The following is a 72,089-nucleotide window of genomic DNA, read 5'->3' on the forward strand; positions in this document are numbered from 1 at the left end:
TCTTCCAACCTTCTACCAACACATCTAATATTGCAAGAAAGTTCACTGACATTCTGCATGAAATAAGTGATATTTTCATCTTCGCTCATATTCAAAATCTCATATTTTCCTTTTAGGTTTTGCAACTTGGCAATCTTCACATAACTGTCTCCTTCATACAAGGTTTCAAACTTCTTCAACATCTCATGACTAGTCTGCAATTCGATAGCATTTTTCATCTCGGAGCCAGTTAGAGCACTCAACAATGCTTCCTTAGCCCTAATATTATGTTCAATATTTTTGATGTCATTTGGAGTGGAAGGACTATTTTTAGGAACAATATACTAACTTTTAGTAATATCCCAGTAAGGTCCGCCAATGCATCTTAGATGACACACCATGCGATTTTTTCAAAGAGATTTGTTGGTGCCATCAAATCTCAAACTATCCTTCTTGTATGATGCCATCCTGGATCACCTCAAGTGGTTAGGTTTCTTTAGAGGAACCCACTCTGATACCAATTGATGAAAATAGGGCATCTAATTGAGAGGGGGCTGAGGTGAATCAGTTGTCACAAAAACTTACACAACTTAAGCTTATTCTCAGATATGATAATTAAACATGAAAGAATAGATAAAAAACACAATATGAACACACATAATGTTCACCAAGTTTTTTAAAGTGAAAAACTCGGTTAAGAGAAAAACCACCATGGGGATGAACCCACAAAATAGGTATAATCTGTTAAAAGTATTACAATAGGGAATGCACATGCATTCAAACACACTGCATAGAGCCCACATCTTAAAACAAAGAAGGATCACTGCCAAGGGAAGATTCACTTCCTTACAAACAATCTCAGATTACATCCAAAAATCATGAACTAGGAAATAACATCTCTATTCTTGGTTCAATTCCATTGAACCACAAAATAACTTTCTTCTTCTCACTCTTTCTTTTATTTAGAAAGATCAATACATGAATCGTACATATACTCATCCTCATCCACATTCCACTTCCACACTGAATACAAATATATTACAATTATTTATACATGACATCAACCTTGTAGAAATCACCAAGGTCAGTTGAACACTCACAACCTAATTACAAAATATAACCATACACAATAGAATATCATATGTGTACTAAGCAATATTGGCTAAGATATAACACAGACCCAAATTAATCACCTCAAACATGAAACACCTCCAAAAATTATGCCTTGATCATCTACAACATGCTACAACAATGCAGTTGGCCAAGAACATGAGTAACACCATTGAATTGAAGAAAACCATCAATTATGAGCTAAACAATCAGTGTGGACCACTAGCACAAAAGGCACATGATCTATAAATATCCACAAGCATCATAAATTATGATAGCAACATCAGCACGAACACAAATTACTAGAATCATCATCATACCGAACCTCAAGAACACTAACTACAATGACTGCCAACCTTGAAAAATAATTTGTGGACCTCCAAACCATGAACTACTTGAATTGAGGACACACACCAACATCCCAAAGATATCTACAAATTTGTACATAAATATATTACATTGTGGATAAAAATACTGACACTCTGGCATCACTAAACAGTAGAAAAACTAACATAACAATAATACTCATAACTCAATCAAATATTCATGTAGACCATTGAAACTTGAATTAAATCATCTATAAACAATCTGCACAAATACAAGCATCATAAATTACGATAGCAACATCAGCACAAACACAAATTACTAGAATCATCATCATCATACAGAACCTCAAGAACACTAACTGCAATGACTGTCAACCTTGAAAAATAATTTGTGGACCTCCAAACCATGAACCACTTGAATTGAGGACACACACCAACATCCCAAAGATATCTACAAATTTGTACATAAATATATTACATTGTGGATAAAAATACTAACACTCTGGCATCACTAAACAATAGAAAAACTAACATAACAATAATACTCATAACTTAATCAAACATTCATGTAGACTGTTGAAACTTGAATTAATTCATCTATAAACAATCCTCAACACACCCTGAAAGCTGCAACATTTGATTAATATCACACTTGATATGCTGAAAAAACTAACTCACTGAACTAAAAATAAGTATGTTGATATCAATGAAAACACATCTCTAAAATATCTCTTAAGAAGCAACAATCTCCAACAATCTCCCCCTTTGGTATTGATGGCAACATATTATGTGAAAGACAATAATGACAAAGAAAGAAGAAATCTCTCCACATGCTCATTCTACCAAAAAATCTCCATAGGTTTTTCATATGACTCTCTCCCCCTTTGACATCAATGGAAAAGGCAAATATTTGTAATCAAACCACAAAACTTACTCACAAAATTGAACTTGAACATCTAACACATAAAAGTTGACTACTCCCCCTGTGTAGCAATCACCAATCATCAATTTGGATCCCAAGATATGATTGTGAAATGCATTGGACTGATACATACCAATGCATCTTAATTCTAACAAGGAGGGAAAATCACCCGTAACATTCTTCTGAGATAACAAAAAGTATCCTCAGGCAAAGGCTTCATGAAAATGTTCAATAATTTTCCTAGTACACACATACTCCAATATGATTTCCTTATGATTTACCTTTTCTCACAAAAAGTGAAACTTGATGGATATATGTTTAGTCTTTGAATCCAACACTAGATTCTTTAAAATATTAATTGTACTTGAATTGTCATAGTAGATAGCAATAGGCTCATCATACACTACTTTCATATCCTTTAACATCTGCTTCATCCATACCACCTAATTTAATTGTTTGTAGTAGTAGTATACTCTACCTCTGTAGTAGAGAGAGAAATAGAATTATGTTTTTTTCTTAACCATGAAACCAATCTATTTCCCAAGAAAAATGCACCACCACTAGTACTCTTTATATCATCCACATCTCTTGCCCAATCATCATCAACAAAAGAATCAAAGTAAAATCATCATCCTTAGGATACCATAGACCATAATCAACTATCCCTTTCAAATATCTAAAAATTCTATTGATAGGTACAACTTGAGATTCCTTAGGATCAACTTGAAATCTAGTAAGAAGACAAACTAAATTCATGATATCAGGTCTGGTTTGAGTCAAATAGGGAAATCCACCAATCATAGATTTGGATCTAGTCTGATTTGCCTTAGGGGAATCATCATTTATAGTCAACTTACATTTAGTCACCATAGGAGTACCTACCAGTTTTGAATCTTCTAAACCAAACTTCTTCAATAATTCTTTTACATACTTGAACCGAGATATAACTATTCCTTTTTTTATTTGTGTGATTTGCAATCCTGAAAACAATTTCATCTATCTAATCATGGACATTTCAAATTCATTTTGCATTTCATTAGCAAACTCTTTGCACAAAATTTATTAAATTCTAGCTTCAACAGATACTTACCCAATCTGGAATAACATCCTCTTGGGGTTTGCTTTAGTCCATACAAAGCTTTCTTCAACTGAAAAACCATATCTCCTTGATCAAACCATTGAAATCTATTTTATTGCTCAGTGTACACTCTTCTAATTCACCATTTAGGAATGTTGACTTGACATCCATCTGATAGACTTTGAAGTCCTTGTAAGCAGCATAAGCAAGAAATAATATTACAGCTTCAATTCTTTCCACCGGAGCAAAAGTTTTTTCAAAATCAATTCCTTCCATTTGTGAATATCCTTTACAAACAAGTCTTTCTTTATTTTTAAATTCACCTTGGTCTTTCAATTTGTTATAAAAGAGAAATTTAGTTCTAGTTACATTTTTGTCCTTAGGTCTAGGAACAAGATCCCATGTACTATTATTTTCAATCTACATCAATTCTTCTTCCATTGCTTTCACCCAATCATCTTTACGTGCTTCATTCACATGCTTTGTTTCAATATTTGAAATCAAAACCCAATGATCATCTTTACATGCTTCATTCACATCCTTTGGTTTAATATTTGAAATCAAAACCCAATGATCATCTTTACGTGCTTCATTCACATCCTTCGGTTCAATCTTTGAAATAAAACAATACTCAACTTGATCTTCAATAGTTCTTCTTTTAGTTTGAACATCTTTATTTCTATATCCTATGATCTATTTTGAGAATGATTCAATATTACATCCCTGGGAGTCTTAGAATTTTCTTTAGTTTCAAACTCTTGTGTTTTTGCTTCAGCACTTGCACTAGTTCCTTCTCCTTGAGGCTCTGGATTCATTAGAACAATCTGAACCTGATTCTAGGTTTGAGGTTGCTTCCCATTGTTTGCATTATCATTCTAATCATCTAAATCATATCCGCAAGCTCTAGATTGTCTCTCATTTCTTTCATCAACCCTAAAATTTTTACTCTCAATTATTTTTCTCTGTCTCTTATTATAACATCGGTATGCCTTTCTTTTGGTAGAATAACCAATAAATATTCCTTCATCACAGATATCATCAAACTATCCTAGATCTTCATCCTTCTTGATATAGAATTTACTTCCAAAAATTATGAAATATTTAACAGTAGGAGCATGACAAAACCATAACCCATAAGGAGTCTTATGGGTATCACCTTTGATATGCACCCAGTTAAGAGTGTAAACAACAATACTCACAATTTCTCTCCAATAGATATGCGAAGCATTTTCTTCCAAAATCATTATCCTAGAAGCTTCTTGAGTGGTTATGTTCTTCCTTTCCACCACTCCATTTTGCAGAGGGGTTCTCAGAGAAGATATATGTCTTCTTACCCCATGTTCTTAACAAAATTCATTGAAATCACTAGAAGTGAAATTACTACCTTCGTCGGATCTTAGAAACTTCAGCTTCAAACCTATCTCTCTCTCAATCATAGCCTTCAAAATCTTGAATTTCTCTAGAACTTCAGACTTCTCCCTAAAGAAAGTAACCCACATCATCCTAGAATAATCATCAATCAGCAACATGAAATGTCTGTCTCCTTGCAAACTTCTAGCTCCAAAGGGACCAGACAAATTAGTATGCACAAGATCTAATAATCCACTTGAATAATGATTCTTACACTTGAAAGTAACTCTAGTTTGTTTCCCTAACTGGCATTCCTTTCACATAGGGTTAGCAAGTTTCAATAACTTAGGAAGATATTTCACAACTCAAGTAGAACTTATCTTAACAATATTATCAAAATTCACATGACACATGCACAATCTTCATATGTCAAGACAACCTTCTCATCCAACTATTTGGATTTTGTGGCACTTATTGACTATGCCCTTTTAATGTCAAGATCTCTCATAAGTGTGATCAATTCTTGTATCAACTTAGAATAGAATTCTCTATAGTCATCTTATTCTGCATCTTTTTTCTCTCTCAATTATAATTAAGGTTACATAATTATACCAAGGGCACAGGATGGCAGGAACATCTTCTTTGATACCACTGATGAGTTTGTCATTCAAGAAGAAAAATTATTACATGAGGTTGTGCATGAAGAGTTCCTTAATGTTTCTTATGGAACTAGTGACGGTGTTGAATGCACTCATATTATTACAGAGGAAGAGCATATGAAGATTGAAGAACATAGTGTCATTGATATTATAGAACCAACTATGGGGTAAAAGCACAAGACTATGTCACGTTTTAGGCTAACTTATTAGCACAAGTGAATTTAAGTAATTCTAACAAAAAATTAATTCTACTCAAACATATGGTCTATATAGATTCATTATAGCTAATTTATATATGGGCCACAACATTTCCAATTGGAAGTGTCTACTAAATGTATATTTTATACCACTTTGGGTCTAACTACCAAAAAATAAAGAACTCGATGTTTCAACAACTCCTACTCTTATAAATAATATTTTTTTTGAAATTTAAAAATACCCTTTTATAGATCTATAAGTGAATTTTCCAAAATATATATCTTTTCATATTTTAATTACTTTTTATATTTTATATATTTTTTAATTTAAAGTAGGTCATTAGCACTAAAATATAAGGTTGATTATCTTATCAAGGAAAAATACTAAAATTTATTTGAAATTTTTGAGAAAAATATGATGGAGTAGAGAAAAGAATCTATGTCAAGCTGTTATAATTATTTTCTAATTTGGATAAATAATCAAGAAAAAATATGGTGGGAATTGAAAAAAGTTATATTTCAACACACAAAACTTTTCAAATTTATTGAAAAATATATATTTATAAAAAAGAGTAAAATATCTCTATGCACTAAAGTTTCAGGTTATCAATATACATAAAAAAAATTGAAGATAAAAAGGTTAAATTTACTAAATAAAGTGTTTATTAGAAACTAAATTATAGTGTTTATTTGTGTGGTGGCTTGTTTAAAATTAATTTTAACATTTTATTAGCAACTAAATTATCATGTTTGTTTTATAAAAAAACCTACACTCAAATAATTTTTTAAATTTTTCTTAAAATTACAAACATAAAATAGATAAAAAAATAATAAATTTTATTAGTTTGCATCATGTAAAAATTCAAAATATATATTTCACTTTCTATTTATTTAATTTAAAAAGTTAAATCAACATTGACCATTTCCTTTAGAAAAGTGTGACACAACTTTTTACTTTTACCCTATGATAGATGAGTCACAAGGAGATATGATTTCAACGAGTTCTCCTCTAATTGAGTCTAGTATTGATTCATCAAATTCACCTCATCTTGGCAAGGAATCAAAGCTTAGTTTGGGATGTGTTGAGTATAATAATGATGAGACAAGCTTCAAAGAGGAGGTACATGAGACTTGGGGCAGCCGTGGAGTCACTGCTAAAAGGTATGACAAAGATTCTGATTTTGGTATTCATCATAGTAGCAGTTCACTTTCTTTGGAAAATTAGTTTGTTTTTTCAAATGGTAACCCATTTTTTGAGATGGGTATAGAGAAGACATATAAAAGTCATCTATTTAAGTGGGAAGATGGAACATCGCTTGGTTATAGCATTGCACTTGGTGAAAATAACAATGTGTGGAATCCAAGAGAAGATTCAAGAGCTAACTTGGAGTTTGGAAATGGAAAAAATGAGAAAAATGGGAAAAACCTAAGGGGTTAATTACAGTGTATCCTTCTATACCACAACCATCTTTCATCAACTTGAGAAATCAAACACCATTTATTGACACTATTTAAGAGAAATATATTACCTTTAGTCTTTGTAGCTAATGCAATTTTAGTTCCAGAGCTACCCAAGATTCTACACTTACCATTTTTGAATTGAAGATCATAGCCTTTGTCAACCATCTATCCAACACTCAAAAGATTATGCTTTAGAACTTCTACATACAAGACATCATCAGTATTGTTCTTACCATCAAAATAAATGAAATCTCTACCATGGATTATACCAGCTTTATCATCACCAAACTTCACAATGCCACCTTCATACTTTTCCAAACTCACAAACTTACTCTTATCACCTATCATATAATGGGAGCATCCACTGTCAATTACTCATTTATCTTTCTCTTCAACTTGTGCAACTAAAGCTCTTTCCACATTCATGTAAATAGTAGGTGTTCGATCATCTTCCTTGATAGAAATAAACACCCATTGACTATCACTTGAATTTCCTTTATCAGATTCATCATCTATCACACCTTCATCAACAGTATAATAACATCTCTTCTAAAATTTAGGTTTGTAAGGTCTTGGCTTAGGAACTCTTTCCAGACACCTTAAGGAAAAATGACATATCTTATTGCAAGAAAACCATCTAAGAAGCAATTTTCCTTCATACTTAGTGGCTCCTTTATGTAATCTCTTGGAAATAAGGGCTTCAAGCTCCTCAAGCTCTTTCTCTTCTTCTTCAATCTCCTCTCTCTCCTTCTCATATATTTGGACACTCTTGAAAAACTTTCTCCCAGATCATATCTTCACTCACCCTTTCAAAAACATTGGCCTGGAATGAAGATTATGTCTTAGGAAGAGAATCACCAAACTCAGTCAACTCAAAGGATGAAATCTTACCAATCAACATGTCCTTGGTTACATCTGTCACAATTCTGATCTTCTCAATAGCAACAACTTTTTGTTTTTATGATGCAGGTAAAGATTTGAGCACTTTAGCAACAATGTTTGATTTTCCAACTTTCTACTAACACATATGATATTGGACACAAGTTCATTGACCTTCTGCATGAAAGAAGTGATATTCTCATCTTCACTCATTTTCAACATCTCATATTTTCCTTTTAGGCTCTAGAACTTGGAAATTTTCACATAAATGTCTCCTTCATACAAGGTTTCCAACTTCTTCTAGATCTCATGAGAAGTTTGCAATTTCATAACATTTCTCATCTTGAAGTCAATTAGAGAACTCAACAATGCTTCCTTCACCCTAATATTGTGTTCAATATTTTTAATCGCATCCATAGTTTAGGGATCATTTGTATGAATGGTATACTGACTTTTAGTAATATCCCAATAAGGTTCACCAATGCATCTCTGATGACACTCCATGCGATTCTTCCAAAGAGAGTAGTTGGTGCTATCAAATCTTAGACAATCCTTCTTTTAAGATGCTTCCCTGGATAACCTCAAGTGGTTAGGCTTCTTAGGAAGAACCTACTCTGATACCAATTGATGAAAATAGGATAGACAACTAAGAGGGGGGATTGAATCAGTTGTCAAAAAAACATACACATCTTAAGCTTATTCTTAGATCTGATAATCAAACATGAAAGCAAAGATCATCAACACAACATGAACATACATAACACCAATATTTTTGACGTGGAAAACCCAGTTAAGGGAAAATCCATAATGGAAATAAACCTAGAAAATAGGTATACTCTATTAGAAGTATTACAATGGGGAATGCACATGCATTTAGGAAGATTTCCTAGAGCTCACTGTTCAAAACAAAGAAGGCTCACTACCTGGGGAAGACTCACTATCTTACAAACAATCTCGGATCACATCAAAAAATCATAAACTAGGAAATAACATCTCCTCTATGCCTGGTTCAGTTCCATTGAAGCACAAAACAACTTTCTTCTTCTCACTCTTTGTCTACTTCTGAAAGTTCAATACATTAATCACAAATATACTGACTCTCATCCACATTCCACTTCCACACAAAATACAAAGATACTACAATTATTTATACATGATTCCAACCTTGTTGAAATCACCAAGGTTGGCTCAACACTCACAACCTAATTACCTAATATAACCATACACAATATAGTATCATATGCAAACCAAGCAATGCTGGCTAAGACATAACACAGACCTAAATTCATTCCCTCCAACATGAAACACCTACAATAGTTATGCCTTGATCATCGACATCACACTACAAGCATCTAATCAGCCAAAAATATGAATAACAACATCAAATAAAAAAAAATCATAAATTATGAGCTCAACGATCGATGCAAACCACCAAAAAAGGTGCATGATCTAGAAATATCCACAAGCATCATGAATTAACATAGCAATATCCATACCAAAACAAATTACTAGAATCACCATCATCATCATCATCATCATCATCATCATCATCATCATCATCATCATCATACTGAACCTCAAGAACACTGACTACAATGAATATCAACCTTGAAAACAAACTTGCAGACCTCCAAACCATGAATGAATTGAATTGAGGACACACACCAATGTACCAAACATATCTCCAAATCTGTAGATCAAGATATTACAATGTAGAGAAAAATACTGAAACTCTAGCATCATTGAAGAACAAAAAAACTAACATAACATAGATACTCATAAATCAATCAAATCTTCATGCAGACCTATGAAACGTGAATTGAATCATCTATAAGCAATCCTCAATGCACCCTAAAAGCTACAATATCTAATCAACATCACACTTGATACACTGAATAATCTAACTCACTGAACCATAGAGAAGTATGTTTACATCGATGGCAACACATTTCTCAAATATCTCATAAGGACATATTTTTAGCAATCTCCAACATCGTCTTCTTGTTTCCTTTTTAAAGTAGGCAACCTCAAATAGTGTATTTGCACCATAGTCATTAGCATCTATTTCACCCCTATGAAATAGATTGTGACTTGATCGTATGTGGTGCATATGGTGGAGGTATTATAGGCCTTGGCCACACGTTAGAAAACATTTAACTATGCCCACAAGATTCAATATAACTTTGAGGACTAAGAGTTTGTTTGGCATCTGAACTTGCTTAAGGGCCTTGTATCTAAGAGAAGTTTTCCTGAGATTCAAGATTGTTCTAATCCAAGTATATTGTGTAATTCAATAAATAAAAAAGATGTATTTGAGAGTAACTTTCTTAGTTATAGATTTGAATTTTCTTAACTTATGCACATTTACAAGATACACCAAAAATAGTTACTACTGGAGGAATTCATAGCTTTAACGTGTCTAGATTTGAGATTCTCTCCTTATTCTAAATGACCCTACTGCAAATGAATATGCTTGAAATACTGATAAAAGAGAAAAAACATCAAAAGTAGGTAAACGTGATTTTTTAATTTATTGGACTCCAAAACCAAAATCAAAGAGCTAAATAGGACATTAGAAGTAAGTTTCCATCTCAAGAAATAGTTTCTAGTCTGGTTTCACAAAAAAAATTAAAAGGACCTGACGGGTTTCATAATTTTATGAGTGTTCATCTAAGTATTGAATTTTTGTTTTATCCTTCTTTGTTTTATAAGTAAGATGTTTTTAATTGGATCTTCTTTCTTAATTGAAGTTTGCAAATTTAGAAAGTAAAAATACAAATTAGGGATTTGGTGTAATGCCCACCAAAATACCCTAGAGAAATAAAGCTAACTAACTAACAAATAGAGATATTTTTTTTAAATAACTACTAATGAAACACATATAACCAAGTACTTAAATACATTAAAAATCCATTAACATGACATACACATATCCATCATGAACATGAACATAAAAGCACGGTATGTGCAGGATCATGAGGGGCCAAAAAGGGGCAATATTCTGACTAAATTCTTGATTGATAGGTTGATTAAAAAATATCTATAACTTTCAAACAATATCATATTTTTTGAATCCTAAAAATGTGTCACATTCTATGCTTTGTACACTATAGGATTAAAAAAACAAAAGATGAATTTCATAAAGTTTTGACAAAAGATATGGTGGTCAAACAAAAAAACATAATTAATCATTTATTTGAAAAATAATATGTGTCACATCTAAAAAAGAGTCTTCTACTTATATCTAAAATATTGTAAAACAATATTATGATTTGATTATGGTTAGGGTGGTCAGACATACACCTACTTCTTATGTTTTTCTTAAAATTTTAGTACTACTGCATTGAAATTTCAAGTTTTTGTCAAATAGATTTAAAAAAAACAACAACAACTAGTAGATTATAAACTACATTCAATTTTCTATAGATTTAATTCTTACATAATTTTAAAATAATTCTGGTAACTTATTCAAAATTTTATGTCAAGTTGCCTAACTTTATTTTAATGACAAATTCATTGCCACTTAAGGGCTTGTTTGGCCCACAATGATCCTACACATACCCAACGCTATCATATAAATTATTACACACACAAAATTAAATGTAACACAACATTTAAACATCCCTAGGGTATCTCAATTTCATCACTTATATACCTCCATAAACAATAGCAATATAACCACTATCATTATGCAATACATAATGAAACACCTATCATTTGCTCTTTTTCATGCACATACATATGATCATTTACTAGTCTATCTAACATGAATGCAAACTATTTCATTTCACTAACCATTTATTCTTAATTTTATTTTAGATAATTAATACCAAATGTTCCTAATCCCACTTACTTAATCATAACCTAACATCCTTATTTTGTCTCCATTATGATCTATCTCATTACCCAGTTTAATACTCTAACATAATAAACATCCACATGATATAAAATAAACATCAATAGACCATATACATTATTTCCATAAACTAATCAATATCCAAGATACAACATGATTCATCAATATAACCTGATCCTAATACATGAACTGTCATTATGCATACATATCCATTTAGATCAAGGAGAATATCTTTCAAGTACAAGTATAATGATCTCATAAAATCTACAGTAAAATTCCATATAAATCATGTGCATCTATCTACTACAATATCCATCTGATAGCTGAAGAGACAAGAATCCACATCCACACTCAAGCGCATCGAAGAAAGTATTAACAATTGAAACTCATATGGTGGATATCGATGCTTGATTAGTAGTTTAGGGCTGTCATTGATGGAAAATCTTCTTCAGATTCCTATCTGCTAATTATGGATCTTGATATATGGAAGTGGATGTGAACTGGTATCTAGTTAACTAACATTTCAAGTTGAGAAAAGAATTTTTGGTTCATAAGCATTCCGATGATTGTGGTGTCAAGAATCATGTAAGGGATGATTGGGCTGACATAGAGACATCATTTTATCATAAATTTGGTGATCCGGTCAAGTCAACATATGACTACATGTTACATTAGCAGGTCGACTTGATGAATGATCTATTTTGAGATTGTGGATGTAAAAGACTGGTGTAAAAGGTCTTTTTGGTATGTGGTATGATTGATATGCAAGGAAGTTGTGATCAAGAATCCTTTGTAGCATAGTTTCATGTGCACATCCTTGATCTGGTAGCTAATTGAGATAGTAAAGAGACCAGAGTTGTAGAGCAGATACAATCAGAGATTTGGCAATTAACTGGAACTCATTCAGGCATTGTTAGATGCTATTTTGGAGTTCTTTCATCAATTTAATTGATCAGTAAGGTAGTCAAAATTCCAGGGTTGTAGCCCTTATTGTAATTAAGCCGTGAGCTCTAGGTAGTGTGTTTGAATCACTAGTACAAAACAACTATATATGACTTAAAAAACTACCAAAAATTGTAGATAAATTACTATATTTGATCATGTGACCACTGGTAGTTTATTGCCAGTCATAAATCAATTTGGTCACATCACCACTGGTTGTTTTGATTGATCAATTTGGTCATTGATTTGGTCACTAATTTGGTCATTGATTTGGTCATTGATTTAGTCATTAATTTAGTCACTATTTTAGTCATTGATTGTTGTTATTTGGTCATTTATTTAGTCATGATAGTTACCAATTTAGTCGTATATTTAGTCATGGTAGTCATTTATTTAGTCATATATTTAGTCATATATTTAATCATTTATTGTTGTTACAATGATATATGAGCATACAATAATAACAACAACATGAAATACAAATTGCATAACTAAACAATTTGTAAATAGAAAGAAAGAAAAAAGAGCTCTATAATAATGAGCAGATACTCCAAATGTACATTGTATGCATTAGAAATTTTTTTGTACAAGTACATAATAATCACAAGTTTTACATGGAAAAAACTTATACTCACAGTTTTCTAAATAGTGAAGAATGAACTATAATAGGTTTTCTAAGAGCTATTTCAATATGAGGGAAGTTATCCTTTGTGTCTAAATTCCCATATGGCCACCATCTAATAGGTTTCAAGTGTCATTTCTATAAAAATAATTGTCTGTCAGTCAATCACCTTAAGGTATAAATACATCAACTCTTCAATGGTACTTCAAAGATTAGAAATGTAGTTTGTTGGATGATCTACAAGTTCAATCAATTTTGTGGTAATGGACCTTGCATGTTCACATGAGCCTTCATAGATCTACATAAAGAAAACAAAACCAAATATTTCTATGAATATATAAAACCCATGAGAAATTCATACAAATTAATATCTTATTTGAATGATGGAACAAAAATCTGGTTTTTATAGTTTTCTCTGATATTTCCTAACTTGCACAAGATTTATAGAAAATTGGTGGTCTATGAAGAATTCTAATCTACTAGAAATTTATAAAAATCCATAGCCAAAGGAATTTCATACCAAAGAAGTGCATATTGATAGCCATGTGGATGAAGTTGAAAAAATAGTGAGGAGCAAGGTTTGTTACAAACCTAAAATATACCAGTCATACAAACAAAAATATTGATAAATAAATATGACAAATCTCAGTCATAAAAAATAAAATTTGTTGATAAATAAATTTTTAAACAAAAAAAAAGCAATGCGCAGGGGTATAAGGGGGGAAATAGGGAAGTCGAAGGCTTGCCCCACCTCTTTAGGAAGCGGCGTCTTAGGAAGCCTTGACCCACACAGTGAGTAGCATGATTTGTGGTCCACTGTGTGGGCCATGACCCCTAACGAGCTTCAAACAAGCAACGCCTCAGGGCGCTGCGATTGACATAGTGGGCCACGTGAGTCGTGACCCACTATGTGGGCCAAACCTCCAGGGAGACACTGACAAGTGGCACCTCAGGGAGTCGTGACCCACAAAGTGGGCCGCATGAGGCATGAGCCATTGTGTGGGCCACTACCCCTAGGGAGCCCTGGACAAGCAGCGCGTTAGGGAGCCATGTTCCACACAGTGGGTCACGACTGATTATGTGGGCCATGACCCCCAGTGAGCCACAAACCTCATGGGCTTGGCCCCTTCCTTTCCGCCTCTCCCCATGAAAACACACACAGTTGCCTGGGGGGTGGGGGGGGGGAAGCTCGACCTTCCCTCCACTGCTTGGATTTCCTCTCATGACCCTTCATATTTCTGCCCTGCAAACAAGAATAAGGGCTAAGGAGATATGAATACCCTAACTTAGTATTAAGTTAGGGCATTGATAAAAAGGGTCTAGCAAGTGGTTTGAAAATTAGGGTTTGAAACATTTTAGGTAGAATTATATTTCTTTTAAGAATATATATATAAGCATGTGTATTGTATACATATAGAAGGAAAATCTATATATGTATACACGTATGTATGTATATATATATATATGTGTCTGAACATTTAGATATACATATATACATTCATTAAACAATTGGCTATGATTATAATATATATCTTTACCTGAGTAAAGATATCTAAATGATTAAATTTATGATTGGTAAACAATTACCCATGATTTTTTTTAAACAATATTAATGTAGGGAAATGACATGAATTCTAAAATAGTTAAAATCCTAGAATTACAACCGAACGATTTAATTAGCATTCAGGTTGTATTGGTATTAATGGATTGTTTCAGTCATTTTCAAATTAAAAGGGGGTAAATTATTTATATACGATTATTTAAAGTTTTTAAGTGGATTAGTTGTCCATAATGGAAGATTTATTTTCTAGATGAGTTTATTATGACTTAATTAATTTAATGTCATATTGGAACTTTATTTTCAAATGTTCAATTAATTAATAATAATAAAATGAATTTGTATTAGTATTAATTTAATGGATTTTCAGAACTATTTAATAATAGAAGGAAATAATATTAACAATAAATATGGTTAAAATTATGATTGCCAATGGGAAATTTAATAAATATTAAAGTTGGTTTACTTAATTGTCATATTTTTACAAAGGAATGTTTGATTTTAATGTTGGTCAATAAATATTTGATATTTTGAATAGGAATCAAATTTAAACGTTACAAAGTAAGTATTTTATTATTTAATTTGATTAATTTAGATAAGTAAATAATTGAGTAAATGTAATAGAAACAATATATATAACAAATAAAGTATTAATGAAATGAGAATTAGATTAGGCTGCTTAGTTTGTATAAGAGTTGATTGTGATTTGTTAATATAGTTATTATACTTTGTAGCTAGAATATACTTGTAGTATTCAAATCTTATATGCAATTGATGTGTTGTTGAACTCTATAAATCTATTTAACAAAATTGGAATTTTGGTTGTCTTTAAAAATCATCATCATGTCCTATTTCTACAATTAGTTTATGTCAATCTTTCACCTCAAATTTGAGTCGTATGTTCTAAAATTTTATCAAGATGGTATTACTTATGATCACCATTAATGATCGTTTTGTGTCATGTTATATTACTTTTATTCTTATTATGTTTTTAATAGAAATAAAAAAATATAATATAATTCATCCACTAATAAAATAATTTTATTTATAAATAAAAATAATATTTAAATAATAAATAATTTACAAACAAAAATATTAGGATCAATTTTTTATATCATTTCCACAAGTACCTAATTTCTTTAAGAGAAGAGCGAGGCAATTATCTAGTCATTTATTTAGAATTTCTCTTTCATCCATCAAATTAGTCATTTATTTAGTCATTTTTATTTGTGTGATCTCACCCGACGACCAAATTAGTCATTAATTTAGTCATTCATAGCTTTCTTTTAAAAAATTGCTAAAATTTGGTCTCATGACTAAAACATTTGATCACTTAGTCATTTATTGGCCATATTTCTACTAGTGAATACTTGTGCATTCCCCCTCATGTAATATTGTTTTTTTGTTGGCCATAGTAGAATAATATTGTGGGTTCAAATCCCATCGTGGTTTTTCTCATTTGTATTTCCACGTAAAAATCTTGGTGTTATGATTTTGTGGTTGGTTGTTTTGAGTGTCTACATTTCAGTTTCATGCATTTTCTTTTAGTGGTTTAAAGTTAAATAAAAAAATTTGTCAACCAGTAGAATACTAATTCACCCTCTCCCTCTTAGTGTTCCTTGATTCTAACAATTGGTATCAAAGCCTAGTTCCTATGAGAAATCCTAACCTCTTAATGTCTGGGAGATTGAATCAATGTATTCTAGTTTTTAGAGATAGCGTAGTGTGTCACTTGAGGATCTTCTTACAACAATAAATGAGATCCGTTTCTTAAAGAGAAACCTGAATGTAGCTGATGACATCATTAATGACTTGAAGGATCAAGTGAACTCTTCAAGAGATAAGAGGAAAGAGTTGATGGACAAGCTGAAGGAGAAATAAGATCAATGCATGGAGAATCAAAACAATGTTGACAAGCTTGAGAGAGAGAATGTTGCATTGAAAAATGAGATGCAATCCATTGTGATGAGGTTGACTAAGGAGATTGAGGACCGAAAGAAGAATGAAGAGAATTTGACTCAATCATTGAAGGAAAGAGCAGATGAATACTTTAGGCTTACCTATGAAAATGATCAGTTGAAGCTTGAGTTGACACAATCAAGGAATAATGGTCAAGAACTTGAAATACATTGTTTCCCTAAGAGATGAAATTGCTACTACAAATTAATACAAATAAAAATTCAATGCTAGCCCAACAAGGCTTAATGAGATGTTGGAAAGTCAGAGACATGGAAAGGACATATGAGGACTTAGATTTAAGAAAGGAGAATTCTCCAGATTTGGACAAAGAAATGTAAAGCCTAAGAACAAGAATCCTCTAGTAAGACAACCTAATGCTCAAAGATTCAATGGTATGTGCTTTACTTGCAATAAATTTTGCATATGACCAACTCAATGCAGAAGTAAGGCGAATAATGGAATGAATGATGTGAAAAATGGTCTTTCTTTTATTGGCCAGTGTGTCATATGCAACAATTTTAGTCACGAGTCAAACATGTGCAGAGCAGTAATGAATAATTTTCAAAACAAGAGACGTTATGCTTGTGGGATATTTGGACATATCTCTAACTAGTGCAGGATGAGATAAAAAAAAAAGAGCTTCAGAACTATGCAGAATGTTGTTTGTCATGCATGCAATAAAACCGATCATAGTGCAAAATACTGCAAAAGAAAGAATAATGATCTGGTAGAAAAGAACAAATTAGATGAGAAGGGCAAGGAAAAGGTACAAGCGATCAAAGACAAGCATAAGAAAATGTGGGTGAGAAAAGGTGAATCTAAGGTAGACAATGGATCTGCACTCGAATCTAGTGCAAGATATTCATCCGATAACTAGGGCTTTTTGCCTCAGGGGGACTTTTTATGCAGATTCTAAGAACCCTCTCTTTGGAGATCTGCAATCGATTACAGAAGGTTGCAAAAGGCCTAAATCATATATGAAAATTTTATCTGAAATATTTAGTGAAGATTTGATGATCCAGTAAGAGACTCCATGAAAACCAAGGTAACTAGTTGCAACATTTATTACAAAGAAGAATTAGTTTTTTGAAGGTTAAAAAGGGATTTCAAATCTTTATTTCTCACAATGCGATCAAGAGAAAGTCCAGAGTAGTAGAGTAAATAAATTTGGCAATCTAACAAGGATTACAATGATCCTAAAGCGAATTTCTATCTCTGATTGCGAATTGAGGTATTTATCCATTTCAAGCTAGTAGTTTTTTAAAACCCTAAGTTTTCAATGGCATCAGTATCTGGAATTTCTACCCTACTGGTTGTGGAAATCAAGGATAGGGCTCGACCTATTTTTAAGAAACATCCTTTCAAATATGTTGAGGATGATCTAGAACGAGTGTTTTCCTTTGTACCCTACAACATTCTTCATAGTGAGGACATCAAGGAATATATCCACTAATCTTGATGAACTTGGTAGCGCTAACATGTTGACCTTGTACAACAATCATCTAGTGGACTACTTAGGGAATCTCAAGCTAGAATATTAGCATTTGCAGGCCAAGGGTTTCACTCAATTTATACACTTTCCAACATTTGATGAGAAATAATGGACCCGGTTCGTACTCAATAGAGTTTATGATGAATTTATGTGGTTGGATAAGCCTTACAAGATCACTAAGGACGCAATCCAGAATGTGACTTGTCTGATCGCATCCAGTGAAATTCCTAGCTTTAGGAAAATATCAAACAACACTGTGATTTCTGCCACTAGTTCTCAATTTGACAAGAGAACAATGACAATCAATGGCATTCTGGAGCATTATGTCAAGTTTACATCAATGGTGATTGGATATAAACTATACTAGTCAAGTAGAAAAAACTCTATCTCTAGTACAACAATATACTTTGCCTATATAATGTTGAAGGAAGATAAGAGGTATGATTTGCGTATTATTCTCTTGAATTAGTTATTGAGGAATTTGAACAAAATTAAACAAGACAAGAAGCACACCTTTAAATTTGGCACCCTTATTATCTGTTTCACTCTATATTTCAAGAATGAAATCCCTGGTGTTCAAGGAAAGGTCCAGTGGGCCTATGACAGTTTGGTTGCTATGCAAATCTAGGAAGGGATTATGGGAATTATGATTCCACAATGAAGATATCTACTCGGTGTGGTTATTTCAAAACTATTCAAACCACAATAAAGAGAAGAGAAATAATCCCAAAAGAGATAGTGGAGAAGTATGAGAAAATAATTTGCTTCATGGTTGACAAAGACCAATGTCTAATAGAAGTAGTTGAGCCAAGGATTGTGTGGATTCTTCCAATGGGCTATGAAGTTGATGTTGTTACCCTTGATGCTTATGATCAACATATGTTGAGTCAGATGGTTGATGAGAAAGAAGAGATATTGGGTACATTTAAGGAGAAAGACCTAGAATTACACAAACAGTTCACAACTCTTGCAAGGAAGAGGAAAGTATCCAAGATGGCTAAGGAAGTGGTAGTGTAGATGGGATTTACCCTGGACACAGTGAAGCAAGCTAGGGAAAAACATGCACAGATGGAGGCTAAGGAGGAAACTAAGAAGCCTAAGGCTGAACCATTTCTCTCTAAAGATGAGCCAAAAGAGACCAAGTCTTCCGTTGCTCTGGTAGTACCATCTTCAGGATAGAGCTCATCTGAAAAGGGAATTTTAAAGAAAAAGGAGAAGCTTAAACAAACCTATGTTACTGTATCTTTGGTGGCCTCTGAGACCAAAATAGAAGAAGAAGCAGTTAAGGGCAAGAAGAAATGAGATTTTGTCAGAATTATGAGGAAACCACAATCCAGTGGTATAGAGAAGAGAAAGAAAGGTAAATATGAACTTGCCCTTACTCAAAGACCCAAGAGGGGAAGGAAGATTAAAACCCAACTTGACAAATATATTGAACCCGATGATTAGCAAGGTAAATATACATTTGTTTCTCCATTGACAACAAATCAATTGATTGATGAGATAATTGTTGATGGAAATTTGAAAAATATTGGAGTATATTATGAGAATTTGGATGAGGTAGATTAGAGAACAGTTGAAGAAGCCATTGTTTTGCATTTACATAACTTTAGTAAGACTTTGATTGAGATGGAGCATAGTATCTCTAAGGATATATACAATATTATCGATGCAAGAAGACTAAATGCTAGTAAAATTGATAATAAAATGAAAGAAATAGAATTTTCTAATGTTTGCACCTGTGTCTCCCAAGATGAAGCCAAAAGGCTCATTGAGGAAGCTAATAAGAAATAATTTAGAAGTAATAATAGGGTGAATAGGTTGATGATTGGAAGGGTTGAAGAGGTGAGGAAGTAAACTAAGGATATCTGGACAAGAATCATGGAGAACAACCCCTTGTGCAATGATGCAGTTTAGAATCCCCATCTGAAAGTAAAAGAAGGTTTCTCTAGTGATAAAATAGATGAAACTTAGACCGAGGAGCCTTCAAAACACCAAGGCAATTCAACACTTGATGCTAAGATCTATGCAAATCCTCTGGTATTCAAAATTTTTGGAGAAGTTAATGAGATCCAAAAGGATGATACTTCACCAAGTGATAACACCGCTACTCAGGATAAAGATGATGGTGCTAATGTGAAAAATCCTGAGAAGTTAGAGGCACAAGATGTAGAGGTATATAAAGAGAAGGGAGTTGTTGATCTCAAAATTGACACTCCTATAGTCAAAGTCAGTAGGAAACTACCCCAAATCTCTATCAATCTTTATGGTCCTCTAGATCATGGAAAAATGTTTCTTGCTGAGAAGATGATGCTTGCAGTAGTTGTACAAGCTCATGCCATACAAGATCTGGTCAAATCAAAGTTCAAAGATAAAAAGATTATTCTGATGTTTGTTGATGTGTTGTAGAAGGTTCTTCTGGGAGTGCAAGTAGATCCCAATTCTATCCCCTCCAGTAAATTCTTATAATTGATTAATAATGTAAATACCACTTTTGATTATTTAGAGAAGTCTACTACTAAGCGGATTTTGGATAGATTTAAGAAAGTTAGAATGCAAACATTCTGGAAAATGATAGAAGATGATAGAGTGAGATTGAACAAAGATCTACATATTATTTCAGATTCATTATAAGGAGGTAAAATATATAAGTCTTGTCTTATTTTGCCTAAATTCATAGTAGACATAGACAAGCAAATAAGTGTTTGGCAGACTAAACTTGCTAGTATTTGAACACAGTCTTTTGATCCTAATATATCCCTTACCAATAGTGTAGAAGGATAGATAATGGCTCTCAATGATTAAATCTCAAGCCTTAATAAGGATAAGGATAGAAGTTTGAGGAGAGTTGGTGAACTCTATAATTTTATTGCCCCCTGGTTGGACACCATGTTAAGTAATAAGGTTGACTATCTAAAGGCTATGGGAAAACCTGTTCCATCAAAACTTAAGGATGCGGAGATTCATGCATATGTTTTCAGTGCACTCAACGTAGTCCTGGATAACATGAAGAGTGGGTGGGATTCCCACCTAGGATTTTTGAAGAACATTTTTGCTGATATCTTTCAATACTTGTAGAGTCTCTAGTAGATATCTATGTATATAAGTTTTGGACAGCACCCCAACTTTTTTATTGCTATCAAAGAGGGAGAATAAAGGTGAAAAATTTATAGTAGAAGAGTGTAATGTACAAAGATTGTTACAGGTTTTAGAATTATTTGTCTAAGGGGGAGCCTTAGCAAATTTTGATCTCATGTACAAGTTTGAACACTTAACCATTTTTCACAAGTGTTGCCATAAATGCAAAAGGGGCAGATTGTTGGAAATTGACACTCATCCAATGGATATTGATTCTTGATTAGTGGTTTAGGGTTGTCATTAATGGTAACTCTTCTTGAAATTCCTATCAGGTAATTACAGATCTTGATATTCTAAAGTGGATGTGAATTGGTAGCTAGTTAACTGACATTTCAGGTTGAGCAAAGCAGTGTCATGAATCATGTATGGGATGATTGGTCCAAGATAGAGACATAATTTTATCATTGATTTGGTGATCCACATTTATATTTAGTGATCCTATCAAGCCAACATATGACTACACGTTACATTAGCAGGTTGACTTGATGAATGATTTATTTTGAGATTGCACATATATAAGACTAGTGCAAAAGACCCTTTTGGTATGTGGTATGATTGATATGCAAGTGAGTGTTGATCAAGAATCCTTTATATTGAAGTTTCATGTGTGCATTCTTGATCTGGTAGCTAACTGACACATGAAATAGAGTAGAGTTGGAAAGCAGATACAGTCAGAGATTTGGCACTTAATCAGAACTCATCCAAGAATTGTTAGATTCTATTTTGGAGTTCTTTCATTATATTTCATCTTTGTAATTGAGAAATAAGGCAATGATCCTTTTGGGGTTATAGCCCTTATTGTAATTGAGTAGTGAGCTCTAGGCAATGTCCCTAAATGCTTGTGCATTCCCCCTCATGTAATATTGTTTTTCTACTGGCCATAGTGGAATAATATTGTGGGTTCAAATCCCAACATGGTTTTTCCCATTTGTGTTTCCACGTAAAAATATTGGTGTTATGATTTTGTGGCTGGTTGCTTTGAGTTTTTGCATTTCAGTTTCATACATTTGCTTCTGGTGGTTTAAAGTTAAATAAAAACAAAATTCAACCAGTAAAACAATGATTCACTCCCCTCTTAGTGTTCCTTGATTCCAATAGAAAGAACATCCCAATGGAAAAAGGCATCAAACCACCTGACCATTTGGAACCAAAGGAGTCACCCTCATCATAGGAGAGGACACAAGGTCCCATACACACACAAAACCTAGTTTGAAACCTAACAAACAAAGGATACTACACAAGAACAACCTCAACCAAAGATCACATTAACACACCACATCACAAGGCTAACCATAAAATATAGAAAACTCACAGAGGTGTATTGACCAATCAAGGAATAAGGATCATGGACACATGTAAGAGAAGAGTGTCATCATATGCTATCATCACATAGAAAGGGAAAATCCACACCCTAATAGACATGTGGAGCCATCTCAACCTATGAGAGAATGAAGGGAGTTTGGCTTACCATCTCTAAGGTCCTGCCAAGCTCATCCCAAGTCTCCACTCAAGGGCCATGAAGTGGGGTGCCAATATCAATTATTATCTTATTATGTGAGTCCTAATTACTAATCCTGCTAATTAAATATTATAGTTATCACATAATTACAACAAGAAAAACCCCCAACATCTTCCTGGTGGTTTAGACTTCAGGTATCCTCACAAGGAACATCTTGATAGCCTATTCTCTCTTGACCCTGACCATCATGTGGAATCCCACTCTCCCTAGACATGAGCCAAGACCTTAGAGAAAATGCAAATAACATAGAATAGAAAAGAGGCTCATAAGAAATGAATCCAAGATTACCATCAATCATGCACACATAAAAATCTATTACATAATAAGAACCATAAAGCCAACATATAAATCAAGAGCCTTTTGAAACCAAAAAGATAAACATAAGGCAACACATAAATCCTCTTGCACTACCAAATCTCTTCTATAGTGAGACACTCATCCTCTCGCTAGAGCCATCAAGGAAACCTCTACATCAAGGAAGCAACACATCTCGCTAGAGAAAAATCATTAACAAACACCATCCTCAACAACAAGGCATTATTCCTTTGGTCAGATCCCAAGTAATACATAGACCTGAGAATCTTACGGATATCATAAAAAGCCTCAGGTACAAAGAAAAATTCAAAAAAATTAATCACACGTTGAGAAAATCATCAAAAACCATTGAAAGGGTGGAATGACACATTTGACCCATTTTTTGGTGCATTTGAATAATAAAGTGACATATACAACACATATTATGGTGTATTTGAGATAGATTCTAAAAATTCAGAAGAACAAAAACATAGACTTTGGACTAGCTTAGAAAAATCACTAATGCTTGAAAATAGCTCCAAAACAAGTATAATGGGGATGTAAAAGCCATGTAGGACTAAGGTCTTAAAAAATAACACAATGAGAATCAATCATGGGAAATTACTTCATCAAAACATGAACACAACTTCCAACTATACATAGGAACTAAATAACATAGAGAAAGCCACAAAGATACTTCCAAGAGAATGATAATTCAACTAAAGGATTGACAAGAATCTCGAAGGAAAATCAACAAAGCTTCCTCATACAATAATCATCACAAGGTGCTTTCTGATAATACACAAAAAATACAAGTAGATAAAATGATTCACGACAGTAGCCCAAAAAATAATAAAAATACATAAATGCATTGATTTCCCCAAATCACAATAATATAACTTGATATTTAGATTTATATATAGCATTCTCAAATATTTTCACCAAGTAGCCTACATCAATCTACAAAATCATAGAGTAGACATTTCTTCCCAGAAATGAAATACACAGACAATGAGATGAGACTAGCCTAGAAATAATAGAAGTTATGGTCAAGAGAATTAGATGAAGAGCCCAAGTCCATAACGAACACATCCAAAATCCAAGCTCAAGCAAAAGCCAAAATCTCCAATTGCATAGAAAATTGAATTCAAAAGTATAGAAAAATATTCTCCAATCAAAAGATTCCAATAAACTATATTACTTACCTACCATGCATTTTTCCGAGGTAAATAATATTATTTACTTACCCCCACAAATTAACCAATAGAATAATAGGGTAGGTAAAATTAATAATATTTATTTACCCAATTAGTAACAAGAGAGTATAATAGTATAATATCAATTAATAAGTAAATAATGATAAAAGCCCAATAAAATAAATTAAAGCTCAATAATAAATAAGTAAATAAACCAAAGGCAATATAAATAAATGCCACAAATAAATATAAAATCAGAAATAATTAAACAATAAATAAATAATAGACAATCAATTAAGCAATAAATCATTAAAGCAATTAAATAAATACGAAAGCACCAAATAAATATTAATCGATCGATAAAACATAAATCAAACAATAATAATAAATATTAAACCTTAATAATAATTAAATATACAAACTATATAATAAATTAATTAGATAAGTAATCAAATACTCGCAACACCTCATGACAACTAACACAATGACTCATGCCAAGATGCTCAAACTGAGAAGAATGACAACTTAAGACTAGAGTGTGTAGAGGGAACTCATGCCATCTCTAACAACTTGCCATTAGGATAAAGACATGCGTAGACATGCGTAGACCTACGAAACCAGGTGGATTTGTTGTCTAGTACATGCAATCCTGCAACCATCAATAGGCATGGTACAACATATAAAATAACATATATGATAGATAAATAGGCAAGTGATAGTAATAAGGCAATCACGGTATATTATCCCTTATCATGAATATAGTAATAAGGAAATCACACACATCATAGAACCATCTCATCCAATATAATCATGCAGTTGGGTTAGCATAATTAATATACCATCATAATCTCATAATCAATATAACCCATATAGTATAGAAAGTGCATAAAAACAATCAATGTAAATCCATCATAATAATAAGAAAGGATAAATGTCATCATCCATAAGCAGATAAAATATAGATAGAGTCATAAACATAAATCAAAACACCACATAAGAGTCTAATTAGGTCTAACAATGCATGAATGAAAGGATGAATCAACGAGGGATAGTACATCCTCCCCCACTTTGACTAGGCTTACTCCTAGAAGCATGAGAACAAATAGTGGTAATGCTCTCTCATCTATGCAACATCCTCCCAAGTCGTTGAAGAATCATCACTTGATTCCAATTGGACCCTTACCTTCTCTATGTCTTGATCCCTAAGGGTCAACCCTCGATGCTGAAGAATGTGCACAAGATCCAAATAAAGTTGCCTATCCTTTACCTGCAATGCATTTAAATCAAAAGAATAAGATACACTAGGATAATATGGTCTCAAAATGAACACATGAAACACATCATTGACAAGGAGATAAGCCATAGGACCAATCCTCTCCAAAATCTCAAATGGTCCAACAAACCTAGGTGCCAAATCAGAGCCCTTTTCATAACGGATGAAACTGTTTTATGAATGCACCCTCAAAAACACCTTATCACCCACTAAAAAAACTTGTCCACATGATGAGAATGCACAAACTTATTCTACCTATCCTGCGCTACTATCAAATGCTCTCTAATATGTGTCACCTATTGCTCCATGTCCTACAACATCTCTGAACTATGAAGCATTTTATCCTCCAAAGGATCCCAACTCAAAGGAATATGACATGATCACTCATATAGTCCCTGAAAAGAGAACATACCAATCATACAATGATAGCCATTATTATATGTAAAATCCACCAAATAGAGGTAATTCTCTTTATGAGACTACTGATCGATCACATAAATTCACAAAATATCTTCCAAAACATGATTAACCCTCCCAGTCTGTCCATCTATCTCAGGATGATACATTGAACTAAAGTTCAGCTGAGCTCCTAAATCATGCTGAAGGGAGCTCCACAATGCTGATGTGAACACTGTATCACAATCTGATATGATCCATGAAGGAATACCACACAACCTCACTATATCCTCCATGAAAATTTGGGCTACTTTCATTATTTTGTAAGAAGATTTGAGTAGAGAGAAGTGTGCAACCTTGGTCAACCTATCAACAGTGACCATGATGGAATCATGACCATGAGAAGACATAGGCAATCCAGCTATAAAATCCATACATATTATGTCCCATTTCCAATTTGGAACCAGGTTCGACTTTAACTAACCTTTTTGATGTTGATGCTCTACCTTCACTCACTGACACTCCAAGAAACAAGACAAAATTTTCTATATCTCTCCTCGTGCCAACCCAATAACACAACTATCATAAATTTGTGTGCATCTTCTTGACACCCAGACGTGCCAAGTAAGGTGCATGATGAGCCTCTAACAAAATCAAAGCTCAAAGTCCATCTAAAGGTGGAACATAAATACGTCCTAGATGTCAAAAGAAGACCATCTGACTCCAGTGAATAACCTACATACCTCCCTTCAAGAGCTCTACCTCAAGAAACCTTTCCACATACTCTTGATACCACATATCCGAAGGAAGCACACTAAGAATCTGGCTCCTCAAATCCACATTGAGAGCCAACATTGAAGCATCATGCCTTCTATGGCTCAAAGCATCTACCACCACATTTTCCTTTCCCTAAATATACTTCACATCAAAATTGTACTCACAAAGAAACTCCATCCAATGTCATTTCCTAGCATTCAAGTCTGCCTGCATGAAAATATACTACAAACTGCTTGATGATCACTGTGCAAATCAAAGTGATGCCCAAGAAGAAAATATCTTCATCTCACAAATGCATACACAATAGCAACTAAGTCTAAATTGTGAGTAGGATAATTCAACTTATGATATTTGATTTTTTTTACTCATAAGCTATCACTCGACCATTCTAGATCAAAATTGCTCCAAGACCCTCCAAAGAAGCATTTGTGCACACCATAAAATCACCCAAATGATATATCACTTTTATAATAGGTACACTAGTCAAAAGCTCCTTAAGGATTTGAAAAGTTGCTTCACACTAATCTAACCACATGAAATTATTCCCTTTCCTCTAAAGAGAAGTAATAGGATGAGAAATCTTCAAAAATCCCTAAACAAAGCAATGATTAAAACCTGCAAGACCCAAGAAACTGGGAACCTTGCCTACAAGAGTGGATGCTGACCAATCCACAATAGCCTAAATCTTAAAGGGATCCACTATGATACACTCTCCTAAAATCACATGGCCAAGGTACTAAACCTCTGATTACAATAACTCATACTTCACCATATTCGCATAGAATTGATTCTCCCAAAGATGGTGCAAAACCTATCTCATGTCGTCCTCATGCTCCTCATTTGATCTTGAAAACACCAATATAGCATCCAAGAATATAAGAAAACATCATTCATCAAGCTCATAAATACTGAGGGCATATTAGTAAGCTTGAAAGTTACCACTGTAAACTCATAATGTCCATATTGAGTATGGAATGATGTATGATGAATATCTACCTCATGAATTCGAACCTAGTGATACCTAGATTTAAGATCTATCTTGGAGAAGACCTTAGCATCCTTAATCTGATCAAAGAGGTCATCAATCATTGGCAAGGGATAATGATTCTTAACCATAACCTTATTAATCTACTAATAATCAATGCATAAGTGAAGAGATCCATCCTTCTTCTTCATAAATAACACAGGTGCACCCCATGGGGAGACACTAGTGAATGAATCCATTAGCTTGTAAATCCTACAACTAAAACCTCCACTTGCTGAACTCATGGGTAGTTATCTAATAAAGAGCCTTACATATAGGTTCTTCTCCTGAAACCAAATCTATCTATTAAATCAATGTCACACTTAGGTGAAATACCTAGAATCTCATAAGAGAAAACATCTGAAAAAACCTAGAGGATGGGTTGAAGAAAAAAGAGACCATCATGATTCCCCCCTTCATCCAAATCATTTACCCTCACTACAAACAATTGACAACCCTGACACACACAATTCTTTATTTACAAAATGAAAATCATGCAAATAGAAATAGGTCACTTAACACCCACTATCTCCACATTCTTCCCACAATCATCAAGACAATGAACCCTCTTGGCATGAAAATCAATACTAGACTGATGAGCCTCAAGACAATCCATTCCTAGCACAACACCATTGGAACCCTAAGACAAAACACAAAGATCCACTAAGGTGGTGTAGGCATCTAAAAATGGTCAACGCTTGCGGCGACATACTTGAAAATGTCCATGTAACCTTCTTTTAGGGTTTTCCCATCTTAATAACACTTTTTTTATGTCATGCATTCTATCTTTATCATTTGTTGATATTTTGTCATTCCTTTGAATTTATTTCTCTTTAGATTGTGTTTGTTGTATTTTCAATTAGGTCTTGTCGACATTATCATGACTTTCAATCTTTTGATGTAATTAATCCTATCATGTCATTTGGACATGGTCAATCCTAATTGATGTCATATTAGGGTTTTGTCCTCAATCTTTATCATTGTCAATCTGATCTTGTCAATTCAACATCATCAACCCTTCTTGATTGTCAAATCGAGGTTTTGTCCTTGGTTTTTGTACATTTCAAATAATCTTTGATCAACCATTGTCATTCTGGATCATCTTTTGTCATCAATTTGTCAATTCCTCATCAATTTGCGGCTGATTTGACATTGGTATTTTGTCATGTGACCTTCATCAAGTCGATGTTTTATCAATCTTTGATCGATTTGCCATCGGTCTCAATCAATCATCAAATCTTTGTCAATTTTTGGATCGATTAGTCATTGATTTTTTTGTCTTTTAGCGTATATCAATTTTGTCCCTTTGTTGATTATCAATCAATTAGTCATTAATCTTTGTCAATCAACATCGATGCTTTATCAATTATCAGTCCTCGTCATTTAATCATGATTGAATCGACCTTAACAAAAATTAGTTTTTGTCATGAGCTAATTGTTGTCTTTTCGTTTCTAATCTTTCTTTTAGGGTTTAATGATTTAATGATTTAATCCTTCTAACTTTTCTCTTTAAGATAAATGGATTAACTTCATTTATCCTTGGTCCCTCTTGTCAGAATTAAATGTTTCATTTAATTGGCTAATTATGTCCTCATTGTGAATTAATTAATGAATGAATGTTTGTTAATTAATTTCACTTAATTTCCTCATTTTCTAATTTGCTAATTTTTAATTTCCTATTTCCACCTAATTTTCTAATTTTCATATTTCAAATTTCCTCTAATTATTCCTCCTATATTTTCCCACTAATTTCTCCCCTTTTTCTGTTCAATCATGAAGCTATTTTCTATCCAATTTGTCATTCAATGAATGAGCTATTTTTGTGGGTAATTTTTCATAAATCAAGTGGCTAATTTCTCTCTCAATCATGTCATAATTGATGAGCACAAATTGCTCTTAATTTGTAATATTTTTTGCATAGAAACTTGTTAATCAATTTATCATAATTTTCCATTAAATCATGCCTTTTTTAAATCAATTTGGCAATTTTCAAATGAAGTTTCTTCTTCCATTTTCAATCATGCTAATTTCTTGTCTTCACCAATTTTCCTATAAATCGACCACTCTTTTCAATCAATCTCAACCACTTCTCAAATATCCTCACACTGTCTAACTCATTTCCAACCTTTCTTTCTTGCTCACACTTGTATTTGGTAGGTGAAACCTACATAATTTGGAGGAAAAAAGAGAAACAATGGAGTTCAATGGAGGCAACATCCAAATTTTAGTTTGCAATCTCCTTTGATGTTTGATTTCCATTCCTTTATTGAGTGTGATCGGATCATTTCTTAGCTTATTAGGGTTTTTGGTTACCTAATTGGTGGATTTCATGTTTTCCCAATTTCCCATGTACATTTCTTAGTGAACCCAACGTGAATTGACCTATATTTGTCTTTTGAGTGCTACTGGAGTGTTTTGCAGGTCCAATTTACATAAAAGGAGCCTTTTTAGAAGTTTTTGGACTTGTGTGCCTATGCAAGGTACTTATGCACCTTTGTGGGTTATTTCTACACTTGTAAAGGGTACTTCTATGCCTATGCAGGGTATTTTTGTGCTTGTGCATGGAGGTTTTGCACCCATGTGGCCCAAAACTATGCCTGTGTAGAGAATAGGGTTTTGGATCAATAAACTCAAAAATTTGATTGTATTGGCATTATTGAAGGATTTTGATCTTAAATTAGGATTCAATTTGGATAATATATTCTTTAAAATGAATCCACATAGTGCTCATTAGGTCGGTTAATGAAAAACAATCGTCACATTTTTTAGTTTTATGCATACAATTGGCTAAAAATAATCCATCTTTCGATTTGGGCTTTAAAAAGAATCCTACATCTTTCGATTTGGGCTTTAAAAAGAATCCTACATCTTTCGATTTGGGCTTTAAAAAGAAGCCTAATTCATTTATTCGGATGCAATTTCAATGTAATTAGTTTAATTAGGGCTATAATGAACTTATATAGCCTAATTAGGATGGTTAATTGACCACAAATTCTCACATCTAGTCATTAGGGTTTGAAATTTGCAACTTCTACATCTTGTTTTTGAGTATCATGAACTGTTCCAAAGTAGGGTAAATGGATTGCATGGCCTATTTTATACCTAGATCCATCATGGGTCAGTTTGATTAAGCTATAATTTTGTCATCTTGTTTTATTTCTATCTCAAATAGGTCAAACTTTTTCAAAATTAGGCTTCACATCCTTCTAGGGTTGTAATTTTGCTAAATTGACATTGAGATTGATCAATTTTTTTGTTTTGCAGGTGCCCTGCACTCTTGCACCTGTGTGAGACCTTTTTGTGCATGTGTGAGGCTTTTTTGTAGCTATGCAAAGAGATTTTGCACTTGGTGCCCTTAAACTATGTCTGTGCAAGGGGAAGAACCCGAGGTATAATTTATCAATTTTATGTCCAAAATATGATGATTGCTCTCTATTTTATGCATTTGGTTCTTTATATTACTGAGGACCTGTGGAGCACCTTGGTGAAATTTTTTGACTAAGATTGATACCTAAAATACTAATGTGTTTGTTGCAGGATGCGACCAAATAATTTTATTTAAACTACGTGTCTGTGATTTTTAGATTAGTTACACACTTCGATTTTCTAAGGATTAATATCATGTTTTCCATGCTTTATTTTGTTTTTATTTTTTTTTGTTAGCCTTATAAGTGGGCCTTCCTCCCAATTTTCTTGGCACTTTGCACAAGCATTGGTGAGAGGGAATGACCCTAAGTGGCAATGAGGTAAAGCCAAGCTCTTCTGAGCCACTATAATCAAATGTGTTTGTGATAAAATTTGCAAGCAATGGTTGCTATAATGGCATAGTGACAATTAAATTTGTTGGATATATGCCCACCTAAATGAATTCCATGACTAAAAACCTTTGTGCTTAGAGACCAAAAAACTTCTACTTGTTGACTCAGTCATTGTGATACGCATATTCCGAAGAAACCCCTCATGTGCCCTTCAATTCAAGATAGTAAATTCTTGGGAAGTGATGGCCCTTGAATTCAAAGCTTGGTATGCCCATAGAAGTGAGTGTCATGGAGGGGAGCCAGTGCTACAAAGCTTCTAACTATCTGGTTGAATGAGGTATTCTCGGTAAGGGAATTCAATAATTATTATCCTTGCCAGCCTTAGGATTGTGATGTTAAACATGCATGAGTGTCTTTTGTCAAAGACAAACAAACATCTTGTCGTTCATGCTTTTCAAAAGTGAATCACAAACAAAGGACATAATCAACCATACAAAAATTGGCAAAAATAATTTTTTTAAAGAATTAATATTCAACCTTGATCATCAAATCAAAACAATTGTCCAAACAAACTTCAAACAAAGTCAAACTTGGTTCAAAAAACTTCAAAGTATTCATCCAACAATTTGCAAATATTTTATCAACATGGATTGTCAAAATATTGGGTACCCTTGTTTCAACATTCATGTCACGTAGGGATAGGTTTTGCATAGTCCAACTTAGGTCTTAGAACATATTCTCATCTTCCTTTATTTTAGTCTATTCCATTGCAAGCAACCTTGTTTTGCACTTAGGTTTGAAAATCATTTTCCTAGCTCTTCATTGCATTGTTATACCCAAGCTAGGTTGCAATCTTACATTATCATTATCATCCCAAAATGAGGTCTTCACTTAGGTCATATTATTGCCTTTCATATCCTTCTCTTGCATTAGATTATATCATTGCAAAGTCCAAAACCCTAGATCTTGTCTTAGATTAACATTGTCAAGCATTTGCATTCATATCCTTGGTTCATATCATTTTGTCATATCATATGATATCTTGAGACCATATCATATTTATATCATATCCTTATGTCCTTATCAATAGTCATTGTACTTTTTCATAATAGTCCTAAAATTACAATTTCACAAAATTGAGAATTCAAATCTCTTGATTAAACCCTAAGATGTTGTTAGGGAGTCTTGACCTTGTCCAAAGTTTGTCCTTTTGTCAACATCATTTTGTCAAACCTAGCTTAGTATCCAAGCATATAGTTCAGACATTCATTTTTTCCTTTGTCCTATTAAGGTCTTGGTTTCGTTTCAATTTCCCAAGGTTGAGTCTTTAGGTTTGCATTCAAAGAGTTTGTACAAAGCTTCAAAAACAACCAAAAAAACATAGGTTGCTCTATCATCCTTTTAGGTTTCATTAGTTGCATACATCAATCCTAAAATAAAAAATCCCAAATATATTGCATTGCATAGTGACATGCATATTGAAACGAGATCAAAATCCAAGAAGCCACGCATCAACCAACATATCAAGCTATGTCATTTCTAGAGGATAGCATGCAAAAATTCAAATGCAACAACATCAAAATCAAGCACCTAATTAAAATGCGAGACCATCAATTGGTGTAACACTAAAATATGGGACAATACAGATGGGACCACTGCCATATTATGAGCCCATATTTATGCCAATGAGATCAGGATGTGGTAGTGTTCCACAAACACCATCGGGAAGTGCACCCTTTAATTTTAATCAAATAAACCAAAAACATGACATGCAACCCCAAATATCTCAACAAGCTATACCACAACATGATTTTCAAACTTTAATTGCACATCAAGACCAAACATTGTTACAAGGATTTGAATCAAATCAAGACCTCCAACATGAAATTCATCCCAAAGATGCACAAAGTTCTTCATTAGATTCTGATGATTCAGATGATATTGAGACATTTGTCACAAACCCATAGTTGGAAAGGAAAATAAGAAATCTTTTGAGTAAGATATATAAATTGTTTCCTAGCAAGTTTAAAGATATGATTGACATTGCCACAACTTCAAAAAATCAAATGAATGTACGACCGCAACATGAAGTTGAAAATTTGTTGAGTTTTGAACCTCATCCAGATGAAATTAATGCACAACAAGAGGTTCCAATGATGTTATATGAGAAGTGTCTTTAAAAATCGTTGATGGTAAGTGTTCTACCAAAGTCAATGTTTGAGGTAGTAAATAATCCATTATAAAACACTATGCCATTTCCACAAGATCAAATGATAATGATGAAAACATTGGACAATGTGATGTATCCAAAAGCATCTCAAAATTCTCAAAGTGGATCGAAATTGAAAACAGAAGAGAACTTTATGACTGGAATGTCAAATGTTACTAGTGTGCCACGCAATTCAATGGTACAACAAAAGGCTTATAAGCACTCAAGTGATACACATGTGACAAATATGAATACACACGTGACACAAAGTTTGTCGAGAGGACCTTCTATCATGGCAACATAAATAATAAGTAGTGGAATACAACCTCAATAAGTGTTACAACAATTAAAAAGGATACAAAAAGCATTAGTAAATGTGCAAGCAAGCAATGTGCAACAACAACAATAGAGGATGATGTTTTCTATGCCATTGCAAACAAGTACAAACTTGAGACATCAACAATTACTCAACCAAACATCATAGAAGTTAATGCAAATGCCATGTAGCAAGTAAAATTCGAACAACCAAAGCCACATAAGCACAATTTCTTTCAATTACTTGGATTAACATCGTGGCAACAAGAAAAAAAGCACCAAGTCAACAAGCTCTGACTCATAATATGCAACATCAATACCAGAAGCAATATATTCCTCAATATGTACAACAAGCACAAACAAGTCAATATGTGTTGCAACACCATCAAGTGGATATGTATTACCAACTGCAAATGCACGTTCAACAACTGAAAGTGCAATATCAACCCCAAGTTCAAAGGGAATTTCCATCTCAAGTGGCAGAACAAAACATGATATTTCCTCAACAACAAGAACAATATAATAACACATATGTGCTAGAGACACCAAAGATAGTAATTTCTTAACAACAACAACCATTTGGAGTTACTATATATCAATAAAGAGGATATCCAGAGAAGAATAATGAACCTCCAAAGAATTTGCTATTAGATTTGTTAATACACTGACTTGAGTTGATGTGACAAAAAATTAAGGCATTGGAAAACAAAAGCACAAAGAAATTGTAGACAAGTCAGGGCTAATGTCCCAATCCATTTGATAAGATTTTATACATGCCTCCCTTCCCTAAGCATTTTGAGGCTCCAAATTTTTATAAATATAAGAGAAGCTCGGTAATCTAAAAGATTACATTTGAGCTTTTTATGCGGCCTGCACTGAAGTATCTTATGATGAAACATATGTGATGTGTCTTTTCCCACGTAGTCTCATGGGACAAGATGTGGATTGGTATGCACATTTTCTAGGAACTATAAAATTTTGGAATGATCTGGCTAAGTAATTTATTTGCCATTTCCCATTCAACATTGACAATGAGATAACAACATCTAATTTATGAAACACAAAGAAAAAAGCTAGGAGAATCAATAATGGTATTCTTGCAAAGATGGTGAAGTCTAGTTAGACAGTGTTGTCTTGACATACCAGAAGAACAACAAGTCAATTTGTTCATACAAAACCTGGTGCTAGAAATGATGTATGAGTTAAAATTAAAGGCTCCAAGTTCAATTAAAAACTCATCAAAAAGGGAATTTAAATTGAGTATGCACTCATTGGCAAAGGTATAATTAAGGTTAACAGAGATGACAATAATTCAAGTAATTCAAGTAACTCAAGTGATAAGAACAAATTTTGGTCCAGAAACAAGAATGTCACTAATGATGGCATAGTTGATGCAAGGACGGTAAATGTGAATAAACCAAAGTTTGTTACCAAAAGAATGAGTTCTCTTAATGCATCGGCTTCTAAAGCTATCCAACATATGTCAAATCAAATGAGTAATGTCATTCAACAATCACAAAATCAACAACAACAAGGCGAACAATGTAGTCCATTTAGGTCAATAGATGGGCCTTCTTGCCAATTTAAGCCATTGGGCTAGCTTATTGAATCTCTAATGACACAACTTATTCAGGCAAATTTTATCATGCTGCCAAATGTCAAATAGGAGCCATTAGTAAAACCATAATATTGGTGGAATGACAATGCATACTATGAATACCATCAATCTAAAGGACACAAGACCGTATCATTCTTTCAATTGAAACATATTATCCAAGACATGTTGGACCAAGGTGTGATTGAAGTATATCCATCCACAACAACTTCAAACACTGACCATATAATTTTCAAGACTCCTTTGCTTGATCATGACCAAGGAAAACACCCTCTTCCTCAAATTTGAGTCAAAAAGGAAATTTTAATTATGCAAATTCTAATCATAACAATGTTATTAATTGTTTTTACTCGACAGATGACTATGTGTCAAACATAAGGATATAAGAACAAGATTCCTCCTATGCAATAATTACCTACTGGTCCAAGATAGTATTGAAAGGCACTTCTTATAATCCTCCCAAACAAACCTTAACCAGTCAGTATAATCTCCTTGATGATTTGGGGAAAATAGTAGCACAAATTCCAATCCTTGAGTTATTAAAAATGTCGCTTGTGCATGGTGTTGTCTTGGATAAAGCCTTGACTGAGTCAATAGTGCCAATTGATATTGATGTTGACCAATTTAAAGCTAGGATAGGACACCTTTCTACTTCCCAACATGTAGCCTTTTTCAGACAAAGATACCTTGTAATAATTCCCATCATAATGACCCATTGCACCTTGAAGTGTTTGTCCATAATTGCGAGATCAAATGAGTTTTGATAGATGGTGGAGCAAGCCTAAATATTTGCACTCTGGGAGTTATTCATGCCCTTGGTTATACTAAAACTGACATAGATCCCTCAAAGAAGATAACAATTAAATCTTATGATGATGGAGAACGCTTGTCCAAAGGAGTCATTTTATTTCCTATCAGAGTGGGCCCAGTAATAGAAAAAACCTTGTTGCAAGTGCTGGACTTGGACCTTCCTTATAAAATGGGCATTGGTCATCTCTGGATTCATGCTATGAAAGCAGTTCCTTCTATATATCATCAATGTCTAACATATGTATACAAGGGAGCTGAAATAACAATCCCAAGAGATCTTGATCCATTTTAGTTTTGTGCCAACTTAAAAGACACTCCACAACATCAGATTCTAGTCAACAAAGAGGCACCTTCACATAATTATGTGGATCCCAATATACTTCTTGAATTAGTCAAAGGAAAGCTAAAAATACAAGATCAAGGTTGTGGCAAATATTCTATGTCCCCAACATTTCTGATAGGCAAATTGCCCATCTCTCCTAAATCCCATGGGAAGCAGAGTTGTTAGAAAGGGAACTTAAGACAATCATCCAATATCAACCCCCCACCATAAACACAAAGTGTGGTGAGTTAAAAAAGGATACTTTAGATGATGATGTATCAGGTTGGCTTTATAAAGATGAAGAAGACATTCTACCTGTCAAAGTATGAGTAGAACACTATGGAAAAGGTTTCACTACCTTGCAGAAGAAATGATATGATGGATGCGGTGGTTTGGGGTGAAATAAGAAAGGGATATTGGAGCCTATTCTCCCTAAAATGCGACATAGAACTTTGGGCCTAGGCTTTGCATGGTTGAGAATTGCAACTCCATCTACCAAAGTGAGTGTGTGTGGAAAAGGGCATGATTTTGATGATCAAACAACCCCTAAGGATATGCATCCTAAAACTGATTCCAATGAATGGGAGTTGGATTCTTATTCCTCCAGCTCCTATGCCCTTGAAAATGTTTTCTTTGACCCTGATTATTTGCCTATGGAAGAAAAATATTAAATCCCTCCCCTTGCCAAAACATGTTCAAAAGCTTGGATAGAGTCATTTTGGGATCCAAGCACTAAATCCAACACAAGCAGTTCAGATAGTGATACCATTGATATACATATCTTCACTATCTCGACCTGTACCCTCCTCGAAACTATGATGACATGCCCCTTGTATATCCCCAGCTTGTCCAATGGGACCAACGAGGACCATTTAAACTAGACCAATTTTAAAACGATGACTCTTGAACTCAGAGAAGGAATACCACAAGGAGATCATAAGGCTAGATTTTCTATTGATCTAGATGCAACATCATATTTTGGGGAATTAATTCCATCTTCTAGTCATAATAGTGAAAAAGAGAACAAAAAATTAAAAAATAAAAAAAAAAGGTTCTTTGGCTGAAAATCACAAGGCACCCTCTGGCCAAGAAAAAGTAAAAAATAAAGCACATACCTGACGGTGAAAACCTATTCGAGGTGCCCAAAGGTGGAAGATTGGATGTATTCCTATCAAGTCAGGATAAATCAACATTGCTAGTGGAAATGACTGAAGAAATAAATTTGGGTACACATGACAACCCAAAAGTAATTCATTTTGTTGATTCCTTATTAGAACAAGAGAAAATACATTTTGTCAACTTTTTCCTAGAGAAGAAAATAAATTTTGCATGGTCCTTCATCATTTTTCCTTGAAGCCAGGTCCCAAGCCTATCAAGCAAAAAATCAGAAAGATGCATCTGCATGTGGCCCTATTAGTCAAAGAAGTGCTTAAGAAATTAATAGATGTGGCTTCATAAGGCCAATCTATTACACAAAATGGATTTACAACTTAGTACTAGTCAATAAAGAAACTAGGGGCATCCAAATTTGTACTAACTTTCAGGACGTAAACAAATAATTCCCCAAAGATGATTTTACTTAGCCAAATATAGACATTATAGTGGACATGACTACAGGGTATGAAACGTTATCATTAATGGATGGCTTTACTAGATATAATCAGATCTGAATAACCCTTGAAGAGAAACATAAGACTACATTCTTACTACTGGAATGTGATTCCCTTTGGCCTCATGAAATGTCAGAGCGACACATCAAAGAGACATGACAACAATATTTCATGATTTCATACATACACTAATGGAAGATTATGTTGATGGCTTTCTATGCAAATCAATAACAAGAGACAATCATCTGGCCATTTTGGGCCCAATTTTTGACAACATGGAGGAATACAAGCTTAGACTCAACCCAAAGAAGTGTGTCTTTGGGGTAATAGCTAGAATTTTTTTAGGATACATTGTTTCTCAAAGAGGCATTGAAGTGGATCCAGATAAGGTCAAGGAAATAAAGGAAATGCCTCCTCCTACTAATCTCCATCAACTAAGAAGTCTTCAATGAAAATCACAATTAATCTGATGGTTCATAGCTCATTAGCAGATAAGTGTCACCCCTTCCAACATTTAATTCACAAAGGGTTAATGTTAAAATGGACTGAGCAGTGTCAACAAGCATTTCAAGCTCTCAAGGATTATCTTCTGTTCCCATGAGTATTAATGCCTCCTATAGAAGGAAATCCATTCATTTTGCACATTTATGCAATAGAAACAACATTAGGAGCCCTTTTGGCACAACAAGATGAGAACAACAAAGAGTGGGCTATTTATTAGATTAGTCGAACGCTAGTAGGATATGAATTGAATTACTCTACCATTGAAAGAGCATGCCTAGAAGTTGTATTTGCAACTCAGAATCTTTGACATTATATGCTCAATCATAAGACATTGTTGGTAGCCAAAATAGACCCTTTGAAATATTTACTCAGCAAAGAAACTCTCATAGGTCGCCTAACAAAGTGGACCATGATTTTAAGAAAGTTTGATATTTAGTATACTAAAAGAAAGGTGATAAAAGGACAAGTTATAGATAATCAACTCATAGATGCACCTATTCTAGATGATCATCCAATATTGACCAATTTTCCAGATGATTTAGTATTTAATATTACATCTAGTAATGAATGACAATTGTATTTTGATGAATCCCATACAAGATTTTGTTCCAGGGCAGGTATCTTTTTTTTCACCCCTCAAGGTGATGCTATTCCAAAGTCCTATAAAATAACTTTTGATTGTACTAATAACATAGCAGAATATGAAGCCCTGGTTACTAGACTAAGAATAGTAATTCAGTGGCATATTACGCATTTGCAAGTCTATGGATATTCTCATTTAGTCATCTATCAAGTGAATGATGAGTATGAAACAAAAGATTAAAATATTCTCCCCTACAAGCACATGGTAGAGAACTTTAATTCTTTTTTTTTGTAATTAAATTTCATCAAGTCCCCCGACTTCAAAAAAAATCCACTGATGCTATGGCGACCATTGTTTCTATGTTGGATATGCCTCAAAATATGGGCAGATGTGAGTTTCTCATACAACAACTAATGATACCTTCATTTGAGATCTCGTCGTCAGATTTGGTGTGTGTCCTCATTCCTCCTAATTCCCCATGGTATCATGATATCTATTATTATCTAAAATCCCTAATCATACCACCAAACCTTTCCTCCAACCAACACAAATACTTCATACGATAAGTTGCCAAATACATCATCATTGGTGATACCCTTTAGCGACGTTCTTTTGACCATACTCTCCTCAACTGTTTGGATTCTAATGAAACACAAACGGATTTATGCAAAGTTCATGATTGTATATAGAGGGGCCATTTCAATGGTCTTATCTTGGCTTAAAATTTGGTCTGGGCTATTTATTATTGGCCGACATTGGAACAAGAGGCTCATGATTTTGCCAAGAAATGTTACAAATGCTAGTTGTATGGAGACTATATTCATGCACTAGCATAATCATATCTCCATGGCCCTTTTCTAAGTGGGGATTGGATCTCATTGGGAAGATCCACCTGACTTTAGCAAATAGACATATATTTATCATAATGGCCACATAATACTTCACTAAGTGGGTCGAGGCTATACCTATTACTTATATCACTGGGACAGAGATTTCTAATTTCATCTTAAATTATATCATATGTCGGTATGGAGTCCCTCTTGATATAGTCATAGAGAATGGTCGACCATTCAAGAAAAAAGATGTCAGGGAACTCAATGAGAAGTTTCACATTCAACACCACTTCTCAACTTCATATTATCCATAGAGTAATGGCCAAGCTAAGGCATCCAATAAAATAATCATCAAGATACTAAAAACGATTGTTAATGACACTGGTCGAGATTGATATGTGTTGTTGAATCCATCTCTATGGGCCATCTCACCTCAATTTGCACCCCTACTATCATAACACCTTACTCCTTAGTGTATGGTGTAGAAGCTATTTTACCTTGGGAGGTTGAGATTCCATCATTGTGAGTCTCTTTACAACAACTGATAGATGATGAAGCATACAGAGTTTCTTAGTTGCATCAGCTTGAGATGTTAGATGAAAGACAACATACAACTCTGACTCATTTGCGAGCATATCAAAACCATCTCCATCACGCCTATAACAAGAAAGTAAGAGGTGACACTTCAAAGTGGGAGACTTGGTCCTGAAAGCTAACCCTAATTATTCACCTGAGATTATCAAAGGAAAATTGAAACCTAATTGGGTTGGGCCTTTCATTGTCAGTGCAACATATGGCTCAAGTGCATATCAGCTTTCCTCCCCAAAGGGTTAACCATTATCAGAACCTATGAATGGCATGCACCTCGTGAAGTAATATACATAATCTTTTTTCAACAGTCTTTCTCTATGATCCTGAAGAAATACAAAAAAATTGAAAAAGGTTGAAAGTAAAAAAAAATTGAAAAAAGTCAAACATACAAAAAAATGAAAAAGTCAAAAATATTAAAAAATTAAAAAAAGTCAAAAATAAAAATAGTCAAAAGTACAAAAAAATGAAAAAAGAAAAAAATCATCACTTTGGTGAAACCTTGGTAAACAGGCACCTTGTGTGAAAGAAAAAAAAAAAAATGGAAAAATGTGAAAAATAGTAAAGAGAAAGCGTTCATCCTTCCCTTTGGTGAAAACTTGGCTAACAGGCACCTTAGGCAAGTACCCTGGTGAAAACGTGGCAAACAGGTGCCATGTGTATCAAGTTCATTGCTCGGCTATCTATCATGATTGCTTATGTATCTAGCATAAAGTTTTGCCATGCTTATTCATTCCAATTTGACCAAGTGTCTTAGTCTAGGCCTATGATTGATCAGCATCAATGTCTTTTATTTTACCATTGCGTCCCCTTGTATATATGTGTTCTATCTAGGTAATTTGTACATATTGAAAATTGATTGGGGACAAAATCCCATGTCATGATCAAATGACAAAGTTATCATCATGAACAACTTGGAAGCTATGACATGTACATAACTTTTTAAGATCCTGAAAAAATCCATAAAAAGAAAAAAATATCCTGAAAAAATCAAACAAAAACATTCAAATAATGTCCTAAAAAAATCTGTCTTTGGACATGTACTATTATGGTTTAAACACTTCATTGGTGAAGTGGCCACCAAGGTTTAAATCCATGCTGGGCCATTATGCTTGCAAGGCCTTGTGCCTTTGCTGGGCCATTATGCTCATGAATTTGAATAAGTGAAGTGTGGGGATGAGGTCCCCCGTTTGTGGCCTCACCGGCTCATAGCTTCGGGAAAGAAGCATTCACGTGTAGGCAGAGGGTGTGTCATGTCAGGGTCATTGGTCACGTTAAAAAGTTTACCAGGCATAGTTTAGAAAAAAAAAATGTCCTAAAAAAATCCTTAAAAATATAAGAAAGTCTGGATAAAAATCTAAAAAAATCAAATAAAGTCTTGAAAAAAATCCAAAAAAATTGAATGAAGTCCTCAAAAAATCCGAAAAATTAAATAATGTCATGAAAAACAACTCAAAATCAAATAACATCTTGAAATAATCTAAAAAATTGGTAAATGTCCTAAAATAACAAAAAAATTGTAAAATGTCTCGAAAAAATCCAAAAAAATCCAAAAATTTCAAAAACTCTAAAAATCAAAATACATAAAAATCCAAAAATAATCCTTTGCATTTCATTCCGTCAATAAACTGTCCTTTTTGTACATAAACAATCACTTTTGTTTCATTTTTGCGAATAAACTGTCCCTTTTGTACATAGACAAACATTTTAGTAGGCGTCAGACAGAAACATAGTTAAACATTGTGCTTTAACAAAATCAAACATTAACAGATGAACTGCTAAGCCAACAAAGCATTCAAACTGATCAAAGTTGGCATCTCAATCAATAGCATCAACATTATTGATCCCTTTGTCAACATTATCATGGGTCTTATATGGGGTACTTCATTCCTTGAAACCAAACAACATGATCATTCTTTTATCACAACACTATCACTTTGGCAAAAAAGATCAGGATGTTTGTTTGACTTGGTTGAATTGGTGAGTCTTATTTTTCATTAATTTGTCTTTCACCATGTTCCTAGGTTTCTCGATGATTTCACTGAGTCATTTAGAGTGGCCGGGATGGTTCGTGGTTTTTTTGTTTTTGTTTTTGTTTTCTGTTTGTAGAATCTTTGGTAGCATTCTAGGGCAAGTATGTCCTTTGTGTCTATGATAAGTACGTTCTCTTTGTGAACACCACATATACCTTGACCCTTGACACACGTAATGTCTTAGGGTGTGTCAAATCATTCTTTGTCTGCAACATGTCTTCTTTATGCAAAGAGATTGCACTATCACCCTTTCCTTCATTTTCATGGTGCACTGCATCTATTTCACAATATCAAAATAAAGGTTTTCTTTTTGTGCATTTGTTCAAGCAAGGTTTTCTTCATCACTAACTCTTCTTCATCTAATTTCTTCTAACTAACATTTCTTTCATCAGTTCTCACAGTCAATTTTGTCTAGTGCTTTGATACACCAAAAATATTTGCATCCTGCATTCATTGGTTAGCACATTTGTACATCATAATCATTCATTGAATAAAAAATGACAAAAACAAAGCATACGCGCATCCTTACCATTTTGCATCGTAAAATTAAAACATAACGATATTTTGCATAGCATCATTATTCATTACGTATCGGAAATAGAACAACACATAAGCACATATTCCATTCATTGCATTACATGAAAGATACATTAACCATCCCTACATAGCATTATATATAAAGAAGCACAAATCCATACCTACATACCATATCATGTTATATATATATCAGAAGTGTCATAGTATAAAATTAGACTGTTTGTCCCAAGTATGGCCCGTAGGCTAACTACAAAAGAGAAAAAATGTGTCTAAAGAATAATGAGAAACTGTGCCCATGTCACTTTTATCTCCCTCTGTCCTTTTTATCTCTGTCATATCTCAAGGATGAAGCCCCTCCTACCCCCAATCCTGGTTGTAGAGGCCTCCTTGGCCCAATCACTCCCATGTTGCTCTTTTTCCTTCAAGAGCGTGATCGGCTCTATGTCCTAGACTGTGACCATCCCTGATATGATGGTGCCCTCTACTCTGGTGGTACAATTCTCTAATATAGAACTCTCCAATATCGTATCTCATCTCCTGAATCAACTAGCATTTGCACCATTTCTCGTATGCTATTGTCTCTGATCGAACTGATGTATCTCTGCAAAGCCTCCTCTGATCTCTAAGCTCAGGATATCATTGTGTCTTGAGTAGCTATTCGGATAGCTATCTGTACAATATAACAGTCCCTCTCAGCTACCCATATGTCCCTCTTAGCTAACCAATGCTATATGTTAGTTGCCCATTGTGTCCTCTCAGCTACCAACTGCTCTCAGTCAATCGTCTACTAATCCCTCTCTAACCAAATGTCAGCTATCTTTTTCTCGAGCTGAGCAATATATCTCTTTGGCTACCTATTGTAGCTCTCTATATTTGGAGCTCCTCCATCCAATCTACCATCTCTCTGCAATATCCTTTGTCTAGAGAAAAAACTCTTCCTTGTGTGCACATGCAAATGATCCATTTTTCACTCCTTTCATCTCCTTTTATAGAATTAGCACCTGCCTAAATGGAAGTGTATGTCTTTCACCTTTCCTTGGTCAAATTCCTTTGTGCAGTGTCACGCTTGTATCTTTTGCATCTGATCTCCGATTTGCATTCCATTGGTGCTGGTAGATTCATCTTGTCGTTGTTGATCAATTTGCCTCTTCTTTGTATTTTTTGAGCCAATTCCTCGAGGGAGCATGCATATATGTTGTCATTGTCTTTAGCATATTTCTTGACTATTCTTTGAAACAATGCTCATACTCGCACTATCTCAAAGAGTGGAAAAATGTAGGCATCTAAAAATGGTCAATGCTTGTGGCGCCATACTTTAACATGTCCGTGTAACATTCTTTTAAATTTTTTACATCTTATTAACACTTCTTCTATATTATGCATTGAATCCTTATCATTTGTCGACATTTTATCGTTCCTCTATATTTATTTCTCCTTTGATTGCATTTGTCGCATTTTCAATTAGGTCTTGTCGACATCATCATGACTTTCAATATTTGGTCATAATAAATCCTATCATGTCATTTGAACATGGTCAATCCTAATCGATGTCAAATTAGGGATTTTTCCTCAATGTTTATCATTGTTAATCTGATCTTGTTGATTCAACATAATCAACCCTTCTTGATTGTTGAATTAGGGTTTTGTCCTTGGTTTTTGTACATTTCAAACAATGCTTGATCAACTATTGTCATTCTGGATCATCTTATGTCATCAATTTGTCAATTCCTTGTCAAGTTGCAACTGATTTGTTATTGGTCTTTTGTCATGCAACCTTATCAAGATGATCTTTTATCAATCTATGATCTATTTGCCATCAGTCTCAATCAATCATCAAATCTTTGTCAATTTTTGGAGCGATTAGTCATTGATATTTTTGTCTTTTGTCATCTATCAATTTTGTCCTTTTGTCAATTATCAATCAATTAGTCATTAATATTTGTCAATCAACATCTACATTTTATCAATTATGAGTCCTTGTCACTAAATCATGATTGAATTGACCTTACATCAATTTCTTTTTGGTCATGACCTAATTTTTGTCTTTTCATTTCTAATCTTTCTTTTAGGGTTTAATGATTTAATGATTTAATCCTTCTAACTTGTCTCGTTAGGTTAAATGGATTAATTCCATTTATTTGAGTTCCCTAATGTAGAGCCTTCTGGCCACCAACCACTCTCAAATAATAATCCAATTATTTTATTCAACAATAGCTTCTAGACTATAGGCCAACTTGGTCATTCTTCTTCACTAGGCTCCACCAAGATACTCAAACTTAGTTCCCAACTTCAATGTTTCAATCCTAAATCTTCTAGGGTCTCAATATGTCCTACTAAACTTTTTCCAATAGGTTTAACTCACTTATTTAATAGGTTCATTTACAATCCCTTACTCAGGTACTATCTAGGATTAATCCCAATAGCCCTCCAAAACAAGTAATTGACACCTTTCACTAAACTTTCCCAAAACACTAACCAAAAAAATTACATATTAGGATACCGTTTTGGGACTAAACATATCCAAAATTTAGATATTGTTCCTATGGACCAAGTGTATGGACCAATACCCTGCAACTCTAGAATTAATCCTAATTAGCCCACTTTTGAAAAGGATCCCTATTCTAAAATCAACTCCAAAACTCTAGACCATAAACAATTCCTAGGAAATGATTCAAAACAAAGGATTTCCAGGTCTTAGGGGTGGCCATACTCATTTACCCCTCCAAACACCAAACTCTCACTTCTAGGCTTGAAAACCTAGGGCTTCTCCAAACTAACCTCTCCAAACACTTACAAACTCAGAAAAAGGTTGTCACACCTTGCATTAAACATATCTTAATAAATTCCATTAGAAAAACATTCTCTTATTAACAGATATCTTCAGATCAAAAGCATGGTGCCATGCACCCCCTACTCACACAACACACAACTTGCTCATTTGGTGGTCACCATCTTCCCAATGTACTCTTCCCTACACTTTGGGCTATAATACATTGTTATAGACCCATTCTACCACATAAAGTGGAATGGGTCAGATTAGCATTATGACCCTCAAACTGCCAACAAATCTATCATCTACAATAGTTTTAGGATAGTCAATATTATATGCACAAAAAGATGAATAAAACCTTCAAAATAAAGCCAAATTAGGGTTATAACATTCCTCTCTCACATACAAGTGGAATCCACTCAAGAATTGCCTTGTACAGACTGCTACAACCCATAAAAGTTCAAATTTTGCTCATAAAAACAAGGAAACATGTATGTCTTTATTGCAAAATATTTTGTTTTTACATAATCTCCTACCTCCCTCTTACAAAAACCTCTTCCACAGATGAAAATAAATTTTTAAAACTTATAGTTTTCCCACAAACCGACTACAACCTCCCTAACTAACATTTTAACCAACTAGCCATTGGAGTTCACATTTGAATTTGTTAAGTATTGACAAACTTAGCAATTTAGACCTTATGATATCAAACACCCAACCTAGTTCCTTGAACAACTTTAAAACACCTCATGAACGCCAAATAAACATCTAATATGCCTTCTTGTCAATTATTACATAAATTTTCTCATATGGCAACATTGACACAATTTTGACAATTTTGACACAACTAGACAACTTAACTCAAAATGACTTAACCATGACAAATATTGGCTCTACATGCCTTATTACATTGTTCTAAGGTCATGAATGACCTTACTATATTCAAAGAAACCTATCATGACTCATTTGTATTATATGTCTCCTTGGACACTTAGGTGCTCCTGCACTAGTCCCTCTTGTCGCAATTAAATGTTTTATTTAATTGGCTAATTCTATCCTCATTGTGAATTAATTAATGAATTAATATTTGTTAATTAATTTCACTTAATTTCCCCATTTTCTAATTTTCTAATTTTTAATTTCCTATTTCCACCTAATTTTCTAATTTTCATATTTTAAATTTCCTCGAATTATTCCTCCTAAATTTTCCCACTAATTTCTCCCCTTTTCCTACTCAATCATGTCATTGTCATGAAGCTATTTTCTCTCCAATTTTTCATTCAATCAATGAGCTATTTTTGTGGGTAATTTTTCATAATAAATCAAGTGGCTAATTTCTCTCTCAATCATGTCATAATTGATGAGCACAAATTGCTCTAAAATTGTCATATTTTTCTCATAGCAACTTGTCAATCAATTTGTCATAATTTATCATTCAATCATGCCTTTTTGAAATCAATTTGCCAATTTTTGAATGAAGTTTCTTCTTCCACTTTAAATCATGCTAATTTCTTGTCTTCACCAATTTGCCTATAAATTGAGCACTCTTTTCAATCAATCTCAACCACTTATCAAATATCCTCATGCAATCTAAGTCATTTGCAACATTGCTTTCTTGGTCACACTTACATTTTGTAGGTGAAACCAACATAATTTGGAGGAAAAAAGAAAAAAAATGGAAGTTGATGGAGGTAACATCCATATTTTAGTTTGCAATCTCTTTTGATGTTTGATTTTCATTCCTTTATTGAGTGTGATAGGACCATTTCTTAGCTTATTAGGTTTTGTGGTTACCTAATTGATGGCTTTAATATTTTTCCAATTTTCTATATACAGGTGGTACAAACTCCCAAATCCAATACACAACCATGCATAAAGGAATCCACTGCCACCTTGGACCCTATAGCCAACTCAACCTACCACCTATCAACTTGCTTTGCCACAACAAGCCCACATATCTCTACTAATGATGCAAAAATCATGAAGAAATGAAAGAATCTAAAGCACCTGAATCAAATAATAATGAGCAAGAGATAAAACCTATCTCACCTATGGTCTAAACAACTATAGCCTGGTGCTATGCCTAATAGTTACCAACTGCCCCAAATACATGATGGGATCTGCCTGCATCATCTACTGTGGGCTCAGAAGCAACTAGTCTCTACCTTGATATTTGTGTAATCCTCTAAGAACAATGAATAGAAATATGGCTTGGCTGACAGCAAGTGATGCAATCTATCATAATAAGTCCTTTGCTCACTCGAGGCACACTGGATTTCTAAACACTACCTATGTTAGAACCTTACTGGAAACTCTCTGGTGGCTTAAAAGGAATAGATCGCCTATCATGTTGCCTATTGTGACTCCTATCACCCTATAACCCAGCACCATGGACAAAGATCTGACTCTGAGGAAACTTATTTTGGAACTACTAACTATTTCGAAAAGAAGAGGGATAACTCTTGGCAACACTTGAAGACTATGGTTGTGCACCTCTTGCAACTGGTCCTAAAGCTAGAGCACTAATCATCTGGACACTTGGTGCACCTCCCAAAGCCAAAGTCACATTCTCCTCAACCAACCATGCCTTCTCCATAGCTACCTCCATGGTCTAAGGATTGAGAATTTGACACCACCACTGATGCAGTGTTTAAGACCTCTACCAAAATGCTAAATCAAGATAGCCTCATAGTCTACTATTCTAGAGTACTGCTTAAGTTCAAATAACTTATGCTCGTACTGCTCCACTATCATATTCTGCTTCCTCAAGTCATGAAACACATCTACCTTATGTTGTCTCCAAATATCTGACAAGAAAAGAGCATGGAAACCCTCGATGAACAACTCCCATGAAACTGTCGCAATGCCCAAGTGAATATTTTGCTCCTCCATATGCCACCAAGTAGAGGCAAAATCACAAAGATGCATAATCGCACACCTAGCCTTGGTGTTATTACTATATGGGTGCATAGAAAAAAACCTTGACAAATCAAATAACCACATCTCCACCTCCATTCCACTACTATAACCATCAAAATTAGCGGAATGAGACCAAAGAATATCCTTCATGTGACTAGCTGCAACTGCATCCCAATTCGAGACTACATCAACTTTCCTATGAGGTAAACATGAATACTCCCTCTCATTCTCTTAATACTCCAATCTATCTATATGTCCAAAGTGTTGAGACTCCTCTTGTTGATTCTCCTCGTCTCAACCCCAAATGCTTAAGAAGCTCCTGACATACATTAACCAATTTCATAATCGCATCACCTTGGGCTCCTTTCTCTTGATGCTCATGTTGTTTCTCCTCATGGCTTGACTCTTCAAAAACTTTAGGATGAGGATTCCATTAAGTATCCATACAACCACCATGGTCACAACCTCTACCTCTAGCAGGTATCTTATCTAAGTAAGACACAAAAGGAACTATAAGCTTAAAATCTAGGGCATGTAAAGCAAGAAAAATAGCTAAGAGGGATAAACATGTGGCTAACCCAAGCAAGAGTTCTAGCATGCACAATGGGCTCATATGAAACAAAAGTACCCAATTTATGAACATGGGCTCTGATACTAGATGTAAGGCCCACCAAAATACCCTCGAGAAATAAAGCTAACTAAATAACAAATAGAGATAAAAATTTTTAAACAACTACTAATGGAACACACATAACCAATTACTCAAATGAATTAAACATCCATTAACATTATATACACATATCCATGATGAACATGAACATAAAAGTACCATCATATAACTAATTACACATGCGGAAATAAACACAACACAACATTTAAATATCCCTAGGGTATCTCAACATCATCACTTATATACCTCCATAAGAAATGACAATATAACCACTACCATTATCCAATGCATAATGAAACAACTATCATTACATACATATGATCATTTCTTAGTCTATCTATCATGAATGTAAAATATTTTATTTTACTACTCTATTATTATTAAGTTTATTTTAGAACACTAATACCAAATATTCCTAATCCCACTTACTTAATCATTACCTAACATCCTTATTTCATTTCCACTATGATCTATCTCATTACCAAGTTCAATACTCCAACATAATAAATATCTACATGATATCAAATGAATATCAATAGACCATATACATTATTTCCATAAACTAATCAATATCTAAGACACAACATGATGCATCAATATAGCCTCATCCTAATACATTAAATATCATTATATATACATATCAATTTACATCAAGGAGCATATCTCTCAAGTACAATTATAATGATATCATGAAATCTACAATAGAATGCCATATAAATCGTGTACATCCATCTGCTACAATATCTATCTAATAGCTAAAGAGATAATAATCCACATCCATGCTCAAGCACATCCAAGAAAGAACATCCCAATGGAAGAAGAAATCAAACTACCCGACAATGTGGAACCAAAGGAACCACCCCCCATGCTAGGAGATGGCACAAGGTCCCACACACACACTAGACCTAGGCTGACACCTAACAACCAAAGGATACTACATAGGAGAAACCTCAACTAAGGATCACAAAAACAAACCACATCACAAGGCTAACCATAAAATATAGAAAACTCCCATAGGTGTACCGATCGATCAAGACATAAGGATCATGGACACATGTAAGTTAAGAGTGTCATCACATGCTATCCTCACATGGAAGGGGAAAACCCCTGCCCTGAGAGACATGTGGAGCCATCTCAACCTATGAGATAATCAAGGGAGTTTATCTTACCATCTCCATGGTCTTCCCAAGCTCATCCCATGTCTCCACTCAAGGGCCATGAGGTGGGGCACAATTATCAATTTTTATCTCATTAGGTGGGTCGTAATTATCCATCCCGCTAATTAATTATTATAGTTATCAATTAATTATAATAAGAAAAACCCTCAATGTGTTCCCAATATTCTAGACTTCAAGCATCCTTACAAGGAACCTCTAGACAGCCTATTCTCTCTTCACCTTGGCCATCACTTGGAATCCCACTCTCCTCCTACATGAGGTAATACCTTAGGGAAAAGTCAAATCACATAGAACATCAAAGACACTCATAAGAAATGAATTCACAATTACCATCAGTCATATAAATATACAAATCTGGAACATAATAAGAACCATAAAGCCAACATATATATCAAGATCCTATTAAAACCAAAAAGATAAAGACAAGGAAATGCATAAATCCTCTTGCACTACCAAACCTCCTCTACACTGACACACTGGTCCTCTTGTTGGAGCCACAAAGAAAACCTCTATATCAAGGAAGCAACACATCTTGTTGGAGAAAATTCATTAACATACACCATCCTCAAGGGGAAGGCATTATTCCTCTTGCTAGAGCCCAAAGAATACAAAGACCTGAGAACCTTGTGGATTGAGAAAATAGGAAAATCCACTAAAACGTAAGAATGGTAAATTTGACCCATTTAGTGGCACATTTGACTTATAAAGTGGCACATACAACACATATTTTGGTGCATTCTAGATAGTAGAAATTCAAAAAAATGAAAATATAGAATTTTGACTGGCTCAAAAAAATCACTAATGCTCAAAAACAAGTCCAATAGGGGTGAAAAAGCCACTTAGGACTAAGGTCTTAACAAATAACACAATAGGAATCAATCATGGGAAATTACTTCATCAAAAAATGAACATAGCTTCCAACTATACAAAAGAACTAACCAACACACAGAAAGCCACAAAGGTACTTCCAAGGAAATGAAAATTCAACAAAAGGATTGACAAGTATCACAAAATACAATCAACAAAGCTTCCTCATACAACAATAATTATAAGGTGTTTTCAACAATACACAAAAAATACAAGCAAAGAAAACCATTTAAAACAATAGCCCAAACAATAATAAAACTACATAAATGATTGATTTCCCCAAATCACAATAATATAACTTGATAAATATATTTATATATTCCATTCTCAAATATTTTCCCCAAATCTCTTGCATCAATCTACAAAAGCATATAGTAGACATTTATTTTCAGAAATGAAATACATAGAGGATGAAATGAGACCAATCTAGAAACAATAGAAGTTATGGTCAAGACAATACAATGAAGAGCCAAAGTGCACAACCAACATAGCCAAAATCAAAGCTCAAGAAAAATCCAAAATCTCCAAATGCATAGAAAATTCCTCCCGAATGCTAACCCAAGCAAATGTATAAGAAAACCAATAAATATAAAATTGAAATAAAAACTATAGAAAAATATTCTCCAATCAAAATATTCCAATAAACTATAGCACTTACCTATCATGCATAGTTACGAGGTAAATAATATAAAAAAATATTATTTAGATACCTCCACAAATTGACCAATAGAATAATAGGCTAGGTAACAATAGTATAATATCCATTAAAAACTAAATAATAATAAAATCCCAATAAAATAAATCAAAGCTCAATGATAAATAAGTAAATAAACCAAACGCAATATAAATAAATGCCACAAATAAATATAAAATCATAAATAATTAAACAATCAATAAATAATAAACAATCAATTAAGCAATAAATCATTAAATTAATTAAATAAATATGAAAGCACTGAATAAATATTAATCAATCGATAAAACATTAATCAAACAATGATAATAAATATTAAACCTCAATAATAATTAAATATCTAAACTATATAATAAATCAATTAAATAAATAATAAAATACTTCACAACAGCACATGATGACTAACACAAGGACTCATGCCAAGACTCTCAAACTGATAAGAATGACAACTCAAGCCTAGAGTGTATAGAGGGAACTCATGCCATCTCCAACAACTTTCCATTAAGATAAAGACATGCCTAGACCTGTGAAACCAAGTGGAGTTAGTTTTTGGTACCTACAATCTTGCAACTACCAATAACCATGATATGACATATACAATAACATATATCATAGATAATCATGCAAGTGATAGAGAATCATAATTTCATATCATGCTCGTAGTGAGTGGTATGACATATTCCCTTAGAAAAAATACAGTAATAAGGCAATTGCACACATCATAGCACCATCTCATCCAATATAATCACGAAGTGGGGTTAGCATAATCAATATGCCATCATAATCTCATAATCAATATAGCCCATCTAGGATAGAAATTTCATATAAACCCTCAATTTATATCCATCGTCATAATAAGAAGGGATAAATGTCATCATCCGCATAAGTCTAACATCATCCATAAGCATCTGAATTATAGATAGAGTCATAAACATAAATCAAAACACCATAGAAGAGTCTAATCAGGTCTAGCCATGCATGAATCAAATGATGAATCAAGGAGGGACACTACAACTAGAATGGCCACTGGCAGTGATGTTCCATCCTAAAAGGATGTTTTAATTTTACTATTTTTCACTCATGAGGATTTATTTAACCGTTGATTTTGAATATCGATCCAAATACATTTTCCTCTTCAACATAAGATTTTATCATATGTTGTGATTCCTTATAATTAGTAGCAAACAGTTCCTTATATCATATGAAAATATTCTTAAGACCTAATATACTTTTCTTTGATATTCCACAATTACCTATGTAGAATAGACATGTTTCTACAAAAATCTTGCAAGAAAGGATGTGCTAATTGCATATTAGAAGACATTAAATCTACACATTCACTCATCAATAAAGAAGAAAAATTTATGGATTTCCTTCAGTTATTTCAAATTTAGACTAAGGGTCTTATTTCTGATGAATCTTAATTTCAACTAATTTAATATACATGTTTTTCAATTAGAGAAGTTTGAAATTCAAACTAGCCATAACATAGTTCAAGCCTAAGATTGACTTAAACCTTAAGACTGCATCTATTAGATGGAAGTTTGAGTGCAATCCCTACAAACATCCAAGATGATTGCATTCATTTAGACCAGGTTTCTTAGTTTAGTAAACTAGGCAAGTCAAAGATACCCATAAAAGTGTGCTAAATTAAAAAATTGCATCCAAATAATTAAAACTTTCAGGTATGGTAGGTCTAAGTATTCTATAGTTTTCAAAATTGTTTCAAGTATAGGTTTAGGTAAAGTAAAATTTCTAAATGAAGGAATAAACATATCTATTTGAATAAGTGAAAAACACTAAATATAATTAAATAGATCAAAGACAATAAAAATATTAGAATAAAATACAGAAAAGAATAAAAAATGTAAATATAACAAATACAATTAAGAAAAAAAATAATCATGACAATTTTCATTATATACATTCTTTATTTGCAACCTAAATCAACTCATATGGAAATAATGTACATAGACTATCCACCAGAAAGATAAAACTTAGAAAACAATTAATGAGACCATCTGTTACATTTATATCAACTAGATTAAAATGCTTAAATATAGCATAGAAACACACTCCAACTAGGAGGATAATTTAGATAGAACACATATATTTAATTACATCAACTCTTTCATAAATAAAAAATCTGAATGCAAAAGAAAATTTGAATTATTTAATTTCATCTAAGTAAAAAATAAATTTCAATAAAATATCAAGTATTTCTCAGCATAAATTAATTAAATTTTATTTATGTATTAGTATCTATGAGAGACCAACATTGACTCAAGGAGCTAAAAGAGATATAATGTAGAGAGAACAAGTTAAGTGTTGTTGCATATTAAAAATATAAAGGTGAACTATACAATATAATTGTTATCCCATATTTTTGCATTCATTGATTTTTTCCTATATTGGAACATTTATATTGAGATAATGTGTGTCAACTTTCGCATAGTCAGTTTGTCTCATCCAATGCATTTCTAGGTCTAAAGTGTTTGTGTCTTTCAACCTTTTGCTTGAACCCAAGGTTTAGTTCAATAGTTCATTGGTTCATTGGTTCATCGAGTCTCTGTATATTATGTCTTAGTTGCGGTAAGTGTAATTTATGCAGAAGGCTCATACGGGGAATGAAATTGAACCATTGAACCTTCATTGCTTCAAGATTTTATGAGTTCAATGGTTCAGCGGCTCCACATTCAAAATGGAAGCTTTGTTAATGCAGATACTGATGGAGGAAATTCATTGGCCTAAAGGGGAATATTCCAAGAATCTCAATGATTTATTTGAAAATATTTTTCACTTTGATGAATACTAAGAGGGGGGGTGAATTAGTATGCCAAAAATATTTGTACTTAAACACTTTTCTATACTAACAGTTAACTGGTAAAACAGTTTAGCAGACAAACCGGTTAGCACACATGCAAACCAAATAGCAAATAATACATTCACCTAGAGAAGCACAAATACCATAACACAAGAGATTTTGATGTGGAAACCCAAATGGGAAAAACCATGGTGAGATGGAACTCACAAGTAACTATCTACAGAATAGGAACCAGACCGGTTAAGGTCGGACCGGTTAAGGTCATCCAATGTTCTTTACCAGAATAAATCCTATTAGGAATCTCAATCTTTGTTAGGAGATAAGTCTGATTAAATACCTTGCTAGAGGATTTTAGATCCACAAATGTGAACCACCTTGTTAGAGGATTTACAAAAGGCTTTTTGGGCCTACCTAATTAAGGGCTTCAGACTTGTCGAAGTTGTGAGTAATCAACAAGTGAGTGATCTAGCTAATAGCACAGATTGCTTGGTTAGATCCTTGATAGCTCATTCCTAATGCATTCCAGCATTACTTTAGTCTTCTACACATTCATATTCTCTCTAACTCATCAACCACCTTAAACCCTAGCAACAACCTAAAACCCTAGACATGATGTCATTATGAAGGAATCTGATTTCATGTCAGTCCAATAGGATTACAATACAATTTCCTAGGTTCAATGCATCTAGACATATTCTATAATATGACACAAAAAGCACTGTTGAAGTGTCGGCATCATCAAACAATTGGTGGATGGTAAGTCATCACTAAATGTCAGTTGGTAACTCATTACAGAGTATTACCGGTTCATACAAAATACCAGTTTAAGCAAAATACCGGTTGCCGGGTTGAAAAAATGAAGACTGGGAAATATGTGTTTTGCTGCTTTGATCCTTTGTATTGCTTGAGATCCTTGAACTGCTTGGGTTCAACATACTGCTTCAGATCGGTAATCACTTTCTACAAAACATCAATAGTCTAAGGACTATAATGCATCATACCGATTGGAACAAGTACTAGTTGAGCTTTAACTTATACATACAAAAGTGATCTCAATGCAAGTGTGTGTCCATCAATGACAATCACAACATAATCATCAAAAATGCCAACAATCTCCCCCTTTGGCATTGATGGCAACACTTAGGAAATTTTGACATCTAAGTGTTTTACAACAAAAATATGCCAGAATCAAAATTTCTCCCCCTAAGCATATACACTATCCCTTTTGCAAAAAATACAATGTATACTACTTGTTAATAGAAAGAACATGAAAGTATACATCAAAACATTCAAAATTTATACTTGTCCCCCTTTGCCAACAATGACAACAAAATATTATAGACTAACCCCTATTTCATTAGTATTAAAAGAATAAGAGTTTATGACAATAAGGAACAAAACTTGTCAAAAACTGATTTAAAGTCCTGCAAAAATTGTTTCATAGATAAGGACCAGGACTCAAGATGAGAGGTAGGCACTTCCTTCTTTGTCTACATCTGGGAGACCTGTTCTTCCATGGCGTCTATTGTGCTCATCTCTTGAGTCACTGTTAAAGCATTTGAACTGAGATAACATTTCTGAAGGATCTACAAGCGTGGGAGTACAACCAGTTGGAGTTCCTACAAATCTCGAGTTTGGTTGCTTATTTCCAACTCTATTTTGCCAGAATGGATATGAAACTGGTGAACGGTTTTCCCATAAGTTGTAAAAGAGTCATATGGCAGCTTGAATGTACTCACATATAACTACAAGTTAGTTTGTAGCTTTTGCTTTTGTACAATCACATTGTCATAGAAGAGATGGGGTTGGAAAATCTTACTCAGTAGTAGATTCCCCTCATTCAGAGCATTCCTTATGTCTTTTTATGCTTTTTGCAGTATGGACCAGAGCTCATTAAGCTTCTTCACCAGGGCAATTTTGAAATCCTTTTGATGCTCTTTCTTGGCATTTTCCTCTGCTACCTCTTCTAGGCTCTACACCTGATCATCCACTACTGTGCATAGGAGCTTCAATTGTGTCAATGATGAATCAGGATTGGGAAGATTTGTGTTGGGTAACAAACTAGTAAGACTGTCCACCGCAGCTTGGATCACATCTTCCTCCTTCTTCCTCCTTAACACCTCAAGGTGTTCTTGAGAAACCTTAATGCTCTGTAGTAGCTCCATTTCATTTGCAGACTAGAGGTCAATAGGACTGGTGAGGTCAGCTGGTTTGGCTTGACTACCAGTTGCCTTTGGAGTCTCCATCTACGTGCTCTTTGCCGCTTCTACTTTCGTGTCCTCCTCTGCCTTCTTCTTCTTCGCTTTTTTTCTCATTTCCTCTTCCTTATCCTCCTCTACCTTCTTCTTCTCTACTTCCTTCCTCTTCTCCTCTTCCTTTTCTTCCTCTTCCTTCGTCTTTTCTACTTCCTTTCTCTTCTCCTCTTCCTTTCTCTTCTCCTCTTCCTTTCTGTTCTTCTCATCCTCTTTTCTCTTTTCTTCCTATTTATGTTTCTCCTCTTCTTCTTCCTTTTTCTTCTTCTCTTCCTTATCCTCTTCTTCTTTCTTCTTCTTTGCATTTTCTTGTTTCTTTTTCTCTTCATCCTCTTCTCTTCTTTTCTTCTCATCCTCTTTTCTCTTTTCTTCCTATTTCCATTTCTCCTCATCTTCTTCCTTTTTCTTCTTCTCTGCCTGTTTCTTTGCTACCTCTTCCTGTTTGTCCTCTGCTTGCTTTTCAACTTGTTTAGCCTACTTCTCTTGTCTTGTTGCTTTAGATGGTGTGTCCTACGCAACATCTTCTACATCTAGAGCATCGACATCAATAGTGTTTGTAGGTTCAACAACCGGGTTTCCTTCATTATCAAACATTTCATCCGGTTTTGTTATTGTTGGTTCTTTCTCAGCCTTCCTGTTGGCTTCAATCACTCAATGCATCTTAAGAGCTTCTTTAGCAAGAATGTGTGTATTCTTGAGAACTTCTTGACCCTTTTCGTCCAGTAGTAGGAGTCTTCTTCTTCTCATGAAGAAGAGGCCTTTGTATTTATTCATAACTTCAAATAGTTCTGAATGTGATACATCAAGAAAATGTTGAGAAAAAAATTTCTCTCTCATTTCCTGTTCCTTTTCTATGGCAATGCACCATTTATTGTCTAAGGAATTATGCAAAGAATCCGGTATCTCAAATCTAATTTTTGAAGGCGACCGGTCATTAACACATAAGTACTTAATGATTTCTTGTTCAATTGCTTCTTTTTCATCATCATTGAAATCATCAAAACAATCAATCAAATAATTCAACACTTTTCTCCTAATATTTTTGATAGTTCTTTGACAATGTGTCAAAGGTTTGTAGGAGGAAATGTCAATATTTATCGGTGTCGATGATGTCGGTTCATTCTTTGTCTTTTTCTTTGATTGTCTTATCTTCTTAGGTTTTTCCTCAAACACAATTTCTTCTGAGTCCGGTGAGTTATTCCTTGTCTTCCTCTTTCTCTTGAAGACTTTAGCAGGTTCTGCTACCGGTTTCTTCTTTGCAGGTGACCGCTTGGTCACTTTGGGACTGGCTGCAGTAACCAATGCCGATGTCGAAGGCATTGCCTTTCCTTTCTTTTCAGGAGTTTCTACAACCGGTGCAACCCTTTCTAGATAGGTGTCGATTCTCTTTGTCTTAGGATCAAGAGGTGACGTGATTAGGGTAGAAGCATACCCATCTAGCATATCATACATCACCTCTTAGCCCATAGGCTCTACTTCTTTCTGTCTGGGCTCAATGGCCTCCATTATGCATTCATCCACATTGATGATAAAGCAGATATCCTCTTCATATTTCTTGACAATGTCACTAGATATCCTCATCCTCAGACTCATCTTGCGTCTGAACTCATCAAAGTACTTGTTCAGAACTTCAGGGTAGCCGGTTCCAACTACTTGTAGGCTTTCTTTGATCTACTTGGTAACCGGTTGGTCTACAGACCACTGAATATCTCCCAGTTTGGGGAAGTAACCTTGGAAGTAGAAAAATAGTCCTACTAGTAGTTGTCCAAACTTGAATTTTAATGCATTATCCTATTTGATTGATTTAAGATTCAACAGGAGTTGCCTTTTCATATCGGTGCAGAGGTCAAATAATGCATCTTCCTTGATCATCCAGTAAGCGGCATTTATCATTGCATTAGATACAGAGTTAATTTTGCTAGCAGAGAACGTTCGGTAGCCTATCACCATGCACACATATTTCACGAGGTCATCCTTGATGGAATTAACAGTCATTCCTCGTGAGTCACTCACTGTACCAGTGAGCTTGGTCATTTCAGTCTTGATGATCTTCCTCAAGGCTGGCACTTCACCAACTATGTAGAAACCAGTGACGGCATGAACAGCTTGTGGTGTGATATCATGCGTTCTCTCTAGGTACATCTTGTCACCATGAACTCTGCTCAAAATGATTCTAATGTGCTCATCTGTGAAATCCTCTAGGAAGTAAACCGCATTGTGATGTTTCTTCTTCTCCAAAATGCTATACTCTAGTTTGATGTTTTTATCTTTCCCACAGAATAGACCTAGCTGCGAGTGGATTGCTAGAGACCCTAGGTCTTCAATTTTGCAGTCTATATAATCAAATATTCCTTCTTCCACTACTACTCCACCAGGAACTTGTGATAGGGTATTGTATTTGGACTTGCATTGAATGAAGCTTACTGAATCGACAGATGCACTAGAGCTTGTATGAGATGCGGAAGCCGTGATAAAAATAGAAAACTCAAGAAATACCTTTCAAAAATGAAGAATTTCAGGCTTTCAGATTCTACTTCACCTCACACTTCGTCGATTGTAGAATCACCACTTTGCATTCTTCTCTTGACCGTTTGTAATTTGCTTCTGACTTTCCTTCAAGGTTTCTAAATTTCTTTGAATCACAACACAAATCACTTTTTCATCGCTCTGCACTTGAAAACCTTCTTCACTCAAAAAATGATAGTGAGAAATGATTTGAAAATTCCTTTTAGGCATATTCCTCACCAACTGTAACTAATGCTCCACCATTAGGGCGTAAACCCTAATTTGCCTTTTACCATTTCCGGTCTTCCACCAAATGATAGGTATCGCATATCGATTAAGGTCTTTTACCAGTGTAAACTAGGGGTTTGAAACATTTTGCCATTTGCTCCCCCTAAGATTTTTTGATGCTTAGTTTGCCGGTTTCATTATTTCTACACTAAGTGCAGAAACTGGTTCTTCTTGTAACACCGTTAGTTTCTTCTTCCAAGTTTTGTTCATATTTGCTTGAACAGTGTCAATATCAATCTTTCCTTCTGGGGTGACTTGTATGTCATCCGATATGTTCTTTCTTGATTTGCAGAATCTGGCAATGTGACCCAGTTTGTTGCAATGATAGCAGATCATTCTAGGTGCTCTCTAAGGTCCATTATTCATGTTGCCATTCTTCCTCCTGCATGTTGTAGCAGTGTGACCATGATCATGACAGATCAAACAGTTTTCTCTCCATCCAATTGCCACTTGATAGCCACCACTTCTTGACTGATGATTGAAGGTATTAAACTGGTTGTGATTCTGGTTCACAAAAGGTTTAGGACCAACTCCTTGAGTCCTCTAAGGATATCTTCTAGTGTTTTTCATAACAGACCTACATTTAGATTCTCTATGCCCAAACCTATTGCATGCATAATAGTTACCATTGAATTTATAGGATCTAGGCTTATCATTTAGAAAATAAGGAAAATTATTGCAAGCCTTACTCCTAGACACATTGGTAGTATGTCCTTCCTTAAGATAGTTAAAGAAAATAGGTTTAAACTTTTGCTTACCTTTATCCTTTGATGCTAGTTGTTTCTCTGATGCTCCAACATTTGTACCAGAGGTCTCACCTTCCTCATGACTGGAATAACCAAGTCCATCAGTATTCTTGATAGGTTTGGCAGATTCAAGCTTTTTCTCTAGCTTGACAGTACTCTTGTTGAACTTAGCAAGTATTTCCTTTGACTTAGAGAGTTCTTTGGAAATAGCAGCATTTGTTTCCATCAGGTTTTCATTTCCAGAGATGGCAATGTTCAGTTCTCCTTTCATGTCCTTCTTTTGCACTTTTCTCACATGGAGTTGAGCAGTTAGGGCACTGATCTCTTGCTTCAGCTTGGAGTTTTCATGATCTTTGTCTTTGACCAGATCTTTAGCTTTCCTTTGGTTCTCAAGCTCTTGACATATTCGAATAGTTAGTCCTTCCAATTCTTTTCTCAGGTTGGAATTGGATTCATTCAACTTTTCTACTTCTTGAATCAGGGCTTCCATGTCAGCTTCATCAGAAGAACTATTTTCAGATAGCTCCATCATCTTTTCATCATGTTCTTTCCTCTTTTCTTGAGATGCCTTATATTTTACCATAAGATCATCATAGGCTTTCTCAGACTGAGTGAGCAGATGAGTAAGTTCCCTCAATGTGTATTCCCCCATATCTCTTTCCAAGTGGTTAAACTTATAGAAAGGTAGGCTTTGATACCAATTGATGAATACTAAGAGGGGGGGGTGAATTAGTATGCCAAAAATCTTTGTACTTGAACACTTTGCTAGACTAACTATAAACCGGTAAAACAGTTTAGCAGACAAACAGGTTAGCACACATGCAAACCAATTAGCAAATAATGCATTCACCAAGAAAAGCAAAAACATCATAACACAAGAGATTTTGACATGGAAACCCAAATGGGAAAAACCACAGTGAGATGGAACTCACAAGTAACTATCTGTAGAATAGGAACCAGAACGGTTAAGGTCATACAATGTTCTCTACGAAAATAGATCTTGTTAGGAATCTCAATCTCTGTTAGAAGATAAGTCCGATTAAAGACTACCTTCCTAGAGGATTTTAGATCCACAAATCTGAACCACCTTGTTAGAGGATTTACAAAATGCTTTTTGGGCCTACCCGGTTAAGGGCTTCAGACTTGTCGAAGATGTGAGTAATCAACAAGTGAGTGATCTAGCTAATAGCATAGATTTCTTGGTTAGATCCTTGATAGCTCTCTCCTAATGCATTCCAGCATTACTTCAGTCTTCTACACATTCATATTCTCTCTAACTGATCAACCACCTTAAACCCTAGCAACAACCTAAAACCCTAGACATGATGTCCTTATGAAGGAATCTAATTTCATGTCGGTCCAATAGGATTACAATACAATTTCCTAGGTTCAATGCATCTAGACATATTCTATAATACGACACAAAAAGCACCATTGAAGTGTCAACACCATCAAACAATCAGTGGATGGTAATTCATCACTAAATGCTAGTTGGTAACTCATCACAGAGTATTACCAGTTCATACAAAATACTAGTTTAAGAAAAATACCCGTTGCTGGTTTGACAAAATGAAGACTAGGAAATATGTGTTCTGCCACTTTGATCCTTCATACCGCTTGAGATCCTCAAACCACTTGGGGTTAACATACCACTTCAGATCAGTAATCACTTTCTGGAAAACACCAATAGTCTAAGGACTATAATTCATCATACTGGTTGGAACAAGTACTGGTTGAGCTTTAACTTATACATACAAAAGTGATATCAATGCAAGTGTGTGTCCATCAATGACAATCACAACATAATCATAGAAAATGCCAACACACTTAAGGTGGTAATCATTTTTCTGATAAGAAATCGCACAAAGTTTTATGTAATAAAAGCGGGTGTCAGAAGTGTCATCTCTACCATCACTCAACATGAGTGAAAGAGTCCTAGTAATCATGAAACTAGATTTTTAGCCATTTATATTGTTATATAAAAAATATTTGTATCTTCATGTAAAACCTAAATTAAGAAAGGCGAAGGTTCAATGCTGGAGGTCATTTTCTCATAATTAGCAGACACTTAGTTGCATGAAAGGTGAGTTGAAAATATTTTCCATCTCTGTCATTTTCATGCTTCAAGGAAGAAACTGTTAATTTTAGTTGTAGTAGCCATAGTGGATGTTATTGCAGCTTATTTTGGTTTTGAAAATGAGACCCGTTCCAACAAAATCAGGGTCAAAATCAAGTCTTAGTTTCTCTCTTCTAGAATTTGGGGATACGTCCCTAGCTCATGCTAGTTTAGATAATTTTTTAGAAAGAGATAAGAAATCCTCTGGTTCACCCATGATGGGAAGGAATGTAGATATTGGGTTAATAGAAGCTTCAGTTTTCCCTTGTGCTATACAATGCCTAGAGTTAGTAGTCAAATGCATGAACAAGTATGACCCCAAACACAAATGTATAAGAAATGTAATTGGGGGTGTCCTATTAATTGTGAATAGGGAAACTATTATGGTTGTCTTTAAAATTCCTACTAAAAAGCAATATGAAGATTGGACAATAACCACCTTGTATAGGTTTTTCTCATAAAAGAAAACCTAGTACAAAAGTGTTATAGCCAGAAATTGGCTCCTAAAATTTCAGAAGGGTGGTTCTAGATTTCCAAAGCCCTTAAATAGGGAGCATTTGATTAAAGAAGTGAGGGACATTGTCATTTTAGTGAGAAGAGTGGATGTACTTTTTCATTCAAGTCATATTGGATGAGAAGAGATATTTAGATTGGGTAGAATGAATTGGTGAGAGATTGCATGAAGAGCTATGTAATTGCATTGGAAATAAAAAGATTTACATGTCCTCATACTTGTTTTAATGTTTGGCATGTATCAGACCCTTGGCCAGGCTTGCATCATACATAATGGGTTAATGGGATGAAAATATATGATTACCATCCGCACCTTCATCTATAGAAATGTCAATGAGGATTTCAAAAGATTTCATGATGTGTTTGCAGGGAGACTGGTTTATGAACTGTAATAAAATATGAGAAAAGTGATTATTTGATGAGGCTATGCAGCTAGTGACTACATATGGAAGTTATTTCATTCAGTATCCTTTGTTAACCTATATCATGGTTAGATGGTTCGAATGAGAACCATTTAAATTACCTAGGTTTTCCATTGATCACTTTGTGCTAATTAAACTGTGCATACATCTTGCTCATATTGATAAGAAGACTCTCAACAAACAAGATTCGGACATTTCTTTTCCAGTTGAGTTGGGTTATTATATTTGTCACTCTGTTTCTGATGCTTTGAACTTGGAGGTTGATCTTAAAAAGCTTAATCTTCAACACTATGCAACTTGACCCAATTTTGACACCAAAGGTTATGCTCAGATGCATTTAGCCCTTAAAGAGGACTTCTCTCATGTTTCCCAACTTGAATATTTCTAGGAGGATTGCAGAGATGAATTTGAAGTCAGGAGGAGAACATTCTCTAGGTTTATAATTGACTAGATTATTTCCTTTCAGCTTAGAATGAATATAACGATAATTGTGGATAATGGTGAAGATTTGATTGACCCACAGTATGCAAAAAAAGTATAGGGTTCCCCAATCCCCGAAATAGAATGGGATAAGAACGAGGACGATCAGATTCAAATGAGAAAATTCCCTATTATCCATAGAACTGAGCAGTCGCTACGAAAACAAAGACTAGAAAAATTAGTAATCAAAGACTCTCATGTACAAAACTTTTTGTCTAATAAATCTATTAAAAATTGTGTTGTAGGTGGTGCCAAGGTTAAACTTGAGGCAGATACTATCAAAGGTTCAAAGAAGTCTCTTTCTAGCCAACTTCTAGCTCATGTTACTAGGTCAAGAGCCAAGAACAAGGGCAAAAAGTTGCAAAAAAGTACTGTGGTCGTTGATTTGGAAGGGTGTCCCAAAGCTGAGAATAGAATGGTAGAATAAAAAATTGAGATATCTACCTTGGAAGTTGGAAATATTGAAGAACTTGAAAAATAAGAAGAGGGCACTGAAGGTTCATTGATATTGGCTAATGTAAGTGTTGAGGAATCCCAACCAAATAAAGATGTAGGTTCTAGTACTCCTCATTGGTTAGACACCACTCTTAGTAGTAAAAAGAGAAATATGGTTCCTATCTCAGTTCCTATTGAACATATCATTAGAAAATGCTTGGGTAATAATCCAAAATCTAAAAGGATGAACATGGTTTTAAAAATATATTTTGACCAGGATATAGGTAATTGGTTTGCTGAGATAACTTGCCCTATTTTGGATAAGGAAGTAGAAAATCTGTCAGCAAAATATTTTAGAGTTGAAAGAGTTAATTTGGGTGTTGGATCACATGTGGTAGATGTACACCATTTGGAGGCCTTCACTAAAAGAATAATAAATAGGACATGGAAGGATGAGAAGGATAAACAAGATCTCAAGGAAACGTTGAATCATATGGCAGAGTATATAGACACTATTCATAATCCTAATTCTCAACCAATTTAACAATTGCCAATGTCATTTGATCCTAAGTTGCTTGATAATCAAAAACTTCTAGGCCAAATTCAGAAGAGTAAGATGGTGACTAAGATTTTCCTAGAATGGTTGTAGGGGACCACTCAATCCCACACAAAATACTTCAAAACTCTAAGCAAGGTGTACAAAAATGACATAACTGTGATGAAAGAGCTAGAGACAAAAATTGCCAATTGGAAGAAGGAAGAAAACAAATGGAGAGCTATGGTAGCTCAGATGGTTTATGTACATAAGTATGGCATCATGAAGTTTCTATCACAAAAATCAATACAGGGCCTGGATGATAATATCCTCTACGTGTGCAAGAAAAATATTGAGTGACAAAATTATGTAGTGGAATAGGAATGTTAAGAATCTGCTAGATTGTGAGACAAGTTAGCTCAACTCGTTCTATCTATACATAATTATTTGAAGTGAATAGGGATTAAATGCTTGAAAGAGGGTGGAAAAACCATAGAAATTTTGGAAGTCATTACTCCATCCTTTGAAGGGAAAATTAATTATATCAGGGAATCAAAGGCTATAACAACAAATAACTTCTCAATTGTGGCAAAGATTAAATCCCTCCTTTTCCTATGTATAGAACACTTGGTAAGTCATGCAGACATTGTAGCCTAGGTCCAACAAGAAAAAGAGATGTGGCATTAGACGATTTCTCACATTAGACTTCCAAACTTTTCCGCTATATAGAACTTCTCAACCCCCCATTTAGATTGGAAATGTGTCACTAGAACAGTGCAGAACCGGCCCCAAGATACCATTTTGTAGCTATTATCTTGGTCGTACAAGCCCTTTGCAAATTGTTTAGTGATAAATTATATGACTATTTTAAAAGTTAGTTTTTCTGGTTGCGTTTTAGAAATGAATATTGACTCAGGGGCAGAGTTATGTAACTTTATGTTTCCCTAAACTTCAATTAGCCAATATGTGGCTATTTATATGTTTTTAAAAGACTATGTGAAGGTTCAAGTTTTTTTTTGGCTTTCAAACATGATACATTTTACTTTTCCAGTTACATAATATTTTAAAAATAAATACTCATTTATCTGTGAAAGAATGAAAATGATTATTTTGAAGCCTCAAATCTGTGTGTTTTGTGTTGGAAATTGAATTTCTATGGGAGTTCATTTCTATCAAAATAATCTTTGTTTCTTAATGGAATGTTATGTACTTAAGAAGTAATTTAACTTGAAATTTTCTTTGAATGAGAAGTGGGAAACATAACAAAGTTAGTGAGCTTTGTCATCTCAGAACCATATTTTAAAAATTGTATTTATAACATATTTATGTGGAGATGTAAAAAATGCCTTTCATACGTTCTGTTTAAAGTATATGCATAGTTTAATTTCTTTTTTTTCACTCTTTGAAAATCCAAAGAGGAAGTTGTACCTTAGAAAAATTTAGGGAAACTTTCACAAGTTTACCCAACTATCTGGTTAATGTTTTGATCTTTAAGTGGCAATGTAGTGGTGATATGTTAGTTTTATCAAAGGGCAAATCTGTTAACCAACATATTTTTGGTGACTCTGCTAGGGAAATTGAGTCAAGAAGAGTTGCTTAGACATGAGGAAAATCTGACTATCTTATGAGATAAATTTCCCTATTGTTTGATTTGTTTATAATATATTGAATCAAACAGGAAATCATAGCTAAATTGCATATTATAGTAGACTGGAATCTAGGAGATATACCAAATCCTTAAGGAGAGAAGGAGTTGTTTATTTTTTAGGAGTTACAAAATCTGAGATTTTCAGCTACTCCTCCTCACATATGGTGAGCCAGAAGTAGACCACCTTCTCCCTCTCCAAGGCCTTTCACATCCCTTACTTGTCAAGCCCTAATCTTGCACAGAACTACCTTGCCTACTGTTATTAATCTTGTACCTTTCACCCTTCTAATGGATCAACCTTGGGGAGCTTCTATAATACCCCTAAACTTGGGAGCTAATTTAAATGCCCTTCCCAAAGGAATGAAAGATAATCTATCTAATTTCAATGGAGATATTTAAACATCAATTGATGAACATTTGAATGCTTTTAATGTAGAATGTGGTGTATTGGGTGTTCAACATGAGGATGTGGTTGTGAGGATTTTTGTACAAACCTTAACTGGTACTGCAGCAGAATGGTTCTATCATTTACCCAAAGGTTCAAATGCCACTTGGGATGATATGAGAACATGATTTGAAGCTAGGTTCAAAATTATAGAGGATGAGAATTCTCTTCTTTCTCAGCTAACTTACTTAAAAAAATAAATTCATGAACCTATAAGAGAGTTTGTAACCAAGTATAATAAGATTGTCAATAATATTCCAGCCAATAAAAGGCCTTCTGTTGATAATCAAAAGTGTCTCTTTCTTAACTCAATTCCCCCTAATATAGGATTTCACGTTTAGAGACAAAGGGTAGCTGATTTGGTAGCGACTCAAATATTAGCTATTGAGTTAGAGGATAATTTAATCATAGCTGGTAAATGGAAGAAAGAGGTTCAAACACCAAATGGTAATCCTTCAACTTCTTCTGACCCAATGATACAAAGATTGGTCAATAATGTTATAGCATTGAAGAGATAGTTCCCAAAAGCTAATACCTCTTTTTAGGAGCCTTACCAAGATATTCCTAGAAAAAATTATAATCAGCCAACAAATGTGGGAAATAAGACATTGCAACTCCCACCTATGTAGGAGAGGCTTTCTATTGAAGCCCCTCTTGGCAAACGTAATATTTGTATCTTTCATTTGATAAATGAGCATGATGGTGATTCTTGTCTAGAGATGATACGTTATATGCAAATGACTAATATAAGAGAAACTGTGGAAGAGATTGTAGATGATGGGAGATATTTTGAGCAGCCCGGCAACTCTAGAATCCACTTCTTAGAGTATGAATCAGATTTAGAAAGAGGATGTGATATATTGGTTACTCTAGAAGACCCTTCATGTGCTGCACTGACTAGGAATTCATACAATTTCAGATCCACAAATGATGCAGCCTATCCAGAAATACCAACCAAAGGTAAAGAACATCAAACTTGAACTCCTGGTAGTAGTTCAAAGGTTGAAGAGGTTCAATTGTTCAAGAGACTTAATCCTAAGGCCTCATTTGATACTATAAAATTTTGTAAGTCATGAAAAAATCAAATTTCTCCTACTGAATATCTTAGATTGAAACCCAAGGAACTAGATAGATTGATAAAATACGTAAAAGGTAGAGATCCTCAGTATGAGTCTGATAGTCAATATTCTATTAATATTGATTCTTCCGATGTTTAAATTCTTCTTTCTTTGTTTGAGTTGACTAATCCTACCATTGATTTGATTGAAAATGAGCCCAATGATTCACCTCCTTCATTTGACCCAAATCTTGATCCTCTCTATGTGTCTTTGGTTATCAATGCTCACAAGCCTAGTAATTGTATTATAGGCTTTGGCGCATCAGATAATATCATGCCTTTTGTGGTAGCTAAAGATTTAGGCTTTTCCCTCACAAAAAATTTGGTAGATGATATTACATTGATTTAAACTAAATTCCTTTGCTTGGTCAAATTAAGGATTTGCAGGTGGCTCTAGTAGTGCATCCTTGTAAAAGAGTAAAATTGAGTATTCTTGTGGTTGATATACTTGCCATTTATGGCATGTTGTTAAGAAGTAATTTTTGTAAAGATTTGGGAGGGGAAATTAAAATGGATTGGTCACAAGAAGCTATTCCAGTAGGAAAACAAAAGGTTGTGCTACAACCTAAAGCTAAGACGAAATTTATGGTGTTTCCTTCTGATGACCCTAAGTCTAAAATATTGTATTAGGAATGCGACTTTGGTAATTACATGATTTACTCCGAGGGTCAGAATGAAAACACTATACTTGAACCTGAATGTTCTGATAATATTTGGGTCATGGAATTTGATGGTAGTTGTTTAATAGTTGGTTTGGGTGCAATAGTTGTTTTGATCTCTCCTGATAATGAGAAATTCCATTTTTCTTTTAAATTGGACAATTTCAAGAACACTAATAATACAACATAATATGAAGCTCTATTATTTGGGTTAGAGGAGGCTAAAAAGAAAGGAATAAAAATGCTTCGAGCTAAAGGGGATGCTGAGTTGATTCTTAAGTAGGTGAGAAGTATCTTTACTGTAAAGCATTACAAAAATAGAGTTTGGGATCAAATTGAAATTTTTGATGCATTTTCAATTGAGGCAATTCCTAGAGATTGGAATGCTCGGGTGGATTCGCTTGTTTTATCACCTTGCCTTATGCTCCCTCATCCTAATTTTAAGGAGGAAACATATAGGATTGATATCATTTATTGTCCTAATGTGCCTAATAATTATGAATCTTAGTAGGTGTTTGAGAGTGATAAGAAAATTGATAATTTTTGTAGAGCACAGGTATGTTCATGACAACTTTCTTTGAAGGTTTTGGCTCTAAATGTAAGGAATTATATCTTGATCCAGGAGATAATTTAGATGAAAATATAATTCAGCTGAAAGGAAATAAAATTCCTAAGGGGTTAGTGTCTCTTGAAAAATTGTTTGACCGACATGATAGGTATATAGGAAACAAAAATGTACCTAGTTCTAATGAATAGGGAGATTATGTAAAGGTGAATATAGGAGATGAGGCTAACCCAAAGTTTATTAATCTAGGAAAGTGTTGAATGCCTGAGGAAAAGTGTAGGTTTATTAACCTCTTGCTAAGCCATCAAGATGGTTTTGCTTGGTCATATGATGATTTGAAGAATTTTAGGGAAGGTTAGTTTCAACATGATATTCCTTTGAAACCAAGGGCAACACCTTTCAGACAGAATCTGAGGAAATATAATCCCAAAGTTGTCGATGCCATTTTTAAGGGAAAAGGATAAGATGTTGAAATCTAGGATCATATATTCAATTCATCATTTGATTTGGGTGGAAAATATTATCCCAGTGTGCAAGAAAAATAGGAAAATAAGAATCTGTGTAGACTTCAAAAATTTAAATTGGGCTAGCCTCAAGGATAACTATCCCTTTCTGGTCATGAATCATATCATTCAAACTGTCACTAGATCAGAAATGATGTGAATGTTAGATGGGTTCTCTGGTTATAATAGATAAGTTTTTATGAGGCAGACCAACACAAAACTACCTTCACTACTCCATTAAGAACCTTTGCATACAACTGCATGCCCTTTGGTTTGATAAATGTTGGTGCAACCTTCCAAAGGGAAATGAACCTCTCTTTTGGCCACTTAGTTGATAAGATAATTGTTATTTATTTGGATGATCTAACTGTCTTTTCTAGGAGAAGGAAGAACTACTTGAGGGATTTACTGACTATTCTACAGAGGTGCAGAGATCATGGTGTCTCATTGAACTTGAAGAAGTTTGTCTTTTGTGTTACAAAAAAAATGTTTTTAGGGCATATTGTCTTGAAGGAGGGCATTAAAATTAATACAGATAGAGTCAAATTGATCCAGTAATTGACTCTTCCATCCAATATAATTGGCATTAAATCCTTCTTTGGGTAGGTTAATTTTCTAAAAAGGTTTGTACAAGATTTTGCAAAGATCACTAAACATATTGTGGGAATGATGACTAAAAAATAGGTGTTCAAGTGGAATGAAGCCCACATTTTCTAAAAGAGTTCACGATTTAATGTTATGCTTCCGAACACACCATGTTTGGTATTCTTCTGCAAAATGATGAATAGAATAATGAAGTCCCTATAGCCTATATGAGTTTACCACTTAAGAAACATGAACTCAATTATTTTTTGATCAAGAAGAAGGTATTTGTGATAGTCAAAGTTGTTAAGCATTTCAGGAATTATATTTTGCATTCGCATTCTACTTTATTTGTACCTCATTCTACTATGAGGAGTATTATAACCGTATAGGAGATTGGTCTAAACAATCGTGCTACCTAGGTCTAAAAATTATAAGATTTTGATCTAGATATTAGGCCAACAAATTTTTTCTGAAGACAAGGTTTGTGTCGTTTAATTATTGAGAACAAGGAGAACAAAGAGAAGGAATTACCCACAACCTTATTTGTCAGTCTTCGAGACCAATGGTTTGTTGATGTGGCACATTACTTGACATATGGAGAACCCCTAGAGCACCTATCACCTAGGGAG

The sequence above is a fragment of the Cryptomeria japonica genome, chromosome 7 (assembly GCF_030272615.1).
Source record: "Cryptomeria japonica chromosome 7, Sugi_1.0, whole genome shotgun sequence".
Taxonomy (NCBI): domain Eukaryota; kingdom Viridiplantae; phylum Streptophyta; class Pinopsida; order Cupressales; family Cupressaceae; genus Cryptomeria; species Cryptomeria japonica.